Source organism: Copidosoma floridanum, unplaced genomic scaffold, assembly GCF_036245765.1.
Source record: "Copidosoma floridanum isolate Cflo_tuat_1 unplaced genomic scaffold, Cflo_Japanese_pri ptg000001l, whole genome shotgun sequence".
NCBI lineage: Eukaryota > Metazoa > Arthropoda > Insecta > Hymenoptera > Encyrtidae > Copidosoma > Copidosoma floridanum.
The window spans coordinates 9,538,582-9,610,670 of NW_028321878.1; the positions used below are offsets into that span (position 1 = coordinate 9,538,582).

At 36.1% G+C, this 72,089-nt stretch overlaps 2 protein-coding genes and 1 long non-coding RNA gene across 3 annotated transcripts; all 3 read left to right on the forward strand.

Moving 5' to 3' along the window:
• The first annotated feature begins 2,229 nt into the window (after positions 1-2,229).
• Positions 2,230-5,078, forward strand: LOC149376021 (uncharacterized). The gene is made up of 2 exons (XR_016292869.1): positions 2,230-2,651; positions 5,012-5,078. It is a non-coding gene; the product is annotated as an uncharacterized LOC149376021 (long non-coding RNA).
• Positions 5,079-12,534: 7,456 nt separating this feature from the next.
• On the forward strand, positions 12,535-25,108 carry LOC149376022 (prickle planar cell polarity protein 3-like). Its single transcript, XM_089592886.1, has 8 exons — positions 12,535-12,659; positions 14,725-15,603; positions 15,885-16,064; positions 21,231-21,405; positions 23,510-23,743; positions 24,423-24,632; positions 24,746-24,922; positions 25,038-25,108. Exons 2-7 carry the CDS (start codon positions 15,257-15,259, stop codon positions 24,746-24,748), a joined length of 1,149 nt encoding a protein of 382 aa, XP_089449012.1. The 5' UTR covers positions 12,535-12,659; positions 14,725-15,256; the 3' UTR covers positions 24,749-24,922; positions 25,038-25,108.
• Positions 25,109-34,045: 8,937 nt separating this feature from the next.
• On the forward strand, positions 34,046-58,421 carry Lmpt (four and a half LIM domains protein limpet). The gene is made up of 6 exons (XM_014363573.2): positions 34,046-36,105; positions 42,991-43,191; positions 44,718-44,892; positions 55,315-55,484; positions 55,573-55,759; positions 56,234-58,421. Exons 1-6 carry the CDS (start codon positions 34,828-34,830, stop codon positions 56,389-56,391), a joined length of 2,169 nt encoding a protein of 722 aa, XP_014219059.2. The 5' UTR covers positions 34,046-34,827; the 3' UTR covers positions 56,392-58,421.
• Positions 58,422-72,089: the final 13,668 nt, after the last annotated feature.

Here is a 72,089-nt window from a genome sequence, read left to right on the forward strand (position 1 = left end):
TCTGCGACGTGTCTTTTTTTCAATGTTTGATAGTTTTTTTTCCACACGCTATCTTTGCAACGATAAAACTGTGGAATCAACTTTACTCGAGATCACAATCATCCAATAATAAAGAGTATAAATATTCGTTCAACCATCTCTGTTTCCTTCAACAGTTTTATCGACGTGCGTCCTTGATGACAAAGAGTAGTAAGCACGAAAGTTGATTTTGAGTCATTTCCATTTCATAATAACCGCATGACACGCTCCATCGGCTTTAAAGAAAGATTACGATGATAAGAAATCAAACGGAGGTATCAGTGAAAATCATATTGACGAACCTTCAGCAATTTAAAGAATCGCCTTTTGCCATCACGCTGTAGTAAATACATGCGATGTAAGTAAGCAATATTTGAAACTTCTTTCAGTCGCGAAAAATTTAATTTTCAACTAATAACAACTAACGACAAAGTTTGCTGGATATTCGCTTCAAAGTAGATTTCTTAATTTCAGTCAGTACAATCTTCCTCTGCCAATAAGTACTCAATAGCGTTGAACTAAATTGTGAAATTAGAATTTGTCTGTTTTCAATTTTGTATGTAAAATTATCATTCGGCTTGTTACGTTCTTACAATTTTATTAATTGATTTTTTTTCGACTTATTTAAAAGTATACCTTGATGTGTCGAAAAATCTTTTTCTGTAAATAAAATCTTAAAAATCAATTGCATAACACAACATTTTTGTTTAGAGTAACTTGGTTGACAAAACATCTACTGATATGATAACGATGGGTTCATCCATCATTTTTAGATAAAAAAAAAAAAAAAAAAATCCTTGGAAAAAAAGAAAGTAAAGGTACACTCGAGCACTGCTTTTAGATAAAAATAATAGAAAAATCACCGCTAGCTCACAATCACGGTTTTCATCCTTACCTAGCATTATCTCTCGAGCTAGTTCCGATAACAGGATACACCACAGATGAGTTACTACATTATTCCAAGCTTCGTGTTCGAGTAAAAATTATGTCTTTTTCGATTATATCATTCATCAGTTACTCAGGTTCTGCAGACATAATAAATATCAATTTCAAGTATTAACCATCTAGCATTAAATACAACGTATTTGATGAATACCTCGCCCGTAAGACTCTTGTTTATTTTTAAAAAGTTTTCCAATCGTCGTCTTATTTAACTTTATTTGCCTTTCTCACATTTGAGTGACTTATTAAACTCCAAAAGGTCATACAACTCGAAGTGATTGACAGTTATATAAATTGTTGCTTGGAAGAAAAACGATGATAATTTTAAAAGTTATAAGAAATGTATTGATTCCAAAAAGTTGCAAGAAAGGGACTGAGTTCAACAAGAGGAATTTTTATCGAAAAAAATATCTCAATACTTTCGGCTAATAACTTTCAAAGCAATAACAAAAATTTTTTGGCTGAGAATACTCAAATTTCCCCCTTTGTTTTTAAACGAATGCCTCTTATTAAGCTTGGTCAGCTTAGTAAGTTTCTTAGAGTTTGACCAAATGAGTATCTATTTTACAGCTTTTTTGAATAAGTACTTTATTCTTCTCAAGCAACAATAGTCTCTAAATCTAAATTAATAAATATTTACTGATAAGCCAGTTAAAATCAAGTCTTTGCGTCATAAATTAGTTTACTATTAACATTACACTGTAAATCTAAATTTGTTAAAATACACGTTCCAATCTTGTAATTGAAATTCCTTTTTTTTTTATAAAATACATTACAGTAGTTTTCATCAAATTTTTAATAATAACAAAATTAATGCTTTATTAATTATTTCCCCAGTTCTACCAAATTGAACAATTTCGTTTAACAATTGTAGAGAGCGCAACAGTTGTGTCACATTTTCACTTCACAGCCTTCCTATATAGATTTTGCCTACCAAAATTATTCAGTTTAGTGGAAGTGAGGAAATAGTTGATGCATCATTGGTTTTATTGCTCTGAAAATTCTTATGAACAGACTATCACAATGCATTTTATAACAAAAATGGCAATTACAACTACATGCTTTAAATATATATTTTGACGCAACTGCATCTGCAATGTAAAATTTAATTGTAACAATTTGAATATTTTTACTGATTATTTACTGACTTATTAGTACTGTATTTTCTATCTCCAAACAAAGACTATAACTATTGCGACGTGCTATAATTAAATTCAATCAAGAATGAGTGTCGTAATGTTTACTGCTTCAGTCATTGAACGTAGCTGCGTCAAGTTCGTCTGTCACTCTTATTCATCAATTTCGTCTCACTTTTTACATCTATTCTTACTTACACGTAAAAACCAAGTCTGAAAGAAGGAAAAAAAATCGTTGTTGACATTGTCTTCATTGTCAACTTGGCTTTCTGATTTGTTTGACGACGAGTCACTCTATGTGCCTCTCTGAATACATGTAAATGTACAGGCGGACAATATGACTACTCGACGTGAAATTGGAAAAGCTGAGACTGCCATTTACGACAATATTTCGTACACGGCTCGCAAGATTCGAGTCGACGAGGATTCCACTTATAAGAGGAAGAATATTCCGTATGACGCTCGCGAGGTTGAAGAGGATGAGGATACCATTTACGAAAACGTGTACGATACCCGTGGAAAGTCCAAAGAACAATTAGATTATTATTATAATCGGTAAGTTGTTGTGTGTTCGTTAAAGAATTTTACTTTTTACATGAAGTTTGTTATTTTCGTTTACCGTAAACTGCAAGATTTAAGAACTATACCTCGTCTAACTTGCAAAATATTCTGTTTTTTTAATTTGCGATACCATACGGAATAAAAATCACTTTTTCTATCATTAAATTTTGAACAAATCGAAGGTGCAGTGGTGGTGTATGTCGATGACTCGTGACTTGTATATTCAAGACAGAGCTGTCTTTTGTGGATAAAGTTTCGATGAGCTTATAAGAGTCAGTCCGAATAATGTATTAAACTGCTGACGTGTGATCAGTAAACTGAACGATAAATTAACCGTCACAAGTTTGGTTTTGAAATTTAAATGAAGAAAAGTCAATCCTTTTTCTGGCAAAAATAAATAGATTAAAAGTTGTATTATGAAAAGGGTGTGGCAAAAATTTTGAAGCTTCGTAGTAAAATTTATTTTGCTCGCTACTTTACGTAGAAAAATACAAATGAGATAAACGAAGACCACCTTGATGGCCACGAAAATTAAATACTAAAAAAAAACACTATCCACTCACTCCGCCTTCGTAACACAACACCTTGTTAGTGCCTATTAATGGGCGGGAGAAAAAACATTTGCTCAGCTGTACGCTAGGATCCTGCACCAAGTGTGTTTTCACGAGCACGCTCGCACACAGAAACGCGCTGTAAAACTGAGCGTGGATTATTTTTGGCCCCTTTTTGACAAAACCAGCCAATTTTCCGAAGTGCAAGGAGAAACTCGCGCTCGAAGATTGTGTGAATCTCACTATGTTTTGCAATTAGCGTGAGACGACCGTCAATAAATTTGGAGGCGATGTTTGCACGCGGAGTGATTAGTACAATCGGCAGCTGTTGGCTTGCAATATTTTGAGATGAGTACATTTCTATAAGTGCAAAAGAGACTGCGCATTTACTTGCTGTTATTTACGGCGAGCTGTGTATGTTATGAAGGGTCATTGTTACGTTAGTCTTCTTTTACTGATCGAATGATTTTATAAGTGATGAGAATATTTTAAACTCTACATGAAATATATATATTTTTTTTTTTATTTGAGTGCTCTACGTCCGGCTCCTTTGATAAGGGCACTACTATGGGCACTTAGCACTTTGGAGAAGGAAGGAAAGAGGGATGGGAGGCCTCCTATTACTGGGAGGGGGGTAGGGGGAATTAGGCAATTTTGCTGCGAGAAGGTTGCCTAAACCCTCCTCGAGGAGCATTGCGTGGTGAAAAAGCACATGTGAAAAATCACAGAGGTACTTACCCGAAAAGTCGCACTGGCCGGGAATCGAACCACGGTCTCCCGCGTGCCAATCCACGACCTAGCCGACTGAGCCACCGCGCGCTCTATATATATATATATATATATATATGCACACATATTGTACGGAGAGAAGCAGTTTTTATCTATAGTGGTGACTGTATATTTGGGTACATATCAGTTGATTAGTATCTACACTCATACTTTAATCCAACCCAACAAATCATTTGAAAAAAAATGTTCGAAAATCTAAGCCAAAAGAATCATTGAATGCTCTGACACAATGACGTAATGAAACCTCGAGCAACGCCATAGCCGACCCCCCACGTACAGGTCACTAATCTTGATCATCGCTCTCTAAACGAATATTTCGTCATCGGGTAGAAACATACCCAGTGCTCGACCGAAAATCACGACAGGATAACGACGACGACAAACGTAAAGTCGCATAAATTCCTTTCTGTGACGTGCTACGTGTTCCTCGACGACGACTGGGGGGGAACGTATTGGTATTAAAGTACAAAGTTCACTTTCGATTTTTTAGCCAACATTGCATAGCCAATCGTGAATTCATAGAACCACAATTTTAACTAAGACTTTTCAACGGAGATAAAATGATCGCGGCGTATATTATCAAATACATATGCCACATAATTTGAAGGTGTTCACATAAGAGTGATTTTTTGATTGACTTACTCCACATTCACTTTAATTCCTTTGCTTTAAGTTTCAAGAAGGTTTACAAAATTCTGCACGATTATCTGACGAAACTGGCAAATCAGACCAGAATAAAACGGAAGCGACTACGTAGTACAATATTTTTGCGAGAATTAGTATTTTTATTACTACTACCAGTATCTAAAAATGTACTTATCCCGTGAGGCATAACCATATAGTTAACACGAGAGATAAGAAAGACGAATATTTTGTCCATTCACTTGGGAGATTTACTGAATTGCTGACGCCTGTCTGTCTCCGGGATGCTTTCTCAGCTATTTCATTTACTATCCAACTTCCCCACTCACCTTTTCTTTTTTGCTTACAACATATTTTTCTTTTTTATTTTAGATTGCTTCATATACAGGCAACCAAGGCCACTAGGTATATCTTTATCGTTTACGATCCCAGTAAATGACAATCAATTGAAGAATTATCGAAGACAGGGAATGAATTAACTTCTAACACCTTTCCTTTATTAATTTATTCAATACATTTATTTGGTGTATGTTTGAGTATCAATTGTTGGAAATTGAAAATAAATAGCAAAACTATGTATAATTGAAGAAAATGATTTCTGGAAAACCTCAGTTTATCTGTTCTCATATTATTATTTGCAGTACGTAATGTTTCCATACTTTGTATCTCTCTTCATCATATATTAGTACAAGCCCATAAATAGAAAGTTATTTTTAGTTTTTCATTAATTTAAGTGTTTAAATTGCTTCGACTTTTTATTCGTCACACAACATTGATTTGGTAATAGGGATTTTGCATACGAATTATTGCTCGATCCGATAGAAGTTTATCATACAATGTTGCACACATATTTTTTTTCTTTTTTTAACTGTGACAAAAATTAACAAAGATAAAGCCCATATCAAAGGCCAGGTGTAGGACGTGCGTCATCACAATTACCGTGACTTTTCATTCAGATTGTGGATAAAAATTTAATCCTTTAGATTTACAAAATTGAAAAAAGAAAAGAGCGTTCGACATAAGTCAACCACTTCCTGATCTCCCCCGTAAAAGCTGGTTATCTCTATACTCAAACAGAACATCGGCGGTCAATGGTTTCCCATGGAGGTCTGCATCTTCGATTGATTTTTCACTAGCAGAAATCTACGGTAGTGAGGAAATTCCTTCACGAAAGAATCGATGTAACGCTGCTGGTTTCGATGTCACGACGTCAACAAGGAGGAGAAGGAGAAACAACAACAGCGGTAGCAGCGTTGTGGCTGTCGTTGTGTAAGGACAATGCATCGTAAACCTGGCGACGTGAAGAGCCAGCTCGGCCAAGGCTGGACTTATTCTCATCCGCATTTTCTACCTTCTCTTTTTTCATTTTTTGTTATGTCTGCTGTCTTTTTTTTACTCTCTGCTACGTATGAAGATGTTAAATTTTTTTTTTTTTTCGGAGCTTGAATGAAAAATAAACAAAACTGAATTAATCATAAGGAAATACTGTCATTGCGTGAAATCATGACCTTCGACCGAAAATAAGTTGATTCAAGGGGGGGGGGGTGACGTATAAAGTGTAGCTATGTTTAAGATAATTGAGTTCAATAGACACGACACACCGATCTGTTCTGACCCACGAAAAACAGTACTCAACAGAAATATTAAAATTCCGCTCATTGTCAAGGGCCCCAAATCAGCAACAACCGAACCATCTCTTAATAAAGCCTGCAGACAGATAGTCCCCTCCAATTATACTTCTCCATCATCTCGTCGCTGCTACTCTCTCGGTTCCATGTACACTAACTCAACTATGTGGTATAGTAAAAGTACGTGAGCGCTTGTACGTATACATACGTTTATATGTGGCTAGAGAGTCACTTTTGCATTGTGAGATCGAGAGCCCGGTGAAGAGCGGCCGCCGGGCTGTCACGCAGTCGAAACTCGGACACGACTCGGTATAGGAGGAATTTGCGCAACGTATACTTACATACTTACTATTATTCTCCAGCAGATATTGTGCGCGAGTGAGTAGTGCCTCGCGTTAGTAGGTGCGCGCGCGTGCGATATAACAATTCGTCTCGTGATCGTGTCCCGTTCTGATGTTGCCTTCGTCGCAACACGTCAAACACGGTGGTGTGGCCTAACTTGGTGCTGGTGTTTTTTTTTATTTTACGTATTGGTGGTACGGCCAATTTTTAATTTTTATTCCTTATAAAGGGCACATAGATCGTAGCATTTGGTTTTTTTTCTACAAGATGAAAGGTATTTGAGTTAAACATAAAATATAGGCAGCGTCAAGCATACTACAGGTGTAAACGACCTACAAATAGCGCTGCCTTTCTCGGCATGAACGAAACGAAAAAAAAATTTTTTTTTTCGACATCCCGCACATAACAGTGAGGTCGAAAGTGAAGGTGTACAGACACAGCTGTTCTTTGCAAGGTCAAGTCACTAGCATCTCGAAAGTAGCAGCCACTGTGTACGTGTTTTGTAACAAGTGTGCTACCGAGCGATGATGCCGCTACTCACGCACATTCGGCTCCGAGTGGTTTATGTATGCGTTGTTTGATAACTCGCGAAAGTCGTGAATGCTGGAACATCGCTTATTTATTTGATACGTGATGAACTGTACATATGTCATGTTTTTGTGAATTTGTTATTTTTAATGAAGTTAAAAGAGAGTTGTTAAATTAATTTTTTTTTTTTTTTTTTTTTTTTTTGAGTCAATAAACCTAAAAAAATCTCTATACTTTGCACCTATACATACAGTATGTGGGTATTATCCCTCGATCTCATGTGCTAGACTAATCTCTGTTTTTTTGCAACCTGTCACCAAATTCTAACACTTTCTAAAAAAAAAACTATATTTATTATCCAGAACATAAGTAAACCCCTCCAACGCGATTCTTAATAAAAATAATGTTTCGTTCTCTCTCGAAAAAAGCTAATAAGCTATAGCCAGTCCCTGATCGACGAATTTGCAATTATAATCCAATCAAAATAGCCGCATTGCAACCAAATGCAACTTCAAAGTCGATGAGACTTTTTTTTTCGAGCACAAGCTCGTACACATATATGTTCATCACACGTAACAGTACACACACAAATTTGGACGAACGCGGGGAATCCTCACAACGGACTTGCACGTTTACCTGCGCACCCGAGAACGAACACCTGACATCATCGTAGAGTTGATAAAACACGTGCTCATGACTAACACTTACACTCTCGAAAGCATACCCGAACGCGGGGGCCTAACTGAATTAAGCTAATTAGCTTTGTGGCAGGCAGTCACTGTGGCAGCTGGCTCGACGCTCAGTTTCGTCGTTCGGTTATCGTTAGTGTATCGTTCGGTTATTTCTTGTCTGATTTACAAGTGGGTAAGCGAGCAGAGACTTGGATTTGGGGTACAGTGATTTGTCGGTTTCATTTTCTTTTTTCTTTTTGTTTTGATTGCCGAAAGGGCTCGAGGTGGGAGACGAACTTTTTTATGTATTGTATCGTGAGGGATTGCCAATTTCATTTTTGTGATTGTGTTTTTATTGCTTCGACGATATTGAGAAAGTATAGTAGCATGTACGTTTTCGTGACAAAAACTCAGAAAAGTACACAATCTTGGTTTCTTTTTCGATGTCAATACTTCTAAAATATAACGCGTACCTTTTATCCTCCAAAAGCTACGAATCTATATCACAGAAAAAAACCAGTTGAGTTAACAAAAAAATCTCAGTTGAAATTAATGAAATAGTAAAAATAGTTATTATTTCTTCAAAGTTACTTAGAGTAAAGAATTTTATTTGTCTCAACAAAGTAATGAATATGGTTGTGCATTTATTATTAACCATATTTTGGTTAAGCTAACTAAATTTTTTTTTCTGTGCATTGTCGAATAAGATCATAGCGATAGAACGTCAGTCCATTGTATTCATTACAGCCACACCGCGTACCCCGCCCTTTTAGGAACATAAGTGAAAAAGAACTTTAAGTAAAACTAATTAATCCAAAGCCACTGACACTGTCTCGTGATTCAACATGGTACGGGACGACCAGTTGTCGGTAAGGGGTCTCACAGAGATCAAGCGGAAGACACCGAGTTTTCCGTCGCGTGAACGCAATTATGCACTGCGCCGTCGCGGGCCAAGACGATCGGATTCGTTCAGCAATGCCAGTCCAATTGGACCAAGTATCGAGCCTTCGTTGCCTTCGGCACCGATACATCCACCAACGCTGGAGCTACCAGCGAGTCCTGTTGTCTCTAACGAACCGGAACCGATGGTTAGACTCGTCGAAACTGAGCAGTAAGAATCTACTTGTTTTTCTTTAAATTGTAAGACTTTTTTCATGGTAATACATCCTTAGAGTTGGTTTCGAAGAAAAAACTGAACAGATTTATATTGTAAGTTGCGAACAAGTATGACATGTACGTTAGTCGCTCCACTTTGCTAAAAAAAGTTACGAAAAAGAATCTCCTTTGTTTCTTTTTGCCCTTTGTGATCTCTAGAGAGGGACAATTTGTACTGAATTCTGTTTCATCCGCAAAAATTTTTGCTGATGCTTACAGGCGAAAAAATATTCCGAACTTTGTTTGGTTAGAATGTGTGTGGAATAACGGAGGTTTAAAACTTTTGTCAGGTCGTCCCTGATTTCTTACTAATATCTCTTAGGATATTCTTTAACTGTAATGCCAATTTTGCTGGAACAACATTTTGAAAAGTGGCAAAGTTCTTGTGAAAAATGATTATAACATTTTTTTTATGTTCCACTGGTCTACTATTTATTTTGATTTAACATTTAATTACTTCTATTGAATTAGATGTAAAAGTTAAAACAACAGATATTACGGCCTTCTTAAATTGTGTAAATCTTTGCACAGATTTTATTAGTTATTCGAGTTATTATTAAGGATTGCAGTAAAATTACTATTTTCAATGTTGTTTTAATTAACGGCAATGAAAATAACCAGCGCAGTCTCAATAGTGGAAATCGTCAGAAATCGTACACTAATACATTCATTAGTTAAATTGAATATGTTTTCAAGGGGTTTGTTAAATATCACGTAATCTTTGTACAAAACAATTTGGAAAAGAGAATGGAATATCTGTCGGGATTCTCCTTATCAGTAAAAGTATGCTGTATCCGTATTTAAATGGCTGTCGGAGAAGATCAGAAGTTTCACGGCCTTAGCTTTAATATTTAATGACAAATGTAGGATCTTGGTATCAATAAAGAAGAATGAAAAAAATTCAAAGTAAATTGGATTACTACGTAAGCTAGTACCAAGTTTTTTAATTTAATGCAAAGGCCTTGAGTCTTAACGTTATGCGTACTCCAGTTGAAGATTTTATCAGATTCTCCACCGGTAAATTATGTTCATCCCTTCAAAATTAAAAGTAACATGCGTTTTACCCTGTTGAAAAATATAAAACCTCATTCAAACTTTTAGATAAAAAATTCTACAACTTTATAACAGAGATTTATGATTGACATGTAAACTTTTTTTTTTTAAACAACTAATTTAGTCAACTACTGATAAAAGCAAGAGAGAAAGCTTATTCATTCGACAATTCAATCAAAATAAGTATAAGAGTTAAAAACCAGTATAGCCTGTAGACCTATTGCTCTGTTGAAATCGCAGATCCCTCGATTCATTTTCATGTGCCTATGCCAACTATGCCTTCGAGAACTGCTCTCGTCCCCTCCCATTCTTAAAAATCATCTTTTTATGTACACGACTTCCACAAGTTCCTCCGTTTTTCATAATCTCACGCTACGCCCAACTTTCTGGAAAGCACTTGAATCCACGCCAGCAGATGGATCATAATTTATAATTTTCCAGAAAAAATTGTATCACTTCGAGTAAAAAGAAGTGCTCTTAGTTTACCTCTTCAAACAGGGCGAATCAATAAAATAAGGGGAATTTGAAGTAGCGGATATTTCTTTTATGTTGGCCATGCACATTGTATAAAGATTATTCTTACGTATACGTACATAAACGCAAAAGCAATTGAATTGAATTTCAAAAATTAATTTAATTTAATTTAATTTTCATCAGCTACACATCATGTTTTTCTCGAAGCTGCGAATTGTCAGCTCCGCAGAAATTTATCAACAATAAAAGGATTCTTCCAATGAGTAATGTCTAAAATATGGCTACAGAGTCCCTTTCCTTCCGCTCCGGGAAAAGAAATATGAAAACGAAGAAAAAAAAGCAACGGATACGCGTCATCGCTGTATATCAAGGTGATAAATCATTTGTTTGGGGAAAAAAATATTACCTCAACATACTACAAATGGATTCGCTGAAAAATTTTTCTCTTTACTCACGCGATATGCTTTGGCTGGACAAGCGTTGCACAATTAATCTTTCGTAAGTTGGCGTAAACTCTTTATTTTTTTCCAAATGAATTACCCTACGGTTTTAATAAATTTTTGTTATTGAAGAATACAAATTAGGCTCGACATTCTGATTTTACTTTTTGTTCTAATAACTTTTGGAAATTGTAATCGATTTTTAGTTACTTAGGTCGTTATTAATCGTTGATATTTCCTAAGAAATGTACGAATGTAACTCGTGAATTTCACAAAATTATCTAGTAAAGCCTTTACAACACTCATAAGTTATTACTACACTAATAATAACCAACAGGAACCTATACATCCATTCACAATTTGATCATTTCACTTTAGAACACTCACAAAAATTATCACAGCTTGCAATGACAGTATTGACATCAGTGAAAATTGAATCGACAAGAAAGCAAATAATGCATTCCAAATAAATTAACATCTGTATTAACGATAATACTCATTGTACTTAATAAGTATGATTCCCTGGAAACATCACCGTGAGTTTGTAGAATTTTTACTTATTGACAAAGTTAATTGGATGAAATTAAAAACGTAAAAAAAGCCAACTTTTTTGTATAAAAAACCTCGATTTTATGCGTACGCGAAAGAAGGATAGAACACGACGCAATCACGTCTACTGCCAAAATTATCGTCACTGTCACTCTCTGTCGTGGTCTGCGAGGCGAAGCTATAACATTAGTCTTTTCAATTCGCAGCACAGTCTTGTATATACAGACATAGCAAGGCAAGCTGTTCTGAGTGAGATAATTGATTAACCATGAATCTCGTTTTCATGGTCAATTGTTTTTACTCATCAGAAAGTAATTAAAAATATGGTAAACCTGATGGGTTGTGGAAGTCGGGTCTCATTTTTACATTAATATGTCTCCATTAAATAAATTTTGATAAAAACGTTAAAAATCCGGGCATAATAGTTTTCAAGTGCTCTAATAGCTCTCGTTATCGTTGGTACATCAACCATAAACTAGGTACTTATCTTGTCACGCAGATAAGATTGTTGGTACCGTTATCGATATAGCGTCCTCCAGAACGGACATTCAATCACGGAATCATACACGCATTAAACTTTACATGTGTATTTTTTTTTTTTTTTCGATTGCAACTTCTATTATTGAAAATTAATTACGCACTATCTTCCTTCGGATTTAGAAAAACAAAAATAAAAAAAGCCTGTAAACCTATCACAAATTACTAGATTTCTCGCACGAGCCAAAACTGTACCCAACTTACGAGTGAACAAACAGATAAGTGCGCGCGTACAAGTACGTAAACGTAAGCGCGCGCTACGAATTCCGCGCAGTACTTAAAGACATGTGCGCCAACTGCGCCAGAGTTGGGCGCGTGCGCGTCAGTGGGAGGGAAAAAACACAGCACGAGCAGCGGCGACGGGCGCGTGTTTATATATATAGATACGCACTCGCTCGCACCTATACGTACACCCGCAGCCGGTGGTAGCCTACGGCAGTTTGTAGTGTGCTTCTTTTGCGAATGCAACTCCTCTGTGCTTGCAAGCTCTCTAGTGCAAAGTTTCATTGGTGTTGTTGTTTTTTTTTTTTTTTGTTTTTAAATTTAGTTTTTGGTTAATAAAAGTAAAGTGTTTAGTCAAAAAAATCTTGATAATAATAGAAAGAGCGAGAGAAGGCGAGGAGAGCGATTGTACGTGGAAAAGGTGCGATGCATGAATCGTCGTGATCATAAGGAGTTTCATTGTGCGTTTATTGAAGGAGGAGTGCGATAATCCTTTGTGTGATTGTAACGCATGCAGGAAGCGCAACTAAGGACGGCTGATCTTTTGTGCTTTTAGTGATAAACATGTGATAGTTAGATAAAAGTTGTTTGAGAAATTTTTCTTTTGATATAGTAGTTTTATAGTAACATTATTTTTTCATTAACAAAATGTGTAAAAATAAAACGCCTCAATATGCAACAGAAATAAAGCTTCTCCAAAGTTTAAAGTCTCAACAGTAAGATAATACAACATAAAAAAATTGAGTAAAATTGTTTGAACATTAATTAAGAGAATACTGAATTTTTATACTTGATAGAAAAAAGTACGTTACAAGAGTCAGAATACTTAATATAAATAATTCACAAATATGATTCATCAAAAACGTCATTTATAATCAAGATAACTTTTAAAATTTAACAAAATTATGGTGATTGAAATAGGTTTGTTTGTCATCAAACGGTATGAAAACGGTTCTTTTAATCATGCGTAAATGTAAAATTTTCTATTTACCAATGTTATTTTTAATTACATGAACTTGTTTTGAATTACACGTACAACATCAAAGATGGCCAAATTTTTTTTATCTTGTGTCAAAACATTGACACTTTGGTTACGTTTTTAAAATAGTTACAATATTTCATTCATTTAGCTTTATTGAACTCGTGACTTAAAATTGAGATCCATGAAATACAGTTGCAAAAATTGTAATAGTCTGTAACATAAAATTAAATCACTGATACGTAATTGAAAATGGTAATCAACCAATTAAATTGTTAGTTTTATATAATTTCTAAAAATGTATTTAATGCTTTTGTAATTTTTTTGTATTAAAAATAACGAATGTTTTACTTTTTTCTACTTTCCATTAATGAGTAATTTTAAGCACGATTTAATCACGCATCACTGTCATATAATTCGTAATTTTGAAAATTGCAATTACAAACCAGAAAATTATTGAAAATGAAACGATTAATCACTGTCTTATTAAATAACCAACGTAATAATCATTCCACAATATTGCAATAATAATCTACGAATATTTTGCAAGCATCAAGTGAAAAGTCTTACAAAATCACCCTTTCCCCTACAAACAACTTTATACACAAATACGAAGATCAACCATCTAAACCATCACATCGACCTGAGATCAAAGACAGGAACGATAGAAGTATACACAATATAGCATCACCTTGCATCTGCCGTATAAAGCATTAAAGACGTAAAGTGCAGTGCAAGTAATAATAGCACAACACGAACTCGCAAGCTCACTCACATATACGTCTACGTGCATTAGTTTCTATTTCGAACGGTGAGGCGCGCGTTTTAAGCCACGACTAGCATTTATCTAATTAATAGCCATTACAAAGCCAGCTGCTGCATCATTCGTATTGTGTATGTGCATACGAGTCATTTTCTAGCTGCACTTGTAAATGAGCCAAAAAATATGTGCATACATCCTTTTCTGGATGCACAAACGCAAGTTGATCCGGGTTGAAAAGTAATGATTACTTTATTGATTAGGACTGTGAGACGTCAGTGAACTTTTTTACTTGCGAAACTCTAATTTCAACAAACATCAAGATAACATATTATTACTGAACTTTTTGTGAATCATTTTAGTAAATAAACAAAAAAAATTCAGAAATAAGTATATTGTATTTTGATGCTTGTTGTAATTAGTCTGTACCACAAATTCTAAGAAAGCCATGGTATTTACAAGGATAACAACTTAAGTATGAAGGTATGGAATTTTTACGTTGGAAAAGTTTCAGATATGATATTAATATGTTATTAGAATCCAGAAAAGCTGAACTATCGTATTATATTATAGCACAGAAAAAATGATAATCGCAATGATTTCTCGCTGTTCACCAATTTTTTTTATCAACCGAATAAAAATTCCATACCGATCGATATCGAAAAAATATGAAGTTGCAATCCTATTTATCTCTATAATCAACAAAACAGCTACGGTAGAATACTGAAAACGTCTGTTTACTTCTAGCCTGTATCAAAAGTATCAAGAACCACGAAAATCAATCAAGTTCTGAAAATTAACAAACATGAATGACGATGAATTTTTTGATAAATTGGTGAGGTATCGAGAAGAAGACGCGCCGGTATAACTAAATATTAACATGAAAAATCGAGTAACGTACTGCGAGCACAGTCCTCGAGTAAAATAAAACATCCGAAATTAAGGAATCAAAAAATGTAATATCAAGACGCACGATTAACTCTCACGAGAGCGAGAGACTGTGCTGAAGCGAGAATCGACAAGATTAATGAGACACCCAGTCTACGAAATTCAACTGGAGGTGGAGTAAACTACGGTTCTTACACTGGAAAATCTTCATGGAGCAGGAGCGAAACCTGTTGAGTCTGACAAAGATTTTTCATCCAGCAGAAACGAAAAAATAGCACATAACCGAAAGGCAAACGATTCAGAAGCAACCCTGAACGAAAAACTGCACAAGCGTCACACGACGCATAGCCTCTTGGGCGGTCTCTTGTCAGCCAGGCCAACCCCGAGAGCGATGAGCCCGAAGGGACCGGGCAGTGGTTCAAGTGCGGCCGACGCGGGCCCGAAGATGGAAGTGCGAGTTTCCTGTGTGGCGGTACCAGGCGCCGAGCCTCAAGGCATTCGAGTTCGCATACCTGAGCCGAAGAAAAGCCTTGCATGCGCAAGTCCGCCGGCGCGACCGGACATAATGAAAATGAGGTGCCCCTCGCTCTCAGAGAAGGACTACTACAGGAAAACGGCGTCGCTCGACAGGAAGGACAGGTTCTCGACCCTCTCCGGAGCGGAGATCAAGCGTGGGCTCATCTCCTCTGGCGCTGATTCTCAAAGGCGGAAACACCCGATGCTCGATCGAAAAAACAGGTCATTATGTGGCTGGAGTGGTCGTGTTTTCTCTATTGAGATACACGGGGGTATTGCTTGCGAGGTTGAGCTTCTTTTTTGGATCAATTGTTCGTATTGTTACGTTGCGCGTTGTCAATACCCTCTCGGTATTGTTGTGGACAACGTTGTGTTGTTTGAAAAAATTAATCGAAACGAACGGTTGATGTCAATCAGCAATAAATGCCCCAAAATTGATCGAATTTTTGTATCCGTTGAAAAAAGAATGAGAAGAAATAAAAAAGACGATCGACAAAGTACAGGTTCCCAACAATATCCGGCGCGGAGCTCAAGCGGGGCTTCACGATCGGCAAGTGTCCACTGGAGGATGGCTTGGATCTCAGTCTCGCGCCCTGGCCCGGCATGAAATGGGCTTGCGTCCGGGTGCTGCACCTCTACTGCAAAGTTTTTGACCAGTCCGAGCTTTTTGAGCTCATCGTTAGGTAATGCCAGGAGAATTGCTAAAGTTATTGTGAGTTTTTGCCTTTTCCGTCAAAGAAGAATAACAACTGAAAAAGAGTTTTTGTTTTTGATATTTTTTTGAAAAACAGAAAAAAATTTTTTTTTCAAGTATCTTTGGTTTTTTGTTGGCTTGAGATTGCGATTGAGCTTGAATTTTATTGTTTGTTGTTTTGATAAAAATGCACGTCCTAATTGTTTTATTATTATTATGTGGTTTGATTTTTTACTAGTAACTACTGTTATTTGTTAACAAAAGAGTTTTACTGTTATATTTCCATGACAAACGTGGTTTTCCATTGAAATGTAATTTTCCTGGAATATTGTGGGCTGTTGAGGACAATTGTCCTTTTGAGGGAATCGTATCACCTGGGAAGAAAAAAGGTAACAATTTAGATCTGCACTGATGAAAGGGATAATATGACTTAGGTATTTAGATAAAAGAAGGCAGCCTAACTCTAAAATAAAACACACTATAAACTATGGTATGAACACCCTTCTTTCTCCAAAATGACGATACAATGTACAAGTTAATCTAAAGTGGTTTTTTATTTAACATACCTAAAAATGTATCAACATGATTTATTTAACAGATCCATCAAAATCTTATTTGCAATACTTAACGAAGTTACTTATCATCCACTTTTCCCTTTCAGAACTACAATGAAACGCGTTAAGAAAGTTCTACAACTCTCACTACAACTATCCGGTCGCTTTTCACTACTTTTGTGCTAAAATCGCAAGTCCATTTGGAGAGTTTACTGTCACAAACTTAAATATAATACGATTGTTCCATAAAATTTAATCGAAACATTTTTAAATCCGTAAGAACGTTTCAACAACAAAATACAGGTACACACCCACGCGCCTCTTAATTCCATTTCATAAAATTGACTTTATGACGCGAAGCTTTTAATCAGCGAAAAAGCAACCCTTCCCTTGTCTCCACTCCAACGGACAACAACAGGTATCTCATTAGCGTTCAACCGTCCCTTATGTATACCTCCTTGTCATTCGACTATGCTTATCCTGGCAGACGTGTGTGGTCAGGCGGTGCACTTTGATTCCTTTATACAATTAATTGTTGCGGTCGACAAAGGAAAACGAGATCCGCTCTGTCTCTCAAACTAACGAGCTATTTACAAAATCGTTACTTCTTACCTTGCTGTAGCAGGAGAAGAAAGGTAGACAGACTCAAAACAGACTGATGTTACGAGTTGCTCGTTAAGAATTTATATTGATTTGAAAAGTGTTTGTGTTGGATACATATAGCGATAATTGCTTGTTACAATTTTTACTAGATGCAAGGATACTTTTCGATGCAAAGGATCAAATCATGTAAATTGATGAGCTTGAAGAGAAAATTTAAGTTGATAATTATTTGAGTTTCAGAATTTTACCCTCAAATGGATGTTTTATTTCATTTTATTTTATTTGAACACACATTGGTACAGACAAATGTGTGTTTTATTTTACCACATTAAAAAACAAATCTTACTCAGAATATAACATTTAATTTCCGATACACAGCTTCACACATTTTATACGTCAATTCAATATAGTAAACAAATATCGCGCAATAAATTCCGTATCAGTATAAAGTCAAAATTTATCCGTGATGATAACTAAGTGGGCAACAAAAATTCATGCCGTCTCACACTACATCGGCCTTCACCCTTCAATCGACAATGTTTTTACTCATAACGAGAACGGCGTCGAAATAAAAAAGAAAACCCACACTCTTAACAACCTTCCCTTACAACCGAGACGCAGGGAGACCTACTCCCAAGGGATATTAGTCTCGTAGCTCTCGTGAATAAGGTTCTTTTCCTTCCGGCAGACTTGAACGTTATCGACGATACTTTCACATTAATCAAGTAGCAAATGAAAAGTAACATATGCAAGGTAGGACATATAGTTTAAGCGCCTACGATCTTATTCGTGGGGTGATTTTTTAAATTTTTTTGTGATACGGAAATACTTAACATGTGCCCGTCATTGACAATGATCCTTGACTTTCAAAACGCGAGTATGTATCACTAAAGCAAGAAGGGTATTAGTTTTTTATCACTTACTTTTCAGTAGCTCAAATTTAAAGTCGCCGTATTTAATAAAGAAAAGCGTATTCCTCGGATAGTTTTTACTTTATGTAGGTAAATTATATTTCACTTAAAATGTATCACATTTTAAATGCTTTTATTGAGGTCAAAGTTAGTTGACAGAAGTTTATGGAGATTGACAATTTTTTTTTTAATCGTATAAAAAATAACTGCCCAGGTTTCTGGATTAACTTTTTACTGTCAAGTGATTTTTTAAATGCCAAAAAAATAAAGATACATACTTTTATTTTAATGATAACTGAACCAACTCTTTTAATTGCCATAATATTCTCTAATTACATCGACTCTAATAAAAAAGAGAAGTAAAACCTTTCACAATAATTATTTTACCCTCGCACATATGTAACTCGTCAAATACGAGTATATACTGATCCATAAGCAAATCGCTCGTGCCATCAACCAAATGAAAGTAATTACTTGTTTGTTCGATAAAATTATCCTACATACAGGGACATAGTATCCTTATTATCTTGCTACCTTCTGAAAGCATACTAGATATCGACAGTATAGCTACTGTTTTATAGAAAAAAAAAAAAAAAAAAAAAAAATAAATAAATAAATTGACACGCATGAGACCCATAAAACGAGAGGAAGTATGGTGCTCTAAAAAACGTCTTTATTAGCCACAATGTCGCATAAACATAGGGTACGTGTGGGTGTGACTCGCAGCCTCGATCCTTTCCAAGTGAAGCTTATCCTAACAGCGATCGATTATTTGCTCAATTTGATTTACGCTTCATTGGCAGCTCGCACGAATCTTTCTTTCTCGTGATAAGGATCGGCCGAGGGTAAATGGATCGATGTTCACGTATAAGCATCGCATAATAACCTTGAAGAGCAATAGGATAAGAGAAAGAAAAAGGGAGTACAGCGCGGAAAGGGCGTGGTGTATACGTACAAGCTTGCAATAAACGTCTGCTTGCTGGTGAATGCATTTGGCTCATTGTATATATATAATAGTTCGCGCCTGTGATACGTGTTTACTTTGTTGTAGCTAGTTTGTTTGCATGTAGTTTGATATAATAAATTTTTGTTTCATTAGGCAACTTAGGTTTTGTTGCACAAATCGTTAGGGCGGATCTTCCACTAATAATTTTCTTAGAATTAATAATGTTTATTCATATTTGTTAATCTTATTCAAATCTTGTTAAATTTTAGTAAAGCCTGTTTTATATATATATATACCTATAAATGAGTATTTAATGGATGAATTATTACCTTCATTTATTGATAACATTTAATTTTACCGAATAAAAGTACTATAATAAATATATTATGAAAAAAAAATTAGATAAAAAAAAATTTACTACTTAAATTACTAACAATTTAAAAAAAACAACCAAATAATTGTATGAAATTTGATTAAATGATAACTAATTATTTTAATTATATTCAAACTTTTTTGTCAAGAAGTGTTAAGTTCGTGTAAACAAGAAATATTTATTAAAAATGAAAAATTTGTTCTTAGCATATAGAAAAACTATCAAAATAACGGATAAAAGAAAAAAATAATTTATTTTTATGCATTTAATTAAAATTCTCGAAATTTAAAATAAATGTACTCGTACACTCAATTAGAAAGTATTTTTTATGAAGATAAAAATTTTTGAAAATATTGGTCATACTAAAAAAAATGTATACAAATTAAATTGATATAACTTTTAATTTAAACAAAAAGGTAAATTACAAGAAAACACTAGGAATTTTTGAGAGCTAGATCCTGACAAACTGCAACAATTGAATAAATTCCTTTAATAAATATTTATACGAGTGAAAGTTAACTCTTAAAGTTACCTAATACGCTAAACGAAATTAAGAATAACTTATTTGAATCAAGTCATACTTTTTGATTTCATTAAATTTATCTTTAATCAAAAGTAGTTTAACTGTTAATTTATCTAATTAACACATGCGTATTTGTTTTACAGGATGAATATTAGATTAAAATGAATAAATGGACATTTCTATAAACGTAAAACTTACTGCTAGTCATAAAAATCGAACCTAGCAAAGTTGTTCAAAGGCGAGTACAAAGTCTACGGTCGTATTATAAGTGATGGGCTCTAGATTGTACGTATTCAAATATTACATGGGGTGACCTATGGAGGTGCTCGTAAAAGCGTAAAAAAGTTCGCGGGCTTCGAAGGTAAAGCTTGTGGCGGGGTGAGAGGATAATAAAATCTTATGAGCAACAACATGACGACAACGACAACGACGTCTTGGGAACTTAATGAAAGGCACTCTCGTAGTATCGTACTTATACGAGGGTAAATATTTATGGTCTCGAGTCAGCGTGCAGGAAAATGAGCGGCTTAATTTGTCTCGTGGCGCTAAATCACGCGCCACAGATATGATTATCGACACTAACCATATTTATTTTCTTTTCGTTTTTTATGTTTATTTGTTCAATTGGTGAATTGTTACGGTTTTCTGATAAAATATGGTCTACATACCATTATTATTTTCGATTTCATTTACTAACATATACTTAGATACATTAAATATACAGAATTATTATGAAATGTGGATTACACAATAGACTGTATATTGTTCATATATTACTAGAAAATTTTGATGATTGACTTTTAAATGAACATTATTTGTTGATTGTTTAAGTGTTAATCATTTGTAAAACTATATTGATACACTCTTACATCATTATTTATAATAATAACCTCCCAATCTTAAACTTGAACTGTGTCAAGCGTCTTAGTATTGTCTGAAAAATCGTTTTACATGCTTACTTAGCGTACAATCATTCCTTATTAAAACCCCTTCACCCAAGTTCGAACTTTCTCAATAAGTCTGTATGCATGGAAAAAGAAAGAAAGAAAGGCCTTTATGCAAACTTTGGCAAAAATCGTTATCATTTGTACGCAAAGCTCGCAGACGTGTGCCATTTATTCGTACTTTACTCTTTATATGAATAAGCCTGCAAAGAAGATTTTCATGTCAAAGTCCAATAACATTACAGTTACTATTAGCCACGTGATCGGAAAACTAATACTTGGCATCCTTTTTCTTGACTAGGAAAAACTGTACAAGCTGCAAGTGTCCCAGAGAGGCGCATGACGTCTGCCACGACGAGTGGGTGTCAGTGCGCGCCAGACTAGGCCTCAAGGCCGACGAGTCCAGAGACCCGGCCAGCTTCGACCCCAGAGATGCCGGGCTCGCTTGGGCGCCTCCTGGACTGCCCCTCCACAAGGTAAGCTGGTACTCTCGTCACTTGATCACTTGAGTTTATTTATGCTTGGGATAATAGCAATGTGGCGCTGCTCCACCGCAGGGGGATTATGTGGGTACAGGCGTAAAAATTTATTTTTTTCCTCTTCTGCGGTAGCATTTTCGTATAACCCAGCCGGCGATATTGAGGTATCTTGTGTCGTTCGAGGAGTTGATGGGAGTCGTTGGGATATGATGAGGCTAGAGAAGCAGCCCGTTCGCTTTTTTCCTTGAGGACTCGATACAAGATTAACTCTCTCTCTCTCTCTCTCCCTCATAAATTTTTCAACGTGAATTTTTCCTCTGGTTAATATTATTTAATTTTTTTAGTACTTCAAATTTTAATCTTATGAACTTAATTTTGAATCGATACAAAAAAGCTGCTTTACAAAATACTTGTGCCTGTATACTGTTGAATGTCAATGAAACGAGATGTAAATAATTCTCAATCTTCTAGTATCCAAAAAGCTAATTACCAAGCGACAAACATGTTTTCTAATTATATAACACGTTTTTCTGATTTATCCGTTCACAGAAATGGAATAATTAAATAAAATACTTTCTCTGCCGCAATATATTCGTAAAACGACGATGACGTACACCCAGTATTTATGTTGACACAAAAATTACTCATTTAGCCATAATAATTCAAAAACTGTTCCTAGTGCTCTTATGGCTCGCAACACTGTACAAAACGTAATTATTTTTATTTGAAAAAATTTTATGTTTGTGAAATCAAGAACTTGACACATCAGCGCATGTGGTAGAAGATCAAGTATACAAATGCCTTGAGAAAGAGAGAGAATTGAGCTAATCTGAACTTTTATTAGATAGAGAGAGAGAGAGAACACGTGCAGCTGATTCTCCGTTGAAATGAGTGGAACGTATTTTAAGCGTGCAATCAGTCGTATTTTGGCGCTCCCAAAGAAAAGCATTTCATTTATGTGTGTATCCGGCGGAGTATATAAATACAAATTTCTAAATCAACGATGGACTATACATTAAGCTCGGAAAACTTGGCGACGTTCTTGAAAACGGGAGAGTGTGCAAAATTTTCTTTTGCTCGATGGCAGATTTTGCGGAAATTATTGGAATGGCAGACGAATTGCTGGAAGGCCGGGGATTATTCGTTGGGCAAGGTCCCAAGGAGGATGAACGGGTTAATTTCCTTTTTCTCGACGAGTTCGCTCTTATTCTCCAACTTCTACTAACAATGCTTTCGAGAAACAGATTAGATGAAATTCCCCGTACTTAAAATTAGAATTAGGTATTTTTATTATTCAAAAATCACGAAACTCCATGAAAACTGTCACAATTTATCCTAATCTTGTCTATATGCTCAATTTTTTAATAACTGGTCATACGTACAGCCTCTCTTTTACGCATACATGAGAATGGATACTTTTAAAAATATTTTTATCTGCAGAAGTACATCTTTTTTCCACTCCTCCTTAAAACGCATTTCATTTAAAAAAAAAAAAAAATTCAAAATTTCAATACCTATGAAACAATTGTAATGCTCATCTCTAATTGGACGAAACTTAATGTTAATCAAACGTAATGTCTCAGTCAATTTATGGATACACAGTATTTGTGATTTCAAAGGACGCGCAAAAGCAACGTGACTTATTATCGTGATCGGGGCTCCCTTGAAAAGCAACCGCCTTGGCCGTGCGCCCGCGGTCAATATTTTCGGCAAACTTGTCATAACTATCGTGTAACCTCGTCATTCTCTGCCTTCATGCTTTTACCCTTCATTGCCTATTTGTTTCCTCTCCTCTCACCTCACATTCATCGCACCAGTGCTACTGCTTTTGATGAGCTTTACCATCGTTTTACGCTGAACTTGAAAATAATATTAGCATGTCGTTTTATATTTAGCGGTCGTGGCGATGTTTGTTTTTAAAATGCCTATTGCAATTTCGAATAATAGTTACAGATTGTCAAAAACTGCTACTGACTAACTGAGGAAAAAATTACCATAATAAAGACCCATGTAGAAACATGTACATCTTTTTAAGTCATTATATGTATAAAAATTATGAATTACATGTACCCATAAACTACAATAATATCCCAATTAACAGGTGGAGGAGTACTTTTCGATGCTGCCAGAGCTCGCGGTGCCACGACTGGGCACCGCCGGCGAGCGACACCGAGATCGCCAGTTGGCTACGCAGCTGCCAAAGCAGGATCTGGCTAGGGCCTACTGCCGGCACCTTGACCCCCAACATTCCGTAAGCGCTGACGATTTCATGGCGGCGCGCAACGAGATCGCCCTGGATATCGGCAGCGTCCAGCAGGTGTTTGATACTGGTGTGGTGAGTAATTACTCATAGAATACTCTACTAGATGTGATGCATGAGTGAGAATGGGGATATTAACACTAAGGTCAGAAGTTTTCTTAGTTACTGGTGCAATGATTACTTTTTCTTTCCCTCTACTAAACGTAATTGTAATTATCGTACATGATGGTGCATGTCCCAGGGCAAGCACGGGGCTCAAGGAATTTATGAAGCAGGGCCCAAGGGACTCGTTGTGCTTGTCCTGCTTGAATGCGCACCCTGTACAAACTCTATTTTTCCTACTGAGGACGTAATTCACGTCCAAAGGTAAAAAACTTATAAAATATGAAAATAGTTGTAAAAGAAGGCAAATAAATAATCAAACTTTGTACCTATATTAGAGTAATATTTAAACCTCTAAAATATTTTACGTGCTGCTGAGTGTTTTGACGTTTCTCTCATTCACATTCATAAACTTAATTCAACACCATGATCATCTGCACAGAGTTACCTACTACATATTAAGTTAGTCATGTGTTGTCACTCGTAAACGTGTGAAGTCTTATGAAATTAAAACAATGTCAAGTAAAGTTCAATTAAATAAATCGATGGAAAATTTTGGATCGAGATTTACTTGTCAAACCATACATGTTTTAATATTTCTACTACCAAATGTACGTTTAACTAAGTATAAATCATCGAATCTTGTCTACAGGACTGCGGCGATTGCAACAAGCCACTGAGACACGGTAGTCTCGCTGTTTCGGCGATCAAGTTAGGTTGTCTGTATCACCCCGCGTGTTTCAAATGCTCGCAGTGCAAGGAATTGCTGGTCGATCTTGCCTACTGCGTGTATGACGATAAGCTTTATTGTGAAAGGCATTACGCCGAGCACTTGAAGCCTAGATGTGCGGCCTGCGACGAGGTAAGTTTTTTCATTTGTAAAATCTATCTCAGATAATGTATGCAATGTAAAATGTTGCGCTTTTTAATATTAATGATTCATTAAAGTCGTTTAACATGTTTCTGTTGGTACAGTAAGGGTATAGCCATGTAGAACCTTTAAGTTTAAATAGCGTATAACTTGGAAATAATCATCCGTCAAAACAATAAAATCTGAAAATTTTCTTTTTATTGCCAAAAAAGTCGAAAAACTAGGCGGTTTCCCTTGTGGTGACCAGTACGAACGTTTCCTGGCTTATCGACTCTCAGAAGGTATCTGATCGTCTAAAGTTAAAATTTCTGGCTTGCGTATCATATGCTCCTACAGCTACAAACTTTTTTATCAACTACAAATTTTTTTTTTTTTTTTATTCATCATCCACCGTAGGCTCAGACATGGCATTCTTTTACACAAGCATAGTGTTAATTAGCCACCGATGCACCTGAGTTATGGACCAGATGTGTATATACATATACATATATATATACATATATAAACATCTGGACCAACTCAGTCACACCTATGATCACGTAGACGAAGCGTCAGAGAAACAATTCATCGACCCTCGAGAATCAAGAGCACAGGCGAAACGGCGAGACTCGAATGGTGACCAAGCGGTCATCCATCCAAGTACTAACCGCGCCAAATTGCAGCTTAACCTCGGAGATCGACGGAACTGCAACTCTTATACCGTTGCGCCATCGCGATCACTATCAACTACAAAGCTCACGCTGAGCAGACCAGACTAAATTATCTACTTTGTCTACATTATTTTTACGTGTATGTGATTTCGCAATATTAAGCTTTATGTATTAGTTTTCAAAAAGTGAACAATGTACAATGACATCGCAATAGATCATAGCATTTTTTTTTTAATTTTAATAATAATAGCGTGCTGAATATAGTTTATATTTATTGGCAATATTGTAATTTATCGTTGCAAAAATATAACTTGTGTTCCATAGTTCATATTGAAAACAAAAAGCACGCACGTAAAGCAACCGCATACAATACACCTACAATTTACTTTTCAAGTCTACAATACAGTAAAAACAAGTTGAAAGTATGGTAGCAAACAACAAAAAAGTTGGTTTGAATTATATGAGCCAGCTAGAGCGATATTTGTGATATCAGTGCAGCATATATGTAAACTTGCTGCCACTTCTCTCTATTCTACTGCTCTATATATGCAAAGTGGGCCAAATTCGACTTTATTTAGACTGCCTGAAAATAGAGAAGAGGATGATAGAGAAATACTACCCGATGGGATAAACGAAAAATATTGTATACATACCCTTTATGGACATGTATATAAAATCTTTGGGTTAATTTTCTCGCCAGGATCATCGTTATGAAATTTCTTTATTTTATTATTATTTTTCAACATAGTGTACATTTTGTTGTTAACAACATTTTTACAATTAAATATGATAAACTTAAAAGTGCCCAGGCACGCAACATTAAACAAAATCAGTGAAATTTGAAACATTAATTGCAAGAACTTATTTATTTTATAATGATAATTTGATTAATAGAGGTTGAGACCTACTTTTAGTACTGTCTTACTAATTATTTAGTATCTATAAAAGGAATCAATTATAAACATAAAGAGTTCTTTGCACTAGTCCTTCAGCTGGAAAATTTGTACAAGACTTTAATTTAAATTTATTCGTAAATTATTTACCTTAAAAATAAGTATTCGCACTCATAATTTGTAGTGCAAATCTAATATGGAATTGTTATCAGTTTGTTGTCCAGTTGACTTAGTACATAGTTATAATCTGACAGAATAGTATTGATTTATAATAAATTATGAAGTTTTTCGTTGAAAATCAAAGCAATCTATTATTTTATAAAATTTTTGAGTAAACAAAATATAAATATTCATTCTTATTGTTTTTAGTATTTGTTAGCGCTAACATAGTATGAGATTTTTCCAAAAGTTGAGAGCCTCTGTAAAAAAATCAATTCCCTACAACTCTTTTTTAATTTGGAATTGTTAATCCATTTTTTGTCATTTACAATTTTTAAAAATTAAATCAATAAGTTTTCTATCACATAAGTATCACAAAAGTTATGGATGATAAAGTTAAACTTTCGACAGTAGCATGGATAAGTTGTATTAATTATTTTGTACTTAATGACCTCTTCTCTACGTTAATCAAAAATTAATTATTATGAAATTGCAATTTAAAAATTAGTTCCTATTAAAGCAACTCTACTAAAGTCATTGAATCCAAGTACAAGTATGCATTCAAATAAATTTCAAAAAAAAATTATTTGCCGAAAAACGTCGTGCGAAGAAAGTAAAGCAATCCGATCTATATAGATATAGCCTTTCAAACGTTCCGCTGGCCAACTCATTCGTAGTTATTTTTATTGGTTAAAAAGCTCTCATCCCCTACGTATTTTTTAATTGACGGATTTATGCGTTCATTAGGTTACCACTACTCACAGGTGTGTGCTTATTAAGTCCACACACGTATTTGTCGGTAGCAGAGTATTATCCATCATTCATCCTCCACATATACTTGGATATTATATTAATAATTCTTGAGGTACCGAATCAAACGTATCCATCCCACCACTTGTGGGTATTCCACTCAAAGATCGCACCACCAACAACTGCACCGGGAACTCAGATCGCATGATATCCAGCGTAGAGGCTCGTTTTCTCTGAACGCTCTTATTAGTCAGTCATCGAGTGAAGAGGAAACTGCGTATGCTGGTGCCTACTATTTTTTTCGACATAGTCTCCTATGCAAGATCTGGTCTAATTTTTCTTTTTTTCGTCGGATTTTACGTTTTACCAGTTCGATCTATCGCGAAAGAGGAAATTCTAGGATTCTAGTGCACGCATTAGCCAGCCCTGGACTGTTAGCATACCTGGGTAAGTTCTGTGTAGTGAATGTTCAGTATAGTAAAAGGTCGTTAGTTTCTACATTACGTAAACGACGCTTGGAACGTACTCTGCTCAATTTTTTATCAATATTTTGACTTTTAAGCAATGATTCTACTACCGAGCAGGTTGTTTTTATTTCTGACGATTTCGTCAAACTTGTGCACTTGTGCATTTGTGACGTGAGTTTTAAATCTGCTTCAAGAGAGATGGTTTTATTTGTACGTGAACTGCGACGAAAAATTGCTGAAAGTTTGTATGTTACAGGGTGGAGTTTGTGCTTGTGAAGTGACAGATGTTGTTTTTCATGTGTCGCTCATGCGTCAACTGCAAGCGAATGTTTGAATCTATTGATTTAAATATTGTGAAATGGTTATTTTTGTTTTGGCTTTTTGACATTTGATTTCGTAGATTTTTTTTGGATTACATTTTCTATATTGATTGATGGATTTTGAAGGTTCAATAACTTGCATAATGTTATATTTAAAAAAACATAAATTTCAGTGGTTGAAAAAATTTGCGAAAAAAAGAGTTTATCGTACCTCAATTCGGTTAAATGAATCACAGCCAATGCGGCTATATTTATGCGAAATTAAAACCGGATCTGCGAGTAGGTGGTAACTTCCTTCGCGACTCAGCTACGTAAATTTACTTGTATTATTATTTTTATCATAATTATTATCTTTATTATTATTTTAGTATTATTATTTATTATTTATTATTTATTATTTATTATTACTTATTATTTATAATTTATTATTTATTATTATTATTATTATTATTATTATTATTATTATTATTATTATTATTATTATTATTATTATTGTTGTTGTTTACAGTGTGGCCAACGAAAATTAGAAATAATGTGATGAAATTTTCAACTGCGTAAATTAGAATCCGGCAAAGGTCGACTACCGACAATGACTCCGTTTCTGACTATTTATCACTCGTGGCTCAAAGGCTCAATTATCCTACTTTCTGAGCAGACTCAACTTACGTCTTTTGGATTTCTTAATATATTACATCCCAGTAAAAATAAGTGAACTTGAACGCGCTACATGACAACCATTCTGCACAAAGATAGAATTCTATTTTCATAAAAATGTGTAATTGCGTCTGCAAAAGAGAAACTCCTGGAAATAATTTTGCCAACAAAAATCAAAATCTTTTGCAATCGATGCGGACTTCATTGACATTTGTACATGTTCAAAATAGCTCGTGCCTCACTGACGTAATCTTTTAATTTATTATAACGCCACGATTTTTCTGTGATGCTCCAACGTGCGTGTGTAAATCGTTTTTTTTTTTTTTTTTTTTTTTTTCTTACTACTGGGCCTCGAGAGAGCCCCACGACATTGTCTATTTCGGGAGCTACTCGTAAGTTTTGCGCACAGACTCGAAAGTAGGAGCCTGAGCTTTTTCTCTTCATTTCGCTTTTGACATTACAAATTTTTCGTATTTTCTGTGTATCATGAAAATAGTAGGAAATCAAATAATGTGAAAAAGAAACTTTTTTTATAGTTATTATTCCAAATAATTGTATTTTTTGATAGTTTCTCATTATACATGACAAATTGTTTTGTCCGTGAACAAGGATTATTTTAAAAAGAAAAAGTGTGTTGTAACATTTCCTCAAAATACACATTTGTATGTACATGACATTAATAGTTTTCATGCACTTTAACTATTTTTTTTTTTTACGTATATAAAATATATTTTGTTTTTTTTTTCACATGAAGAAACCTGAATTACTGATAGACAGAAAAATTAACGTCATCACAATGAATGCTACAAATCAGTACATCTGTTAATCAACCAACCGTAATCCTCCAGTAAGCTTGAAACTGTTTTATACAACTCTAGAGATTTTAACCTCATCAAAATTTCATATATTCTTCTCGCGTGCGACGAAGTTGAATGTATTATCCTCTTGTCTCTGTTAACTTATTGACCATACGAGTTAGTTAATATTTACAGGGAATATCGAACCCTTTACACATACGCAAACATGCGTACAAGATCGTTTTGAGTACTTAAAATCTGTGCATTATTTAACTTGTGGTATTGGTTGCTAAAGAGAAATTCGACTCTTATTTACAAATATAATTAATTGTGGTCACATAACATTCACGTACGTCTACTCGGCATATGTCTTCAATGGAGTTAAGGTAATGGTGGGATTTTGGGTTAATCTGTAGGTGATTGTTATGTACATAAACTCCTCGCAAAAATGATAGAAAAGTATTAAGCAACATTTAGAAAGCACGAAAATTATGGTAAATTAAATTTGGAGTGAATATAATATCTCGACAAGGCTTTTAATTATGGAGAGGTACACAAATATTTTAAAGATTTGGTAGTTACTTTTCAATTGACTTCAATATATTAGTGAAAATATAGAATATTGTCTAATGATCAGCCAAAACATTAATTTGATTAATATCCAAATGGAAATTTTTGATTAATTGATCAGTCAGACAATTTTTAGAAATAAATAATTCGCATTTTTTTGCAAAAGAAAAGAAAAGTCCAAGCAATGAGATTGCATTTATTTGCAATTATAGAGTTAACCAATACTCTTCTTTTCACAATCGATTAATTAAAATGCCATTCCTCAGAGTAAAGAATGTACGGAAGCACGTGTGCGATCGAAGAATCGGGAGAGCACAAGCCTCTTGCATTCTATTTGGGTCTTTGCTCTTGACCATTTCTGCACCTGTTGCCAGAAAATCAATTTATTTCAGTGGATACGATAAAAGAGATATTGATTATTTCAATTTCGTACTGTATATTTTGTCAGACCATTTATAGTCATGCTTTTAATTTCGTTTTCTTACTTTTATAATGTTATTACTCTTTGACATTACTTATTATGATATAGATTTATAACTGAAAGACTCAACCAATCTATTTTTAACTAAGAATTTAATAAAAAATATATCAAAATACTATACTACTAGCTCTGGAGCACATTTATTAAATAGCAATATTTGCATGGTAATTTTTTTTATCACTGATTGCGTTTTAGGTAAAAATTACAAAAACTTTTCTGCCACTTATTGATTTTGTAACTTATAATGATACAATATCCAAGTTTGAGTTAATTTTATTATCGATACAAAAATTTTAAACTAACAACTTTTGTAATTTGTAATTAAAATAACAATTACAACTTTTTTTTTCATAATTCAAAATCATGTTAACACACTTTGCTTTTTTCATTCATTATTGGCTCATAGTTTTTTAATTTTCGGATTGAAAAATTCATAGGTAAAAAAATTTTTTTAAATTTGAAATAAATGATTTAACGAGTATTCAATGTGAACATTTTTACAAATGTAATAATTATTTATGATTAATTTATTGTGGTAATGCAATTTAAACGATTAGGAATGTATAAGCAAATAAACAAGACATAAAGCGGACAGGGTATAAAGTGAACATGTGACGATCATTTGTAATGTTCTTCTAAGAGAAATATAAACCCATTACAGGCGTCCATCTTATTAGTGACAAAAACATTGTTTTTAAAACCTTGGAAGATTGTTGGGCTAACTAGAACGGTTCTCGCACTTTGAGATCATTGTTCAAAATAAGTACATGTATTTATAAATTTAATTACTCGTAAAGAAGACGTCTGCCCGAATAAATCGGCTGCACTATTTAGGATACGGAGCAACTTCATTGTGACACATCTCTCACTTTTCAAAGCTTAACCAAAAAAAACGATCGGATAGTTAAAACATGCCCTCCTTTAACTTTCAATTATCCCCAATTTATTATGTCTCGCCAGTCAGAAAGTAATTGCTTTTGAGAAAAATCATCACAAAGCGACAGCAAAGAAAACTAGAAGACTCGTTATCTCACTCTCGTTCTTTGATCATCCCTAAGAATTCGAAACGAGAATAGCTCTTTGCGTTCTTTGCATAAGCAACCATAACGATAATGAGTTTCTCATTAGAGTAGGGAGGGAAAAGGGACGTTTTTACCAAGTTACGATCTTTTCGTAATTTTGAAGTATCTTGATTTTTTTATATCATGCTTGCAGAGACTAAATTGGCATTTACAAACAATATTAAAGACAACCTCCTTTGTCACATTTTGAAAGGTCGTCTTTTGAAATACACAATCTATCCCGTGAATTTCATCCAGTAAACTTTTACTAAAATCCAGTGAATATCATGTCACTAGCTCAGTGCATCAATATATTGATTTCCACATTACCTACGTACATCTAGTTACGCATCACTTATAATTTGACACTTCACACTTATACATGACATGTATAGGAGTTGTGTGTACTTCGAACGTGGAATTTCGAGATGGTTATGTTACCTTACGTTTCCATGCTACGTATATTGATACTAAAGCGAGGAATTTCGAATCACAATGTCATATTACAATGTTTATTTATTCTTATTACTCAAAAAAACGAATATTTATTATTCTTGGGGTTTTGAGAGTAGAAAAATTTCATCAGCATACACTTAATAGCGTCATTATTTGTGAAATTCATTTTTTAATTTAGATTTTTTTCGCAAAAATAATGAATTTAATCGAAACCAAACAAAGAGAGCGGGGGAGGGAGGGAACTAGATAAAAGATGGGCGGAAAGGTCACATATGCGGCAGCCCATGGAGTCTAGGGCACGGGCATCAGGGTCCGAGCTTTGCACTCGGTACGCAGAAACAGCTACTAATGGCAGCGTCGTCGCCGCTGTTTCTAAATCGGTCAGTGTAAAAGGGGCGCTCGAGATCCGGTCGCTCAAACGGCAGCTCTCCATCCCTTTCGCTCTTTCTCTTAATTTTGCCCGCTCGCATAAGACCACGGCCACGTTCGATCACCGACCGAAATAACACAACCCGTTGGCATTGTTCCGTTTTTACCCAAAAGCCTATAAACCCTGCCATGAATATCGTTTTCCACTGGGCTTTTATACAAGTAGTTATCACACTCTTGCTTTTTTATATTTAAAATAGCATTTACTCGTTACACGACGGTTAAAGTTTGAGAGTCAAGCAGAAGTTGATTGTTAGCGTTGCCAATCGATTGCAGCTATTAAGTATTTCCGATATATTGGAATGTACTTTTCACGCGTCATTGAGAAGCTTTGCTAATATTTCATATTGTCTGTTTCGTGAATGAAAAGCTCATTTGACGCTTTGGTTGTTTCATTTAGTGATATAAGGTTCGGTGACTAGGTTTGGTCCCTTACAATCTCGACATTGTTGCTCATAGGATTTGTAAAACAAAGTGCAATCTGAGTATTAAGGATTTTTCTTAGCATTATTATAGCTTTGTGATAAAAATTCAAGCAAACATCTTCAAATTACATTTGTGCCCAAACTGTGGTTGCGCCAATTGTTGGGACGAGAAAAATGTTCAGCAACGTTGAGCAAATGACAAGAATTTCAGACCAGCCTTAAAATTTTGAATTCAAAGCCAAGATTCACCTTGATGTCCCGGCAAAGCTTTAAATATAATTCATCGAAAAATTCGATAGGCCGACTTTGCGGATCATTTCAATAACTCCGAGAATTGGAAGACGGCCAAGCCGCGTGTGTTGTACCGCGCGCAAATTCACGTCTTATGGACACATCGCGATATGACGACTACACTGACTGGCTCGTCTTACGAAAATATCAAGAAGCTTCATCGTATATTTATTCATGATGATGGGATTACGTATCAGTTTTTATTTTCATGCTTTTTATCGCCTCTTTAAATCAGTACCAAGATGATTTTTCTTTGCCTGATTGTACATGACAAATAACCAATGAATTTGTAACAAACAGAAGAACAGTCCCATAAATGACTATATTTTTGATCCAAAATCCAATAAAAATGCAAACAACCAAATAAATAAAAATTTGATAACAGCACTCTCCCTGCAGAAAACCAAAGCATTTAGCTATCCAAAAATAGGCGATAATGTAATTTCTCAGAAAATCTCGAAAACTGGGTCTGAGTTGTCAACATCTCAAGTGAAAAAGGAAAAGAGCTTGCATAAGCGTGCCCCACAGACTTGGGTGTGACGACCGCCGCTGTCTACCTGTCTAAGATTAACAGCTCCACTCGCAAAATTACACGAGCGCACGTGTGCCCGACTATCGGGAGAGGAACGGTGAGCCTATCGGGTCATCGGTACGCCGCTAAAGCTGCCAAGTGCAAGTAGTCCTGCGTTAATTAACCAACCGCTTGAGGTAAGAGAGGAATACATAGGCTTGTGCGAGAAGGAGGAATCATCGATGGTTCAGCTGTGGTCTTGTCATTATCTTCCCGTTCGTGGTGGTACAATGCAAGTGTATAACTGCCGTTTGGCCATGTGCATGTGGTTGATCCAGGGTGTGTCTATTGAGCTACTTTTAGCGCCTGTTGCTTTTAATGCCTGTTAAAGTAAGCGCACGCATACGCACGCTCATGAGCTCCATCTCTGTCTAGTTCGGCGCGCCACTCCTCATTAAATGCACGTAGACACACAGAAACAGACTTATTCGATTTTCGGCCAGGGCCAGTATCCGTCTGTCTCTCTGTGTAAGCAATATTTGACTCGATACCACTACCACCAGCACTTATTATTACTTTTGCTACTACTACTACCACTTGGCGGCTAGCTCGGTATGAAATTTCGGGCCGCCTAACAGGCTAAATAACAGAGGCCAGTAGTATCGTGAATCCATCCGGATGAAGCTGGGATAAGTCAATCAGGTGCTCAGTGCCGCGATCGCGGTATTGGATCTGTAGGGCGAATGAGTTAGTGGTGGTAGTGGTAGTGGTAGTGGTGATGGTGGTGGTGGTGGTATCGATGATGATAGTAGCGATGACGCGTGCTATCACCTACCTGTCGGTGTCGCTTCGTATTAGCGAATGCGCGTGAAAATCTCAATACAACTGGTGCATCTTTATTAATGTATACTGCCTGCACTACTACTTCATCATCATCCTTAAATATTACGTAATGCCTATATTCTTTTCTCCACGTGCTCGTACCACGTTTGTCCTTGGGGAATTCAACAATTAAAAATAAATAAAAGAGCAACAAACGATGGTAGATCGTAGCTAGTGAACGCGTTACCGCTCCTAAGGCTTTTCGGAAACTACATAATCAAGTTAAAAAATTTTACTGAATGAATGGATAAACTACAATGAATGCGTTGTTTCATAAGATGAAGACTGCATTCATTACCGTCTGGTTTGGAAGCAGTTTATTATGAGAGACAGCCTTTAGTCTACAAAATCCGTCGAGTAAATTAGGGAAAAAATAAATAAACTTCCATAATGGGCTTGCAGCTCTCGATACTGATCGGCTGCATGGGTGCTTTGGAACTGGTGGCCTGCGTGAGGCATATCGCTGTCTGCATGCTAAACCTGACGGACCATCCGTCGTCGAGCTGCTGCATTGACTATTTTCATCGATCCAGACCATTATCCGATGGCAACACCTTGGTCGGCAAATCAAGCGCAGATTGCAGTGAGATCGAGGCTATTCTTAGGGAAACCAGGTCCGAGCCTGACGTCTTATGCCTCGGTCCGCCACGAAGCCCAGCCGACAATTGCGTCAGAGTCAAAACCACGAATATGTCTTCATTGCCACTTGGCAGCCAAACGGATGAAGTCATGACGCACGAAAATGACAGGGTTTTAATTGAAAAATCGACCAACGATCTGGCATTACCTCTTAATGAGTTACCGAGCCAGCCATCCGATCCATCATCTTTAGCGAACACTGAAGCCAAGCCTAAAGGAATCGCTGCAAAGTCAAGCACAAAAAGGATCGTCAGACGCTCAAAGACACCGGAAGTACGTATAAAGCGTGAACTCGGTGATTTAAATGACGAGAATGAGGAAGCCAAGTTGCAGCAGAAAAAGCTTCACAGGACGACAAAGTCAACGTCAGCCGTAGCCAGCAAGCGATCGGCTAAGCTTAAGTGCAAAAATACGGAGCTGGGCAAATCTGCCGAGAATCTCACGACGATTAAACGGACAAAGCGCCAGCGCGACCCAGAACGTTGTAAATCTGAGATCCAGATTCGCGACGTCGCTGCCAATCGGAACAACGTGCGGCGGGACGAGTGGACTAACACGTCGCCCATAGGTAGTGAATGCACTTTGTCCCGGGCGTCAAGTAAGAGAAGCATCTCCGTGCTGATACAGACGAGTTTCGAGGACAGACTGTTTTGTCCTGAGAGCAATAGGGTATTTCCAAATTCATCAGCCAAGTTAAGCAGCGTATGTCCCAACTGTAATTCCTGCACTGACGAGGGCCCATCGAGAGAGGTACGACGTGTTACGATTGCCAAGACTGATAGCAAAACCCAGCTAGTCAAAGTATCAAGTTTCGAGCAGGCATCTGGTGACGACTACGAAAATCTGAGGAACGTGATTGGCAACACTTTGAGCGCAAAAAAGGACTGGCACGAGGGTGGAGTCAAATTGTCAATCGACAACGAATCTTTCGACAGCGAGTATGTTGACGCCGAAGACGAGGGTTCGAGCGTCCTAGAGCAGCCTATCCAGTTCAATATCCCGGATCCGGGGGATAATAAGGCTTTTTGGGTAATTTCGAAGACTTAGCAATCGCTAGAAAGTCCACATTAGTTTCCTCTGATTGTTCTATTTCCTACGTAGATTATAATCTAATAATCATTATAGATGTGTGTGAGTGTGTGTGTTTGTAGGTAAATCCAACGTATGACGGGAATAAGTATTAATTTTAAAATCTGTAGTAAGTTTATTTATTAGTGGGTATGTATAATAGCACGGAGACATACAGAGATTTGATAAACTGGCCCAATGATTTGTTTCCTTTGGTATATCTCTGTAGCTATCAGTATATGTAATCTGCCAATGATTACATGAACACACTTTGTATATTCATTTTTGTCTTACATTTTGTACATTACCACTTTACATGATGGACTTAATAAATATTTTTTTGTGGTACACAATATAGTAATTTAATGTTACAATACTTGATGCAGAAAATATCCTTTTAATTCCTGTCCTACTAAAACATAATACTAAAAAAAAATTTCCAATTAATAACATAACTTAATTGAAAGATACTACAACATCGAAATGAAATTCACACTATTGGAGCAACAGATTGGCGTCCAACCTACTTAGAAAACCTTAACGAATGACCCATTTTCACAAACATACAGTTGCCGAGAGTCAGTGGAAGAATCTAAAATGCTAATCGACGGAGTTATCGAATTACCTGACGAAAGGACCAGTCTTGACCAGTTAATTAATCACACACATTTTAAATAATAAATTTAGTTCAAGGCCTACTTTTAAACCCAAGATAACTAAATACTCTCAATATCCGTAATTTTAGCATACTGCAAGCTCTCAAGCTCTAATGTGTAAATGCTACTTTTCATCAAAGACAAATTTGTGCATTCAATGTCCAGTTCAGTTTCCAACATTTGCGCCAACGTTTCGAAAACGGTTAGTAAGACAATTGAATCGGTCGAATAAATTTCTCTTTACGACAGCTGACGGCCATAAATTTCCCGAGCTTGGTCTCGTACTGCAGTTCATAGGCCAATTGATTATTCTAAACGATCGCTGAAGCACCTCATGACTTCCTACGAGTTAAGCTCTGCGTCATTTTAAGACAGAAACGGATCGTCTTAAATCTTCTACAAAATTTAAATAATCTTCATTACCAGGGGATTTTTGAAATCGAATGTTTGGTGCGACAGTTTAATCAAAACTGGTGTCATACGAGTAAAGACAACTTCCCTGACTTTGCTTTTTTTACGAGATTCAACTATTCGCAGCGATTCATTGAATTTACTCCGATTTAAAAATAAAAAGACCCTCGGTGAAAAAGAAAAAGGCACCGCACTTTCAAAATGCCACCTCTTAAATTTTTGTCCCTCTCTTTCCTCGATCTCAACATTTTCGAGCAAAAAAGCTCTATAGAAATGCAAGATCACACACACATATAAACTCTATGTCACGGCGTCTGCCTTTAGTGCCGTGTGCTATGCGCGTGGGGTCTGTATCTTCTTCTTCGCTGGCTTCGCCCAAAAATATCAATCTCTCTAAAAAACTATATGCGCACACACAAGTCAAACTGCAACGAGATTACAAGGAATGTTATACATGGTAAAAACCAGATCGGAGACAATTGAACTATATTCCGTTTTTTCTCTCTCAATCGCGGACTGTTCGCATGGGTTTTGAATACATCAAAAAAACCGAAGAGAAAACGCTGATGTTCTTGTTCATGATTTTAGAGATTTTGTGTACAAGTGAAAAATTAGAAATAATTCTTTTTCTGACCTCGGGCGTTTTTGAGGGTCGGGTGTACCCTTGGTAGGAAAAATAGGATTCGCCACATAAGCGCCATCGCTCCGCGGACACCTTACGTCCCTCGGGCCGCAAAATAGCTCCGGAGACGGTGGCACTTATCCGACGAAAACTACTATTTCTTTAAGTAAGGTACACGTGATTTCTTGTTACGTAAGACCACATGATGATGTCGTAGATAGAGCTGTTATTCAGGCAAAATTGGTTAACTTAAAATTTGGCTGCAATTTCAAAGACCTCGCTCTTTTGTGAGTTTTCTCAATATAAGCAGTATTTAAAATTTCTTGTGCACGAAGACATAAAACATTAAAGAAAACAAATAACGTTATAGTCTATTTTTCAAAACCGGAAATATCTGAGGGGGTCGCCAAATAATGTATTTACGAAAAACCCAAATATTTAACACTCCAATGACAGTTTGAAAAGGTATTGTATCTTTGGCACTTGGTTTCTAGCATTTAAGCCAAGGATAAAGATTTTTCAAAGAAATCGTTAAGCTAAATTAAACTGCATTAACTTACACTTTTATCGTTTTGAAAATAATTTATGATCCAATAACTTTGAATGCAACGTGACAATTTTAGTGACTAGATATGTGTTCTTATAAATGATACATAATGTTTTTTATCAAGAACTGAAAAAATCAGACTAAAAGATTAAAATGAAAAAACCTTACATATCATCAAACTATACACAAAACTATTCATTATCAAACAGGCTCATTTTGTGATAAACGTCCGTATTAAGCAAGCTATACGTGGCACGTGCAAAAAACTTCTAGCATGCGAGATCTTAGCAAAAATGTCACTTCTACGTTTTTATCAGGAGGTATTCGTATCGTCAAAACACGCGTCTGGCGCTTTTTCTGTCTCTTCGACCGATTATTGGTGATGCGTGGAAACATTCCAACCCAATCATCGAGGTTACACGTATATGTGCGTTTGTATCTACAAGTTAGGCCCCTCAATGCTATTTTTCCGCTACCGACGAGGAACCACCTGCTTGGCACAATGACAAGTCCAGTGTTACGAGATCAGCTTCCAGATGCTGCGTCGAAATAGTCATCATCATTTGCGAAATAGCTTTCATCTGTACATCGCGATAGCATGAAATTATATTTTGAAAATTTATGTACTTCGGATTTTTTTGTAGACTATAGAATATAATTATGATACACGTCACCATCACCACCATCAATCATGGTTTGTGCAAAATTGTATTTGAGTGGTGAAGATTGTCCTTCGAAATTACACGTCCTATGATTTACCAAACGAATTTCGTCAGGTATATGCTCACAACTTATTTAATTGCGCAACATTCACAACATTTTTTACTTCGAGCAAGCTCATAAACTAGCGTAGCATGGAGTAACATCTGAGCGAGTCTTATAAAGCACCCACTGATATTAGATTGGAGATAAACAAAAGTGAAGCATCCAAAAATATTCGCAGTCAAACTTGGGGAGTATTTCTGCTTTTCAGTCAATTTGTACAACCACTCACGCAAAATTGAACTTCACGCATGAATGCGACTGTATTCAGCTTTAAAAGTACTTATAATTGTTGCGGTAAAATCTATTTCTAAAAACGATGAGTTCAAAATTGCCATAGCTACAAAAAAACCTAACAGTTTGATGAACGATTTTCCGGATTTGGTATACATTCAACAATCACTGGTTTGATTGTATGATTTCTGAGTTCTACGCAGTATCTTAACCAACGAAAATAGATTAGCAAAAAAGATTGAGGGATGAGACAACACAGTGGTCCAAAACAATTCGTCTATATTTCGCGCAAAACAAACAAGTCCGCACACGTCGACGATGATGGCTATTTCTTCTCATGTATTGCTCGGACGAAGGTACATGTATACATACGTAAATACATACATAGTTTGGGTGCGGGACCATTTCCAAAAATAACGACGACGACGTCGCGGCGACGATTACACGGCTGGTAGCTCCCTGCTGGCGAGAAATATTGTAAAGAAGTGTTGCACCCGACACTCAAGCTCATGTAGGTGGGAGAAGAGTTGAGTACTTGTGTCTCCATTAGAGAATTCTTTTCTTTTTGCTCTTAGAAAAATGTTTTTCGCGACGACACGGCGGAATTTATCACTGTTGCTCTTAAAGACGAAGGGAAGGGGGTCTTGGCTATTTTTACACAACTCATAATTACGAACCCATTGATGATTGCCTGGGGGTATTTTATTTTTGGCTTCGCATCTGTTTGCGTCCGACGTATTGATGCCCATTCGATAGATATTTCGGACAAGATGAGTATGAGCTTTTAGGACTCGGAAACTCGAGTTATGGCTGTTGGAATAATTTTGGCTATTTGAAATTGACATACATTAGCAGAGGAAAGGTATTGCTTCCTTACACCTCGTTTATATACCAGGTATGGCGTAAATTTCAATGTACAGTTTCCAAAAATGTTTATCAAACAATTGAGCTATCAAAGCCAAATGCAACGTCAATTTGTGCTCTTTAAGAAAGCCATCAAATTTTTTTGACTAAAGTCGCTCGAAAGTTCAAGATCACTTACCGAGTAAATTAAGACAACATACCAGCAAAAAAACAAAGCCCCTTGTTTTTCTTCGAGTCCGCGGATCATACACACACGTGCCCAAGAAAGAGGAAGAGACACGAAAACAGTATCCCTAACTCAGCGCAGGAGTGGGACAAATATTACCGCGGTGATCTCTCGCAAGCGCGGATAAGTTGCACCCGGCACAACTTGCACCACGTCGCGGTGGTGGAAAGTAAGAGAGAAGGGGCTACCACCACGAGAAAAGAAGAGGAAAGAGAGAAAGAGAGAAGGAAGGACTAGAGTCCCAGAGAAGAGAGGGAGGAAGCGAGAGTTGGTGCTCTCTCTGGAGCCAGGGGATCTGAAAATAGCCAGCGCGCGTTTTCTGACAACGCCCCGGCCGGTCGGTTCCTAGATTTCAGTCACTTCGCAGGCTTTCGAAAGGGACGTTGCGCTCAGAAGAAACACCACAGTCCGTTTTAAGCGGCCGTGCAGCACGGTTCTTGTTATCGTTGTTTGTTGTTCTGGTAGTCTACGGTAGAGCCGGTAGTAAGAGCGAAGAAAAAGCCAGGAAAAAGAGTAGTCAGCATTATGGCGGACGTAGACAGTGTAGTGTACACGACCACCGAGCGCAAGACGCGCAAAGTTAAGAAGACGACGAAGCGCAGGGAGAGCCATGACCAGAACGCCGAGGTCACGATCACCGAGCTCGACAACAACCAGCCGAACAACCACCATCCTGCCGTCACTGAAGAGTATGTGCTGGCTGAGAAGATTATTTTTCTCTGTCTTTCTCTATCCAGAAACTTCAACCTTCCTTGGGTCCTGTTCCACTCCACTACGTCTTACCTCGGGATGCCGATGTCTGGCAATCCTTTGTTAAACGTTCCTCTTCGAGACGTACGCGGAAGTCATACACGTACGCGATTCGGGAACGCTGATAAGACGCAGTTGATTGTAGACCCTTTGGGGCCGGTATGCAGGTTCACCCAAGGACGCGTGAAGTGCGCCTTTCGAAAGTTTCGAGTCGGGCTACACTTGTTCATTTCGAGAAAATTTGCCGAGGTTATTCCGCACAACTGCTATTGCGAATTAATTTGAATTAACGAAAAAAAATGATAACGGGAAACTTCGATCTTTTTTGCGAACAACTAATAATTCAGTCATAGAAATCACGGAACTATTTAGAGTATTTTCAGAGAAGGTAAGCGAGGAATCGTAGCGACGCTCTTCGAACATCCGTCTGCGCGCGAAAACCTTGGAAGGGGAAGTTCGACGGCAAGTTTTCGAGACTCGATTCTCGGGTCGGATACTCAAGCCTTTTGTTTATTATTATTATTATTATTATTATTATTATTATTATTATTATTATAATTATTCTATTTACTCGAACAATATATTCTTCAAACCACATTAAGCACGAAAACACTGAATGATGCGTCTGTTCGGTCGAATAGACGATACGTTACAAATCATTTGTCACAAGTCACTGATTTACTTTTGCTCCATTATTCTAAAATACTTTCTACAAAAATAAAAAAATAAAAAATCAAAGAATATATAGTATATAATAAACAAGCTCTCAGCCAGCACATACAACAGCACTCAACCAAAGGTACATATCTTGAGACAACAATCAACTAGCTGTTCTGGCCACCACTGTACCCAACGATCAATCATATATGTTATGTCAATAATTTACTGTATAACAAATGTAGCCACTTACGCAGGCAACAAATGAATACAGCACCGAAGCACTGAAACGTACTTACAGTCACATATGAATGCTTACATAAAAGGACATACGTAATCTAGTGGAAAATCATTGTTTGCGTGAATATGAAATAAAAATGTTCCTCTTTTGTTTCCTCAACTTATGTAAGATTATAGAGTTTGCACTAGTGTGAAAATGCTTTAAAAAATTCCAATCAGTATATTCTAAATGAAAGTTTAATCATAAAGTGTTTTAACTGTTTACGTGATATGACGATCAGTTTGATTTATTTATAAAGTATCATTCTTTATTTTTCTGTTAATTTCAAAGTTTTTCGTCAAAATAAATCATATTTATTTTGATCTACGAACATGAAAAACTATATGTTCTTAAACCAATGAATTTTGGCACTGACTCTAACGATGCAGTTATATTTTCGAGTCTTGTACCAGGCAATTAAGTGCCGCATGATTTTCGAGTAAATGCGTAACTACCTTGATCTTTAAGACTTTTATTGAATTTGTAAAGTTTCACAGCTCGAAGAAAACTATTAAAAAATTATAAAGGACGCCCAAAGATGATTTAATTTAATTGGACTCCAATTAGGTTAATAAATGAAGTTACACAAGTTGAAATCGATGTTATCTTTGGCACGTTGAATTCAAATCATTTAGATCGCTTAAAAATTGTCCCCAACCACATCGAATCAACCAATAAAAGTAAATGCCATAAGTTGCAAAAATCCAATTGGATGATAGACGATGAATGAGATCGTGAGGTCCCTTAACTTGAATTACTTATGACGGACGAAATAAATAATAAATAATTGTTATAATAATGATCCACTATCACTGACGCAAGAATTTTCTTTTACAGTTAATTTTCAGTGGCGAGTACACGAAGGCAATGAACAAGGACTGGCACAGTGGCCATTTCTGCTGCTGGCAGTGTGACGAGTCGCTGACGGGCCAGCGATATGTCCTTAGAGACGAGCATCCCTACTGCATTAAGTGCTACGAGAGCGTTTTTGCTAACGGCTGCGAAGAGTGCCACAAAATCATTGGCATTGACTCCAAGGTATGCTGTTACCTTTTAGATTTGTAAAAGTAAATATCATCGCGCAAACCTTAATATATAAAATCCTTAGTACCTTAATATATAATACATAAAAACAATCTCTAAAATTTAAAAAAAGCTAGCTCCAATAAACAGCGTTGACTATGGATTTCTCTAAGGGAAGGAGCTACCCTTAGTGATCAAAGTTACATAAAATTAAAGAAAAGAGCACTTCTAGCTCTCAGGTCCATTGCTCAGCTTCTCCGACATTTTCACACGGCACGTCGAACTTTCGAGCTTTCTCGACTCTTTTGCCACTACGACCCCGAAATTTCCTCTCTCTTGCACATGGACTGGCAGAGAAGCTCGAATTTCAAAACCAAGAATAGCGGTATGCACCCTCCTCTCCTGTATCCATATTCCTCGCTCCGCGAATATGCGAAAATCAAAAGTGGCTGACAAGAGAGTGGCAAAAAATGACGATGACGAGCTCTTTATAGTTTTCTATTTCTGACATGACTATTCTCTCCTCCCCCTTTTTCTTGTTAATAATACAATTACACATTGAACTTTTCATTCTTGGCTCGTAAATCGAAATTATTACAAAGGTCCTTTACAAATTGCCAAAGGCGATTTCTAACACGCGTGGATATAAACATAAAATCTCTTCAGCAGAGCGAATATTTAAATTATAAATAGGAAGAAAAAACTTGAATCGACGTTGAATCTCCGATGATCGATGCAGCGTTGCAAAGCATAATTATACTGCCAAAGAATCGTGAGTAGTTCACGTAATTTCAGGGGTATGTGGCGTTTTAATTTAGAGTGCCGAGAAAATTTTCGAAAGATCACGAAAAGATGTGCCAGCTTAGCGGCGTTCTCGCGTTATGTAGATGGGCGTTGACCTACTCATTCCCAGAAATAGAAACGATGATGCACTCGTCGTTCGCTTTTCCCCGCTCATTCTCTGTGCTCTGGACTATTATTACCATATTTACAAAAAGGCTATTACTTCTTAACACTGACAAATTCAGAGTACTAGTGCCTTGGTTGCACAATTTTGTAATGTTACAGTTGTCGTATAGGTATACTCGTGAATCAAAGAAAACATTAGTCAACAATAAGACGAATTTCTAAAGTTTAGTTTCTCATAAATAATTTTGATTTTTCGCAAACGCAGACTCGTTAAAACATACTGTTTTTGAATTTTTACAACTTTTGTATTTGCCACTGCAATGAAAAAAAAACCACTCGTTTCAGTATTTTTTAATACTTTTTTCATTTCAAGAAGATTATGATTATATCATTGAAAAAGTAATGATAACAAATATTATATGCCGACACATAGGCTTAAGGTATAAGCTGTAAAAATTATAGCAAAAAACTTATTTTAAAAATATTTTTTTTCGTGTTTCCTATAATTTTGTAAGCAAAATAAAAACGGTGAAAAAGTAAAAAATTGCGTAAAGAAAACAGAGAATGGCGAACGCGAGAACTAATAGGAGAGCCATTATTTCAATTGTCCTGAGACCATCGATTGTTCGTAGGATCTGTCTTACAAGGACAAACACTGGCACGAGGCTTGCTTCCTCTGCAACAAGTGCCGAGTGTCTCTGGTGGACAAACAATTCGGCAGCAAGCTGGACAAGATTTACTGCGGCAACTGTTATGATGCCCAATTCGCTAGTCGCTGCGATGGATGCGGCGAAATCTTCCGTGCTGGTACGTACTACTACTACCTTAATTTTCTTTTTCCATGATATTACATCCAAGTGATTATAATTTTGCATTTGGTACACGCTTTCTTGTTTGACTGTTGAGAATTTTCAAGTATACTATTTTCCAAACTCTGCAGCATAAAACCAATCCCCAACGATTCATTTATCATCGTTTATTGCTTTACTGTGCGCTCGATCAAACAAGATGCATTGCGTCACACATCATAAAGTTAAAAAAAAAAAAAAAACTCTACACAAACATCTTACGCCAGCAACAGCACCGAAAGGAAAAAAATGAGCCAGGAGTTTGATTTTTCACGAAGTCGCGGATGACTCATATCGGCACTCTTTGGCCTGCTGTATGGTCCCCTGGGAGGGAAGGGGTTACTACGGTGTGTGAGTGAGCTCTTATAATATACGCGCGCGTATTCGAACGATTTTTTTCTTAATAAGGTAAACGAGTCAAGGACCCGGGACTCAGGGACCTCGGGCTGATATTGCTACAGCCTCCGAACGCCAAAAGTATAGTATATATACCTGGTGGTCGATGTTAATTTCGTCATCGTGATAATGACGAGATGGTGTGTAACGAAAGTGGAATCAACAGAGTCATGATGTTTTTTTATTTATACATGCATGTTCATTTATCAGAGCTAATTTTAGATAGAGAAAAATTCGTACTGTTGATTTTATTGTATTCATCTCAAGTTGGAAAGCTTATAATATGTCATTGATTGTGATTGATTGCTATGATGTAAATATTGTGTTTAATATGTCTTGAATTACATGAAATCCTGAAGTATTGGTAATTGATAAAACCTGACAGAATGTACATAGTAAAAAGTACATGATTTTTGCACTGTAAAAAGCGTAAATAATTGTTAAAATTATCCCTTTTCAATATTCAATAATCACACTTGGACATTATGCAAGAATGTCTGTTCCGAGGAAACTACTATATTTTGTCACAGCGATGTATTTTACATATCCAAACACTGACTCATCATTTGATGAAGCCTCTATTTGTAAAGCAATTTTCAGCTTAGCGAAATTTAATTTTTTTTGCTAACTCGCATTTGCTATTTAAATCGTGGATTGATAAAATAATATCTCAGGTGTCACTAGTGTGGCTACTGTATTAAAAAAACAAATTTATTTTTCTTTGCTACATTTCGTAAAAATTGAACCTAGTAAGTTACCCTTACGTTCCAAATTCTTGTAACAGCAGTGTAACAATTGATGACACAATTTATTTACCACCAATATAAAAGCCACACGAGTGATCTTTCAGGGATTGATTTAATAATTTACCACCACATATTTACCCTTTAACTTGACAATCTCGCCATCCCCTCAAAACACGCGCACGTACAAATAAATGTATAGCTGAACAGAACTTAATCATGCGAACGGAGTACAACCAATAAAATAAGTCTGGTGTGCAGTGCAATTTTCGTTAAAAGCCCTCTGTGATACTTAAATCACACTCCTACAGCTGAGCCACCGCCACTTTCATCGTTCAGGATATTTGCAAAATTACCAACGCGCCACGCATTAACCAAATGTTGCAACTATATGCATGAGACGTGAGCTGGCTCGTCCACTTGGGATTTCATATCATATTTGTGGTAGAGGAGAGCCGTTGCTATAATTAATGATGCGCGAAGCGCCCCGTATTATTTACTTGGTAGATTTACTAGCAAGTTCCTTCTTTTATTTTGTCATTTCATATTGAGAATATGTAGATTTCGTGGACGAACGATGCATTTTTTGTACAAACAAGTATAACAATACGATGGACGTTTTGAATACGTTTTTTTTTGAGTAGAGAAAATTTATGGTTTATATTAAGTCCCAATACTACAATGTATTATACCAAGTCTCCTTTTTATGATAATGATTTTTCTCTGTACCTCTTGATTACAATGTTTCTGTAATTTTTATCTTTGGTAACTCGTTATTTTTACCTTATTTTTAATTCTAATTTAATGTTTTTGATTTTTATCTTCTTTTATCTTCTTTATTTTTTATCTTCTCTCGTTTTTTGGTTGAATCATCTGCTTGTGGGGTGGGCTCTATTCATCAACTGGTTTATTTACTATTCCTTTATCATTTTTTAAGAATTTCTCGAAAAGGTGAACATCCGAAATTTTAATTCTAATATTTAAACCATTGGACTTAGAAAATTTTTAATGCGTACTCAACAGAGAATATTAAATTAAGGCACGCTTCCACACGTTTCAACTCACATAAAAGATATCTCCAGCGACAATTAAGCAGTTGCTAAATTACGTCCACACGTTTTAATCGCATGATATAGCATATTAAATATAGTATGCGTCCGAAAATTGTTGATCTTTTGAAAGAGTTAATTGGAGAAGAGCTTTCTCAATTTCGGTAAAATCTTACGCGTGTAAAATATGTGAGAAGAATACAAAAGAGTTCAAAGACATGTCGGAATGCGATAAGGATCAAAGCTGACATTAATTTTTCGTTTAATAGAAGAAGTCCTCAAACATCGTTTATTAATTTTTTAAAGTTATCACATTAAAACTGAGTATTCTGAAGGATTGTAAAACGAATCTCGATAAGAGTTTTCGTTCACATCATAAGTTACAGACATTAAATGTCTCGAGCAAAATAAGAATCTTTACGAATCATCGATCTAAAAAATCAGGAAAATCAAATTAGGCACAGTTTTCTTCACAGCGCATTAGTCTTTGCGTCATTGGTACATGCGCCTTAAGAGAAAAAAAAAAAAAAAAAAAAAAAAAAAAAAAAAAAAAAAAAAAAAAAAAAAAAAAAAAAAAAAAAAAGTATGTACGCGTGCCCGTGTGCACAAAATATCGTACAAAAATTATCTATCTGTGACAGTCACACGTGACCAATACTGTACGTACAAATCGGTGTGGCTCTCTTCTCCAGAAAGAGTACGGGAGGAGAGAAAAAGAGAAGAGGGAAAGAAGAAGGAGGAGTAAAGGAAAAAGACGAGCCGCCGAGAGAAGTCGATCTGGTCTGGCTCAGTAAGTCGCAAGTTGTCGGACTAATCGCACACACAACAAGCACATCTCAGAGAGACAGAGGCTCCTTTTCCTCCGATTTCTGCTTTTCTCCGTGCGTTCCCCATTAACCACGGGCTTTCGTAGTTTCGCGGGCGCGCCAGCGCGTGCACAGACGTTTGCAAACACACCGGGCGCGCTCGTGTTTGTTTTGGTGCTGCGCACGGCTCTTTTTTCTATTTCTCCTTTTTTTGTGAGATGAGAATTAACACTTAGTTTTTCGTTGCCTTTCTCTTTCATCGACGACTTCGACAGATCTACTTTCGCAAAGGGGTCTTTCCACCTTTAACTTTTCAGCGGCTTCATTTTTCCTCGTATATCGTCAACAGATATTTCTCAGTACTCATTTCATACCCAAGGTGAAAAAGACTATTATTTTTGTTATAGAAAAATATAGATGATTCATGCGTTTCCTCGAAAAAGAAATTTATAAAATTACTGCAAATCTTTGAGAAGTTACGAAGAAAAACAGAAATTTCGCTTTCTCCTTCAATGCCTATCTTGGCTTTGGCCTATCTTATCGTCGACTAGATAATATAAAGATCAACCTAAACTCTCTTGATGTGCATCAGCCTTCAAAGCAGAGCTCAGAAAAAATAAAGGATTTAAACAAATCTAACAGCAGTTAACGCTCAGTCGTATCTTTCACCCAACTGTCCCTGATAAGCAGCAAAAATTAGCGCAACGGGGAGCAGTTACCAGCGCTGGGTCGCTGAGAGCAATCTCCGACCTAAGCCCGCGCACAGCTTGCAGAGCCCTAATCCAGCCCGCAAGCTGATAAAAACTACCACCACTAGCACTAGCAGCAACAAGAACGGCATCAAAAGCAACAGTAACAAACCCACGAGTCGCCCTACCAGCAAGATGAGCACTACGGCAGCCGATTCGTTGAGCGATCGCATGTCGAGCAAACTGCATTTGCAGCAGCGCACCATTGGCGAGGACAGGATCAGGCGAGCACGTGAACGCGAGGAGGACGTTGCTGTGTTTAGCATGGTGCCACTCGAAGGAGATCCCAAATTCCGGTGCTGTCTGGGAGCCCAATGTCTACTCGGCGATCCGAGACGCGCTGAGCCAGGTGATCACCATCGCGTTGTTTTTGGTTTTTGGGGCAACAAATGGGGCTTCTTTGATAGGTATTTATATTGAACGATTAGACGACTTAATGATACTTTTTTTTCGTATCAGAAAGTTTTAGTAGTCATAAAATAATTTTTATTTATTATGAGTAACTGCAACAGCAATTACAGCAATTTCAAACGAGGGTGTCGCAACCTGGTGTGACCCTCATGTAGTTAACTGATTGGTAATGATGAATAGAAAATTGTTAATTGTACAAATCAAAAAAAACTTATGTCTGAATTATGATCATTATACGTAAGTAATTATCAAAGTTGTAATATTTAGTTCGCGGTTGAACATACGTTTAGACAAATGTCGCGAAGACCCTTTATAACTGCAGATTAATCCACCTTCATATTAACACCAGACAGTTTTTCTTTTCCATGATTTACAATCCTTCTATACATTCACATAAATATTACAAATACAGTTTGCTTCTTACAAGGCTGTCTCCTACCTTATATACGATAAATAAGGTAGAGCACCCATAGTCTGTCTGAAAAATCCACCTTTACTCAGGTACGCACAACAGCTTGAAGGTCACGTCTATAATGTCCCTTTTTTCCTTCTCAAATCGATCTGGGCCGAGGCAACCTTACCGATGAAGCTCGTACTGATAGTTGCGCTATACATGCATAAGTATACGCCATGACTCTGACTTCATCGGGGAAATCGAAGCGTGTAAGTTCTCCTTTTTGGTGCGTTCCTTGTATATCTTGCACTTAGCTAATAAACTCGCGTTAATAACTCGGTAAGTAGTTTTGGCTGGCATTTTATTTTGCCATACCATGACAACCCCTGACTCGCTGACCGGGAATCATAGGTCGAGGGTCTGTAGATGGTTAGTTTTAGATGAACAATTGTTCACTCTTACACTTTTACTTAAATGACTCATGCTACTTTTTTATACATCACGCAAGTGCAACAAGCAATCACTGAGAATGATTGTATTGTTGTTCAACCTATAATTTCTCAGTACTACTAAATTCAAGTGTTGTAAAACTAAATTCTTATGATTTAATGTTCTATAACGCATTTATAACTCTTCAATTCAGATAATTGAAAAACCATTAGGCATGTGATTTACTTAAATACCTAAGTGTTCAGTTTTAGAAAATTCAGTCTTTTATTTTTAAATGTTAAAAGTGTGAAGTCATCAAGGGTTTGAAATGAAATGCCTAAGTGTTTTGAAAGTACAAAGTTGTAAGTTTTTTAAATTTGTGACAATAAATAAACATTCAAGTGTTTTATTTGTAAACACTTGGATTTGCAGTATGTAATATGATCCTTTACCATACCTTACTTCTCTATTTCCCTAACTTTTTGGGCTTAGGGCATAACACATATTCAAAAGTATTGAATTGCAGCTCAAGAATGTTTTGACGACAACACTTTTAACCAAAACACTTCGAACCTGAATCACTCATAAATACTTACTGATTCACCAAATAATTGGAGACAACAGTTATTCACGTTAGTGAATTTTAGGTGCTGTTCATTCTTACCACCAACATTCAATTTAGAATCTTTTTCACTGATCAACCGCAAAATTTTCAGTACTAAACTTTTCATTTCAAATGGTAGATGTTAATTGTTGCAATTGACCAGAACTAGATCGAATTAACAACGTAAATTTTTGGAAGAGAAATTAATTTTATATTTAAGATGAATTTTTTTCTGCTATCAATCAAATTCGGCCATTAATTAGTTTTCCAATACTCTTTAATTAGCTCCAAATGAATCTGCTCAAAGAAAAAAAGACCGCTCCCTCAAAGGCCATAAAACCAAGTTTGGCAATTCAAATACAGGCGCGTACTTGTATATAAATTTAGACGCGGTTTGGAGCTGAAAGTATCAGCCGTCTGGGATTCCCAAGAAAGACTGGAATAGTACATCTCGTTGCCCTCGTTGGACCCGCTTAACTTCATTTTGACTGCGCATTTTGTTATTTTTGTAAGCCTCTAATCGAAAAATTGCTACAAAATAATCACACTTAAATTTTAATTCCGACCTTTAACACTTTTAAAAGAATCTGATGTTTGATAATGACAAGAAATGTTTTACGCACTAAATTTACCCATCGAAATAAATTGTGACTCAACGAAATAAGCCATAACCATAACTCTGCTCTCATTTTTACAAGCTTGTCATTGAATTTCACTTATAAAAAGCAAAAATAATCGTTTTCTGTCAATCTCACAGCGCATGTGACAATTTAACATGAATTAATTGGAATAGGTGATTTTTACGCCCATCTATAGTTCGGAAGAGAGGTAAATCGGCTGATCGGACGTCATTTTTGCACGCGAGGCGCTTCTACTGCTGCGCGTTGCCACATCGGGGCCTTGGGCCATCCACACGTAGCGGCTTTTACACGTACAGCCTTACATATACGGAATCAGCCTACTAGGTCCATCATTGACTGACGTCACTCTCTCCTCTTCTTTTTTCTTTCTGACTTTGACTCACGGCTCCATCGGGATTTATCGAGACTTTTATGCCTTCGAGCCGCCAAAAATCCATCGGTTGGGTTTTAATTTGCTGATGTACTTTAAGCAGCTTGGTCTTGGAAATGAAGTCTGCGGCCTGAGTTTTGCAGTCTGGGTCAAGCAGGCGTTTATAAATGAAGCTCACGTTTTACTGGACACGCATGTGGATTTCCACGGCGCTTATCGTTTTTCAAAAATAGACCGATGTAGCCATCGTTGGGATTGATTATTGCTCTTGAGTCTCCAATTGACTGATGTAGACTGACTTCAAATGTTTCAAAATAGTATAATGAATCTTTACTGAAGCTTTGTTGAAGCTGTTTCAAGATTTATTTTACATTTCATGTTTTCATTAAAATCGATTGATCTTGAAATTGATCTAAATATTGGAGTAACAATTAAAATAAATTTGTAAAAATAGAAATTTTTATTCAGATTATTTGGAATCAATTGAAAACAATTTTCCAATGCATACATTAGCTCACTTGGAACTTGTATGAATGCATGTACACTTCCGTTGCGATATCAGGCGAGCTATCTGTATTTACCTCTAGAGCATAACAACGATCATTTATTACTAGTAGAGTAGGGCGTGAAAACGTTGATTTTGATGATCTCGAAGATCAGGAGTGTCTTTCTAGCACTTTGTTTATTTATTAGAACTTCCATGCCTTGTGCCACATGTGTAATCATCAACGCGCATAATATACCCGATATAATTCGTTAAAGATCCATTTGTATACAGTGCACGCAAGTTATTCGCGAGCCAGGATTATTCTGGTGAGTCTTTTTCTTTCTTAATAATTACGCGTATTTACTGGTGTTGAAAATTTTTCTACGTCGTCATGTACATCTTCTACTTTTTTAAATTTGCACTTGAGTAAAATGTTCTGACAGTCATTTTCAAGTCATATAGCCGTTGTAAGTTCGTGTCCAATCGACATCAGTCTATTTTCAAAGATCTTTTGTTTTTGCTGGTTACACAGCCAATGCGTAACATCTTCAAACATAAACGAAGGTTAATGATATAATATACAAAAAAAAAATATCGATTCTCCTTTATGGGATTATTTTCAATCTGTACAACTCATTGTCACCAGCTGAATTTCAGCGCACGAAAATCCGCGAGCCCTCTGTATATGTACATACGCATAGAAGAAGCTTTAGGCTTAGATCATCGTCTCTTTATAGATAGCAAGAGAAAGAGAGAAACAGATGGAGGCTCTTCTTCCGCGTCTCATCAGACTTAAAGACGTCGGTTTATCTTACGCACGCGCCTCCCCAAAACTCTTAGCAGTAGAATAAATGATGCCTCTACGTCGGAAGAGAAGAAGAGCTAAAGGATTTTTTGAAAGGAAAAAAAAATGGTTAGAGACGTTTGTGCAAAGGTAGCACGCCCACAAGTACGTGGTGGCGTTTCGGCCTTGCGGCGTACTAGCGTTTTTGCACTCGTCGTCGCGTGCCGACTCGGTTTTTAATTTCCTTTTTGAAATTTATGGTCACTTTTTGTTTTGTTTCGTTTTGTTCAGGTTTGAGTTTGAACGCTATGGTTGAATCATTGGTTGTTTTTACTAGATAATTAAATTAATTGGTAATTTTTATTCATATAATTTCAATGTGATTTTTAATTCGATTATGAGGAATATTTCATGCGTGATTTTCCGAATGTGTTTCATTCTACCCTTGTATGCATCAAATTTTCGTTGAGTCACTCATCAGATTATAAATATAGCTACAAATACATACATGCATATGTTGTCAAAATTTTTTTCCCAACCCCAGTGTATTTGTAGATATTGGATAATTTTCTTTAAATTTTAGAAATTGTTTTTAAATTAAAATTTTAAAAATTTATTTCACTGTTTTACATAAAAAATAGAATAAAAACGGCAAGTTTTATTCAACGCAGTTTCAGTTTAGAGTAAATAATCGGAAAATCGTATGTATATACTATGCACTGATTATTTAAGAAATCAACCAAAACGTGATAGCTTTACTAACAAACAAAGCGCAATAAAATAATTAGTAACAATTTCAGTCACATAAAAATTATCAAATAACGCCATGCGTGAAAAGTAATTAGGTAATCGCACGAAAATAATTTTTTCACCCTCAGGTGATTTTGGGAGGCTGGTACTTCCTCGGGCGAAAAAGCAGTTTTCCGGAACTCGTTCGTAAAGTCTCCTTTACGAACCTCGTTACGTCCCTCGCCTTCGGCTCGGGCCGCAAACCTCTCGGTTCGCAAACAGAGACTTTTCAAACTCGTAGGAAAACTACTATTTCGCAATAGTGTGCGAAAAATAGGTGTTTTCCGCACTATTTTTAGTGTGGAAAATCGATTTTCCTGCATAGTGTGCAGAAAAAGTGTGCGGAAAATATTTTCCGTACAGTGTGTGCAAAAGGTTTCTTTTTGCCGCACAGTGTGCGGAAAAGATGTGCGGCAAAGGTTTTTCCACACACCGAAAAAAATTTTTCTACACACCAGAAATCTCTCGGAAAACGAGTTAAGATACCGTCTGTGTACAACTATCATAACCCTATCCAGTGTAAGTTTCTACTCTCAAATAAAATTCCTTCTTAATGAGTTTTTTTTGATAATTCCATTAAACTGTATCATATTAAAATTTTAGAAAATTTCGTTGGGAACCACAATCCCATTGTGTTGGTGTGTGATCCTTTAACATAATTTGTTACAGTTGTAAAATTCTTCGTAAATGTTTTTGTTTAAATAATTCAAAGTTTACTTTTTAAAATAAAATTTTAATTTAATCAAATTTCTGTTTCTATATTTGAGGCATAAAAACACTTTTTTTTTTTAGACGATTATTTGGTATTTTTGCTGTGAGGGGGGCTTTGCTCCTCCGTACCCCTCACCGAGGGCTCCGCCGCCTGGTCCCCGCACAACCTTCCTTGAGAACCATCAACTTATTTCATATTTTCCTCGCACTTATTGCTAAAAATCTTGTACACAACTCGTGCGGGACGATTTTCCACATTCGCGTGATGGACTCACATTCGCGACTGGTGACGGTAACTCGTGCATTGCGATCACACTTGTGCTACGCACTCGTGTGCTTAACTGGCACTCGTTCCCGTCAACTCCAGCCACGTGTGCGAGTCAATCACGACTCGTGTGGGAAATCGTCTTTTCCGCACTTGTTACGTAAATAACTATACTTTGAACCTCAAAATAATAATGATCAAGCTTCTTCATTTATTGTGCTTAGCCTACCATTTATTTAAAATTTCTCAAATCAATTTCTTCTATATCATGCACGCATATAAATATACTTCCATGTGAAACAAAATAAAATTTTTTTGTACGACGTACACTTGCACATTCATAACATGTGCGCGAAATTCCAGCCAAAATGCGAGAACTAAGCAAATTGCAAATTAGCACACAGTTCGTTAGGTGTCGAGCAAGCGTCTCCGTTTCAGTTCCACAACCTACGATTTTCTCAGGGCTGCTGCATGTTTATATCTTGCCAAATTAATTCGAAGCATTGTCACGCTGAATATATATAAATATTTATGCATGCAAAAGCCGTGTTATTCAAGCATGAAGCTTGGGCGCGATTTACTTACTTTAGCTGTTAACAAATTAATTTCACAAGTTATATCAAAGTATGCAGGTGTTAACTCAATTTTTTTAACATGAAAGTGTCAAATGAGGTGCCGAATGTATGGAAAAAAAGTTCAAATTAACAGAAAGATGAAATATAAACGATGTATTTGTTTTCCCATAAAACACAGGCACCAAGAAGATGGAGTATAAGACAAGACAGTGGCACGAGAAATGCTTCTGCTGCGTAGTCTGCAAGAATCCTATAGGCACCAAGAGTTTTATTCCGCGTGAGCAGGAAATCTACTGTGCCGGCTGCTACGAAGACAAATTCGCTACCCGATGCGTCAAATGCAATCAGGTACATGATGCTAAATTACGATATAAAATTTAGTCGAGAGAAAAGATTGAATTAAATTACTTTTGTTTTGTTATTTTTCTAATTGCAGATTATCACTAGCGGTGGTGTTACATACAAGAACGAGCCATGGCACAGGGATTGCTTCACCTGCAGCCACTGCAATCAATCTCTGGCCGGCCAGCGATTCACGTCCCGCGACGAGAAGCCTTACTGTGCCAATTGCTTCGGCGAACTTTTCGCCAAGAGATGCACCGCCTGCACAAAACCGATTACTGGTGAGTGCAGATGGTTATATTAATCGACAATTTTACTTTATGGAGAAAAACAAACTCATCGTCTTTTTAGAGTTAAATGGAGACAATTTATGTAGATTTTGGTTTATCTACAAAATAATTAGATATTTTTTAGATAAAACAAGTAACTGATTTACAGGTTTTAGTCGTCAAGTAAGTATAGTCAAGACATTAGGTAGTTCAGGGGTTAGCCACGTTCATTATCATCCTAGGTAATACTAGTTAATAAATTTTACCATCGTGAAAATTGTAAATCTAAACTGCATATATTGTATCTACTCGAAAACTGTCACTTTATTATTTTTTGTCTTTTGGAAAATTTACTAGAATTTTTAGAACAATTTCGATAAAATTTCTTGCCTCGTGCAAAAGCTGATTTTATGTTAAAAGTGTTACAGAATTGATAATTAAGAATAGAGATTTGACAGTTATTTTCCCTTTCGTTAAAAATCACAGGTATCGGTGGTACTCGCTTCATCTCATTTGAGGACAGGCACTGGCATAACGACTGCTTCATCTGCGCGGGCTGCAAGACATCGCTGGTTGGCCGCGGCTTCATCACCGACGCTGAAGACATCATCTGTCCCGAGTGCGCCAAGCAGAAGCTATCATAAATATCGCCTTCTTTTAAACGAATCTAGCCTTTCCTCCCGCTCCGTCGCCACTGAACCAACATGATGATTATGATAAAAAAGCGACATTCAACATCTGGAAGATGACGATGATGATAATTTGGATGATGATCCTGATTGTGATTATCAAGAGAATGATAATGATGATAATGATGATAATGATATTATATTGACATAAGCATGCATGAGTGTGGGCTTTGTTGATTGTTGCGCAAACCCTTGCTACTAAAGCTATTGTTTGAATATTTATAATACACTGAACTTTTTTCACCGTGGACTTTAAAGGTGTGATGGTTAACGGGCTTTGGAGCCCTCGGTGGACTTGAGTGTGAGTCAATTATAGTTTGAGCTTTTATTGGAAGTTCGATAATGAGAACAGTTTCTGCGTGATCCTATGTGGTTCGTGCGAGTATGACTTTGTACAAACTCGTATGGAAAATTGCTTTGAGGTTTAGGATTGCACTTACAAATTATTTACATTTCAACGACGCAATACACTATAATGTTCCAGCGGTAATATTGTAACGTAACATCATGTAACTGGCTCTTTGAATCGATAAAAGAACTAATCTACCATTTGTTCTTGAGGTGCGATGAAAGCTTTAACTATTAAACATTTTATTCGGTGTCGACTAGAACAATAACAAGCCTTGATGCTGCGTAGTCGTGTAGTAATTTAGAAAACTTGTTAACCTCGTTTTTCGTCAGTGATTGAAGATAAATAAAAAAATTTGTGTCCTGTGGGTAAGTCAAGGTGTGCGTGTGTATCACATACATTTGATGAAGTAGAGAATTATGAATCGGCGAAATGAAAGAGACAACATAAATTATGATAGTGAGGCTTTTTCGAGGATGACAAGGTGACAGAAATGTCTCGATATTTCGAAGGATTTCAGATAAAAGAACACAAAATTAAGATAAACAAGAAAAATCAAATTAAGTGTTATGAGATGCATGCAAGCAATGCTCAAATATACTTAATGATTTTAAATCTTTAAACGAATGACAAGTCCATGTCTTATAAAAGGGTAAAGTTGATGACAAAGTTAAGAACTGGCTAAGTCACGATTTTGCTTATTATTAATGTTATTGTTTTTTTTTCGCTTTATATATATATAAATAAATATAGGTAAAAGAGATAGTCGGGCTGCTTATCTCGCCAGTAATGGGTTTGAAAAATTATTGAATGAACTTAGAAAAAAGTAAAAAAATTACAACAAAAAAAAAAAAAAAACGTGCAGAACTACATTATGAGCCCATTCAAATGAATTTTACGTATACAGAGTCATTTTATTTTTATCAAGGGTAAAAATTGCGATGAATTAAATACGCGAATAAGTACACACACATTACACAATTATACTTACAATTTGTGCAATATCTAAATACTTTTCTTAACTTCAGATACGTGGTACATTATGTGTTAAACATAATTTTTTTTTCTAAAGTAATAATAAAATTAATTTTCTCATTGTTCTGTAAGTCTAGTAATGCACCCGCGTGTGGTAGAACGATTTCTTTTTTTCTTCTATCTATAAATTAAAAAAAAATGTGTATAATATGAAATTTTTAGGCTGCAGCAGAGAAAAAGGAGATTTATGGTATGAAAATTGGTTGCACGTGAGAGATGCACGAATAAAAAAGAAAATTTTAAAATAACTGGGGCCTTATTATTCGCATCAATAAAGTACCACTAGCAGAACTAATGCCTTGTATATTAAACGTAAAAGATTCTCGATTATACATTACACTTATAACAAAAAGAAGTAATTTAAAAGAAAAAAAAAGTTTAAAAAAAATATCTATATTTTGATGTGACTGAACGTTTATCGTTGAATAAAGAAAATATTTATGAATAAGTCAAATGTGGCTTCGATAAAAAAATTGTACCCACTCTATATTCTTACTAATTCTATTTATTATGAATTGAAAAAAAAAACATCTATTCTGTACTCAGCGCATCATAGCTGTTACAATGTAAAATTGACATATGAATAAATGTAATTATTTAAGACTTCTTTTTTTATTTCACTCTTTTAAAAATTTAATTAGATATATTTGGGATTTAGAAATACATTAATAAATATTGTACGTTCTACATTTCATGTTTTATTTACAAAAAGTGAGGGTTTTATATTTTTAATGGTTGTGAGTAAATACATAAAACTAACGAACGCCAAATGCCGACGATTCCTTGGATTTTAAAAACTTGCATTATTTTATTAATCTGTGAACAATTTAATTTGATGTCAACTTATATTTGATCTTTAAAAAAATTTTTTTTTCAATAAAATTTTATAGAACTTACTATAAATTTGATCATAGAAGTATTGTCTAGCATACTGATCCACACAAAAAAAATTCTTTTAGAACAACCAACAAAAGTGCACTTGCGTTAAAGCCAATAACAACAAGTTTTTGGTCACGATTCTCTGCTAACTTTTTTTCTTCAAACTCTACATAGAAACTTTTTCGACTCCATCGTGAACAATATCACGCAAGCAAACAAGGTCATCGTGAAATTATACAATCCTTTGTCAAGCACGATTTAAAAAGTTTACGACGCTTGCACCGGCATTACGGTCAAAGTATTAAGCCTCCCTTCATTGTACGCCTCTGGACTACAGAGCCACTTTTTGTACCTCAAAATAATCCAGCTATGGCTATTATCTTTTAAGATAAGCTAGCTGTTATTTCGCGTAATAAAAGTTTTTCCTCAAAATTACATAGGGATAAAAGTTAAGTAGTCTTGTCTTGAATATTTTTTTTTTCTTTGCCGTTTGTATCTTAGTTAGAACGCAGGTCACACTTAGAGGTAACATCATGTTGTCTCCCTCGCACTTATGATAAATGATCACGTGACCTTAACTGACTTAACTAACGGAGCCTTATGCGAACACAGTCATAACCAGTTAAAATTCATAACCTCTAATCTCATTTAGTTTAGTCAACACATATATTTTAATGTGCACAGTCAGTGGCAGTGTAAGCATGAAATCGATTGGAAAGGCAGCTTGCTCGATTGCATCTTTTTCGAATGAGCCGTTTGGTTCTTTTTTTCTCGATTAGGCAGGACCAAATAGACGAGAGAACAACGCGTAACGACGCTATTATTATTCGTGCTTGCTGCTGCAATACCTACTACCGGACGCGTCCGACGTGACGAATATTTGACGCAACCGCTGGCGATTACTATACCAGCTGTGCTGGGCCGATTCGATTGCATGCATTTAAAGTGGTTCGATTCGTGTATGGAGATATATAGGAAGAGCATGGGGGAGAGATTTCGGAAGGATGTCACATCTGGCGTTGCCATGCGGGGGTCGAAAGAATTTCGGTATGTTTCTGTTACTCTTGGCGGCAGTGCTGCGGAAAATAAGCTATATGGGGTTGCATTAGCATTTTGATGTGAAGAGGATGTCGATGGAAAGCGTGTATTTTTCAGCAGGATGTGGACTCGTTGAATCTATAATACATTTGAACGTGATGTTACTTATTCACTTTGATAACAAACTAACTTTCAATGAAATTTTTCGGAGGAGGCCAGAAGTATCGATGGTTTGCTATAAGTTTGAAACCAAAAACATTTTAGCATTGAGTACTGTTTCTTCCATTTAACACAAAGAAACATATTTCAGAGTTTCTTTCAAACTCCCTATACGCACCTAATAAGTTATTTCAAGTTAGAGTGAAAATAATTAGCCAATGAATAACTCCTGATTTTTAGCTTATGCTTAACTATTTCTCTATCATTTTTAATTTTTTTCTTCTTATTGAATTACAATGGTTTTGAATAAGATATCTATTTACGTTAAAAAATATTGTGTTAAGTTACACGTTCAGTTTTCAATTTATTAGATAAAACATTACGGAGAAAAAAGTTACATAGACTTTAATCGTAAAAGTAACTGTAATTTTTTATCGTAGCTTTACCGTCATTTTTTTATAGCAGAAAAATTTACCTCATTTAGATATTTTTTTTTAATTGTGAAGCTACGGTATTTTTTTTTTTTTTTTTGAGAAAGATGATATTGGAAATCGGTACTGTGTCGAGAATAGAGACACTCAACTTATGTTCACTCGTACATATATGAGACAAACAACCTTTGTTTTTAATAATGTACACTTAGTGCTAATCATAATTGTCAAAATATTTTTACGTACACATGAGAATGTTCCAATAGTTCTCATTAGCATCGAGTGTACATATCACAGAATTTTCCACCCCCTAAAGATTTTAAGCGTACACGTAAGTTAGTGTAAGTTTTCATGGGTTGATGTTGGACGCTAAAAATTAAATGCAATATATGACGTAAGCGTACCAGCGCGTGTTGATATGCCGGACAATGGAGTCAGTGCAAAAAGGTAAATTTCTGTACGTGTGTATGTCAGGCAGAATATTTTTAACTGCTTGCAAGATTGGAATCATATTGGTTGCATCAAACAAACAAGAGTAGAAACTTAGGATGGTACTTTTAAGGGCTTTAAGTTAACAAATGACACTCAATAACTTTACCCAAATAAATTTTTATTGCGTTTTTCAGTAAATTATAAATTTACATTCAAAAAATCATCACCGGCGCAGGTTCTACTTATGTTAAAGTCACTTTGCTTTTTATGATAAATTCCGTTATAGGGGCGTCCTAACACATAAATTTCAATGCAAGTAAAATATAGTGTGTTTTTATACTTTATATGCACATGAGAGCAATTTTATATTTATAATTTTCGGCAATGCACATTTTGCACATTCATTATTGCGATACACTTTTCAAGTTTTTTTACGCAATGGATAAAAAAGCCCTTTTTCTATATTTCGTTACTTTGTACAGTTCATTGATATTAAGGTATGATTTAAAGGTATAACTTGTATTATAGTATTTACAACATCAAATATTCAAACACATTAATTAACATTTTTCATTTGCCTAAGTCTCGTCATTACTTGTCAATTAATTGCCTGGCAATACGCATATCAGACTCACACCTCCCACCTCATCATGATCTAGCATTCAATAGACGTAGCATGTTTCAACACCTTCCCCTCGTCTGGCGAATAATATAAATATAATAATCGTATTTAATCTCAAGATTCAGAATCTCTAGTACGTGAGCTATATTAACAATAAAAATAAAATACACGGTAGGGGTCGAAGCTACTAATATTATTCGTGTGCTTGCCATATACGTATTGATCTTGCCATCACTTACCCCTTTTTGTAATAAATCCACGCTCCTACACGCACGAACACATCAGCTGTCGTTAACGATGTGTGTAAGAGTCACGTACAGCAGAGCTCCGGATGAACATCGAATGGCGAACGTCACGTGCGTAACTATTCCTGCTATTGTGAGCATGTACGTGATCATGTAGTGATCGGTGATGGTGCCCCCCTCCCCTTGATTTTTGGAATGTACCTGGTATTGTATTTTTGCTATCAAGTTTCATCGTTGGATGGTTTAAAAAAGAAGCTTAATTTTTCAATAATTTTTAAATAAGTTTCAAATCAAATAAGTAGAAATGAAAGTTTGCATATTCTCAACTATTATTTATCTATAGCATACTCACCGTTTTCCCCACATATTTTTTTTTCTTAGAGGTTGACTTTTTCCAGGAAATATAATAATCGTTCAATGAATATTTATCACGTGAAGAGGCAATTTTCAGGGGACTAGCTTAAAGATCGAAAGAAGCGTGTGTGTTTTTATTGAACTGTCAGAAACTGATCCTTTGGATTTATTTATGATGTGAGAAAGTATTTTGACAGTGAAACGAATGTAATAGTGAAAAGATGACGCGTTCATACATGTGATGAATATTTTTCCAGAGATTTGTGTTATGAATTAGTTATCAAATTTCTGGAGCGTTACACAAACCAAATTTAAATGTTTTTTACAAGCAGTACTCTGACGATGTAGTCTTTATTAATTACAATTACACGAATAAAAAGTTTACAACGGTAGACATCACAACTGCACATGACGAAAGAACCAATGTATGTGAAGGATTCCTTGGACACAAAGATTTATTACTATAAATTTAAAACGATGCATGCATATTTAGCTCAATTTTTTGCTCCATTCTCCAGTACTATCACCTCTCAAACCCAGCGAATTTCACCAGTAAGGTAGAAGATTAATCAACTCCCCTTTCTCTCTCTCTCTCTTTTTTCTCCTTATTTCTCTTTATCCGTCCCGTAGCGCCAACCCTTGCAGCTTTTCTACCGGAGGGCGTCAGCGATAAAAAATTCTACGCCCTCGTTCTCTCTTAGCGAACTTACTTAGCTACCTTCTGCAGAATCTGTCGAGAAGTACACTACTTATGCATGTAACAGGACTGCTCCGGTAAAAATTTGCAGTAGTAGAGCACCAACTGGCGTCCAGAAATTTCGGTGCACTGATTGTCGTGTGATTCTTTCAAAAGTGACATAAAAAGAAGTCGTATCCATATTCTTTCTTTTTCACCAAGATTCCTTTGTACTTGATTTTTTTTGATCGCAGAGTTGTTCTCCTTGGGTTAAATTGACAAGGGAAGATCGCAGCACATGTTAATCAATAAAATTATATGATTGTAAGTTGATTGAAGTTAGTACATTTAAAGTGAGGGGATTAAATAATTTAACAATTAGTTATATGCAAAACAATTATCATAATTTTTGTCGGAACATATAATTTCATATTAAGTAATAAATCAGTTAAGGTGTCAATAAAATAAATTTTTTGTAAAATTAAAATATAACCGTCAAAAATAGCAGCGAAAGGGAAGAAAATCAGTAGCAATAGGCATTAATAAAAGATACTCTGTAAAAAGGCTAAGATTTTGTTGGTACATTTAAAACCATAAATATTAGATTGGGGCAAGTAAATTAATCCAGTACGTATGTATACGATAATTTAACTCCATCCACATGAATCTAGTTTATTTAACGTGAACCGATAATTCGGAGTCGAAACCCCCTTTTGTCTATTTTTAAAACGAGAATTCGACAACGGCCTCACACGCTTTTTGAAAATTCAAACACTGATTAGTTTAATTACTCGCATGTGCGCACAGTGATTAGCTAACTGTGTGATTAATTTATTATTCCTGAAACCTTAAATCAACTTAAAATGACCAACTTGAAAACGATAGATTGATCTATTATTTGTTCACCTGTACATGCATCGAGGGAAAATTTCTAGTCAACTTTCAGCTCAATTATCTTGAGCGCTTGTGTATATTGTGTTTAATAAAGACGTCAATAATTTTCGTAGGGTATATAAAAGCCTGGGTCCAGGGGGATAATTGAATTCTCTTTGCAGGTTGGAAGAGACAGTCGAGGGCATGGAGAGGAATTGTCGATGCCTTCACAGTAGCCGCAGGTGACAATATAAACTTTAGGGGAAGGGGTGGAGGGACGCATTAACGCGATGGGCCAGAAATTGGTTACACTGCGTATAATTATACATGCTATTTAGATGGTGATTATAAAGCTTCATTGTTTCATAGCAGCATGGATATGGCTTCCACCGCTTGCTTATTATACCTGTCTGACTCCCCGATTGTTTATCTATGATAACTTCATTAATTCTCATGAATTGATAATCATCGATTTATTGCATGTATGTGATTGTGACTACAATTATATAAAATATGATTTCTCTGCGAAACAAACGAAAAAAAAATTATGTTGCAACACCAGCTTGATTAGTAAGGAGGGAGCTGTTTAACAGCTTCAAAACGTACGACGCTTATCGATGGGTGTTTGTGTACTCCTGACTAATAATTTGAGAGTCTGAAGAAAAGCTGGCTCACTACATACACCAAACAAAACTGAATCGCATAGGAAAACCATCAATGCCATCCACTCAGCTCTCAATGAAACTCCATACCAAACATGACCCGTTGTTGAAGAAGCAAAAAATCGTCAAGCATGTAATCTCCAAAATCGGCACATTCTAGTAAATTTCAATTGAAAGGAGGACAACACAACCTTGCCAATTGAATATACGATTGCAACATTCGGTGTGTACTCTCAAAGAGGCAGCTTGCACGCGCGGAACGTGAGTGTAAACTGACACGCGTCAAGCCTCGCTACCGTTGCTGGCAACCGCAACAGCGACATGTACACGTCGCTCTCGCACATATAATGCGAATAAGCACTGACGCGAGCGCGCGTATAACGTTCGGAGTTTCAAGGAGCAGGAGATACCGTGCAGCGCCGTGTGCTAAATACGCGTGGGCGTTGCTCAACCTGTCGGTATATTAGTGATGGGCTGGATGTAAAATGCAAATAAAAACAAATTAGTATCTGGTAAGGGTGAATGTAAGTAATTGAAGATATCACTTGACCCTTTCTACCCTCAGCTTTCAAACACCACTTCTCTAAGCTCAGCATAAGAACTTTAAGAATATATAATACAACATGGACTCTGCATCTAAAGAGCCGGATGCATAATAAAAGCACTAATTGGTATGACATAATTAACACTCTCCTGTAAGCTCCCTGATAAGCTTTTTTGGAAAATCACGTAGGGTAACCGTGGTATCATTACATAAGAGAGCCTTCTTGTATCCTCAAAAAATAAAAATATCAGCGCGTGTGAGGTTTGCGACTATGTATAATAATCCTTTTCACGATAAAATCGATCGAGATTATCTCAATACGCAAAAAGCGATTTTTCTCACACTTTTTACTCGTACAATGAAAAAAACATCGATTTCTCATTACCATACACAAACAATCAAATTGAATTTCGCATAATAATTAATGCACAAATAATCATAAAAAGTCGGCAGCGTCGAAGATGTCATTTGATTGCAACTAAAAGACAGGTATACCCCTTTTCACGTAGTTATACGCGACAATTTATCATTCTAATGCAAGAAGGGGTGGTGTTTTTGATGGTAGCTAGGAGGGGTTAAGGCATGTCTTCTCAATTGATACTGTACTGCAGCCGACGGCACCACCACCTCCGCGACGACGACTCCCTCGTTGCAGCTGCCGTCGCTCCCTTGTCTCCAGCAAGTGTTCCACACGTGGTCTGATGTTTCCTCCTCTCATGCTATATATACCTTCACTGCTTCTGCTGCTGTTGCTTGTGAACAGGCTGACGCGCAATCTGAGGTGTAGCAATAGCGAAGGGAGAATGAGGAGCTGCGCCCCGAGCAATTGTCGTCAAATTAAGAGAAACACCGACGCGATATGCTTTTCTAAGTCTTTGAGAAACCATTACTTTTTACTAACCCAGAAGCTGATTTTATGTTTTTCAGCTTAAGGTTTTTGGTATCGCTAACAGGTTTTAGAGCTTCTTGTTATTAATACTTTTTTTATGGCGTTGCTTAGAAAAATAAAATTTTGCAATATGTTCTAGTGTTGTCAATAAAAGCTTTAAATTAAATTGGACATTATTTTGTTCCTTGATATTTTCGGCAGAGCTCGTTACAAATAGCGTTAAGAAGGTATTACAGATGATAAAATTGTTACTGCCAAATAAATAAACATTACACGGAATTTATGGAAAATCATAATTATAATGTGAAATTTAAATTCTTTAATGCATGTACCCCATACTCTAACGAGGTAGCACAAAAAAGTCAAAAAAACGCTTAGTAATCTGTACCGGCTACTCGATATATTAACATACGTACAAAGCGAGTGAAAAAATTATTTATTCACGAGGACACGTTGGCTGGATTTCAAATCACATTATTTTGCCGATTTGCAGCGGCAGCCCGGAGGGTAGAAGAGCTCGTTCACTATGACGGTGCGAGCCGTTATTATAAAAATTAAGAAGTTCCAGCACCAGGGACGAATTATGGACAGTTGGCTTAAACGATGCTAAATAATTTTATCTGTGAAAAGAGCCGCAGTGAATTTCGAAATATCTCGCCTTCGTCATACTTGGTTAGTTAAGCGAAAAAAATTTTATATTTTCTTTCAGCTTGTAAATTATAGCTTCGCTCACTTCTTTCGATACGAATGCGTACAACTAGTTGTGATAGGAGATAATATGCATTGCATAATTTGAAGGCAGCTGTTCACCGTAATCATCACAATTAGGTGAGTGAACATTTACGAGTTATCGAGTGAAAAGATTTATTTATTCTCCCCTTTCATTCACGATTACACTCAGTTACATCGTGAAAAATAATTTAAAATTTTAATGTGCATAATTAATTATATATACCATGAATGGAGAATCAGCGTGGAAATAACGTCCACGGTATCATTTCATGTCGATTATGGTGAAAAGATAATGTGCGAACTGACAAAAATATCGTATAAAAACCAACACAGCAATTTCATTGAAGTATAAAAATATCGATTAAAACGTTTTACAATTTACGAAACACAAGCAGCCCCAGTGATGAATTATATTTTGTTAGTTTGTTGAAATCAACGGGTGCAGAAAAAACATATGCAGTAGTAAAGTTCTTTCATTCTGACAAATAAAAAAAAAAAAAAAAAAAAAAAAGAGAGAGAGCGCTTATCATAACAAACGTAATCTACGTATATCGCCTGACACGCTTACAGGTTTAACGCTTCAGGTCTTTATACTTCCCTACGCCCAATTATTTTTCCAATTTCCGTGTCGATGCCAGTGTCCATCACTCACCAATGTGTGGGCAAGTGTAAATGTCGCTTGCGTGAAAATTCCTGTCCAGCTTGCCTGAACGTGCCATAAAAGCGTGGGTTTACGCTGATTTCGATAAAAATTGAAATGTGCAAGCTTCATGTCCTACTTACATGTGTTTTCACGGAAGGGTGGCACAGAAGTACTTGACCCAATAACTTTCGATTAAACGAAAGCCACGTCGATTAGTAACATCACTTTCATCTGGGAGATGTATTTTATTTATTTAAATGGCATTGTTTCACGTCAATAGAAACGATGTAGTTGGTATAATGTGGATTCACATCGAGATTATCGCAGTAGCGAAAAAGTCAAGTGTACATAGACAGGGATAGAAAATGCCCTTAGTGTATAGAAAGTACTGCGCACAGCAGTGAGATTTAAATAATCCAATCGTCTGAAGCCGAGGACGAGTGTTAAATTAAATGGAGTAACTGACGAAATGTGGGGAAAAATGGATAAAATAGATGAAGTGACAAGTAGGTGAACAAAAAAGACAGAGTCAAGCATATTTTTATACTCGAAATATGATTCTGGGCTACGAATCGCTGCTATTTTGTGCTTTTTTGATTCGTTTTCGCGCGCCGAAACAATTATTTCTACTTCCCAAGTCTTTGATTGCATGCATGTGTATTTATACGAAGCTCTTACGTTAAATAGTTTCTCGGTACATGTATATTAATGCGGACTGAATTGAAATAAATGCCTTGGTTGGGCTGCATTTCTATTGTTTGTAATTCCTTACTCTTTTGGATCACATTGTTTTTTGGCCGCATGCACTTCCACTCGTAAGAAAAGATGAAACAATTTGTGAGTGGAAAAGTCTTTCCCCTACTTCGGGCGTTTTTGAGGGTGTGGTGTGCCCTCGGTAGGAAAAATAGCAATAATAGTATCTAAAAATAATTGATGGAAACAAGTGTTTTATACTAATATTGTTCACAACTGATGCATACCCATGAAAGTTTGATAGTCTCAGTGAATATGTCGTATACCTTTTATTAAAACTCTGCTACTTTCCATTTTGCACACAATTAAGTCAAAAAATCAGGTTTCATCAATAAAAAAAAAAAAAAAAAAAAACAATTTAATGCTGTTATACTTTTAAGTGGGTAACCATAAGCACTTATTCTATTTTGCTTATGCTTCCTCATTACGTTGACGAGTTCCTTTTAACTGTAGAATACAGCCAGATTCCATTTTCCCTTTCATGCCCTGCAGGATTCGAGTCCACCTTTTAATGTTCGCCGACGAGTGTCACGACCGCAGCAGAAGCGAGGTAATAGGCATGCATATGCATACAGGGGATATACGTGAGCACATATACTTCACCTTCATAACAGCGGCTATCGTTAAATTTAACGTTTTACCCCTACGTTCTAAATGGTGCATGCACGACGAAATGAAAGCCAGAAGCAGCCCTCCGTCTCTTCTCACTATGGTTCTTCTAGCTATAGCTGTTTTTGATGATGCTTTTTTACCTCGCGAGTTAATGAATTCGTGTTCCATTTTTAAATGGAATTCGCAAAGCTGAGTATGCCTTGTAAAATAAATTTTATCCATGTTTCAAACGAGAAAACGTTTTTGATCGATTTATAGCAAGAATATTACTTTTTCATTTCCAAAAAAAAAAAAGACATATTTTTGATTGTTTGTGACGTAAAAAGACAGTCAAATTCAATTAACCATTTAACTTCCTTAACCAGAAAATATCAAAATCACGTAATAGTCGCACGATTCCTTAAAAAACTCTAGAGCACTCTTATAAATTAACATGGACTTGGTGAAAAGATTACAGATACCGAGCAGTAAAAGGACCCACTTGCAAAATGTCCTGCATAGGGATGAAAATTAAACACATATGTTCAAGCAATACTGATAATTATTGGTGGTTCAATTAAACTAGCTCGGCAATAACTATTTCTGGCCAAAGAGAGCTAATTTTCAGTTAAAATGTATATTTTTTTTTCTATCAATTTTGATAAGATGCGAAAATTTTAATTAGAGTCTCGAAAATATTCAAATTAATAATATATACCCTGAAAATAAATCATCAATTACAAATGCATTTAAACTATTTGATTCCAAAGTCTGATTTGATATTATTTTCGTTGTTGCTACTGCACTCAGCGGCATTACAATGCGTGTTGTGAATACACACGATCACGCACGTCGAACATCAAACGACGTTTCACGATTGGCAGCTCTGCGTACACACGAATAGCACATTTCATGTAGCGCACGGTTACGTGCCTTTAAATTTGGATTTGTTTTTAAGTCGACAACGCTTCAGAATTTGAATGCATTACAAGCTTCTGGGATGAATTTTTATTTGACGCATACAACTGTAAATAGTATTCGATTTTTATTTCAATCACACTGTCAAGTTATTAAATTTTTATACTTTTAAACTGCAAGAACAAAAAAAATACGTTTTAATTAATTAAAACCAAATCACGTGAAATGTTTCTCTGCACAGATTGCCACGACACTTTCTCATATCTCTGTCCAAAGTTAGAACCAGAGTGCACAAAAACTTCAGCTATTTTGACACCCACTAAAATTCATCAGAAGTGTAACCACGTGCCCACTACCACTTTAACCCTAACATTTCATTTCACTCAACTTGGTCATTTAGCGGTGTAATATTCATCGCCGAGTAGTGGTCCTTTGAAAATAGGAAGAAAAAGAGAGAGAGAAAGCGAGAGAGAGAAAGAGAGAAGAAGGAAGGGAAAGAAAGCTATTTCTGGTTCAGAAAACTTTGGTAGTTCGGTGCGACAGTCGTTGTCTCTAGCGTGCTGAATAAAAAAGGAAGACGGGGAGGGAAAGACAGATAAAGCTATTTCGACCAATGAGTAGACGATGAGGCTGCTCTGTAAATGAAAAAGGGGAGGTAAGGAAAGGGTCAGCATGAAAGTCCACTTTAATTTGCAATTTAATTAGAAAGGAGCAGCCGTTGGGGAGGGGTGAAAGAGATGTTGTAACCGTCGACGACATGTCGCAAAAATTTTACCTCCACCCTCCCTTGCTCACTACTACCCTCTGGTCATTCTGTCGGATTTTTTTTTCTCTGTCCTTTTTCGTATCAGTCGTTTTCTTGCTCTAGCATATAATGACCAGCAAAGCATGTAGTGGCGCTCGTTCATAATTGTTCGTTTGTAGCTTTGACGGGCGTTCTCTTGTGGTGGCCATCAACCAAAACAAATTGCAGAGGGTCAGCGAGTTTGACCACACTGGTCAAGTTTTTGGAATATTTAAATTGGCCGCGTCCACTGGTCAGAGGTGGGACATTTCTTTTTTTTTCTACATCTGCGTGATTGCCTTTTTCATTGTTACTTCTCTTAACTCTTAGTAGCGAGCGTTTAGTATCAGTACACTTTAATAGACAAGTTTTTGATATACGACAAAGCGACTTTTTTTCCTCGTTCTCCCCGGCAATAATGCGTAGTAATAATTAGAAGCGGTGACAAGTTAATGGTAGTACTTTTTTATCACTATGAAAGCACTTCGGTGAACAAGCTGCTCGTATAGTTGCTATGCGCATGTAAAATTGAAAGAGCTCTCCGACCAAAAATTAAAAGTATACGTTTTGTCACTAAGTTTTTATATGTAAACAAAATGGTATATAATAGCATACAGCTAAAACTTTTTTATAAACAGCATTCAACATCGCATATTCGATGCACATAGGCACACACTATCGAAGTCAAGCCACGTCTCAGCTAAAAACTCGTTTATTAAAAGAAAACCCAAACACGGAACCTGGAGCACGTGCACGCCGTCGGGGGATAAAAAAACGAAAACATTCTGCTAGCACTCACACAAGAATCGCTCAAAAGTTCAGATAAAACTCGAAGTAAAAACAAAGAACCAGTAAAGTTTTACGCGGTGTCGTGGAGAATCGGAAATTATTCCGGGGATTCCAGAAGGTATAGGGGACGGATGGCAAGTGCGAGCGAGTTAAAGATACAGAAAGTTCGAACAGTAGGCAAGCCAGAATTGAGTATACTATCGAAGCTAATTCTCTGATAGAAAAAAAAGAGAGAAGCCAACTTTAGTGGCGCTTAATCTTTGGTTTTATTTTTTTTCTTTACTATATATATATTAGAGCGGGGGGTCGAATTTTTAATAAAAACTTTTTCCAAATGTCAAGGGAGATGCGTTTCGGAAAGTTTTTTTTTGTTTCTGAATTTAATTGACTATTTTTCAATTAAAATTGCAAACTCGGGCAGTGTACAAAAAAATTTCAACGAAGGGTGCCCATATTAATGAATCTCTTAAACTTTTTAATGATGGGTTCATTAAGATTTTTAATTTTCGTAAGTTTTCAAGATTTTGTTACCTAGTTCAGCCAGTTTAGGAAAAAAAAAAAAAAAAATAAGAATAATAAATAAAAAACAAAAAAACAAATGAATAAGAAATAAGGATGAAGCGCTGCTGCGGTAATCACAGAATATATTTGTGTAACTACCGGATGTAAACATCAAAAATACCAGCTCGTAGCCCCAGGAGCGGTCGACTGGTGCTTCGTTCTTCTCTTCATATCACTACTTATCACCCATTGTGCAGGAGCATATTTAATGAAACTCATTTTTGAGAGTTTGTGTTTGTAATGTAGTGCCTTGTCAATGCTAAAACTTGGATTTAAACAATATTTAATAATAATGCTGCGAGTCTCCAACATATAATACACGTGTATGGAGCATCAAAGCATAGTTATTTCTTTCTCAGAAAGGACTTTTTCTGAGCTCCAACGTTGGCTCTCTTGGACAAAGTTTACAGCAGATTTGAGAGACGCGGGAGAAAGAGACAAGAGAAACTCTTGAGGAAAATCACTTGCCTCTTACCCCATGTCATCTTCAGCTTTATCTTGCTTCGCAAAATAAGCTTGAAGCCTTACGTCTATACGCCCGAGTACCCTCGACTTACTATCTGAAAAGTGCCATGTTTTTAGGTCTTTAAAACAAGTATTGAGCCCAAGATTCGTTGTGATCGATAGGGATTTTATTTTCTCTATTATAAAAAGTTCCAAGTTGATATTGTTTATTGTATGAAAATCGATAAGT

Coding starts and splice junctions, on each gene's coding strand:
- LOC149376022 (XM_089592886.1), top strand. CDS start 15,257: ATGAGCCCGAAGGGACCGGGCAGTGGTTCAAGTGCGGCCGACGCGGGC. Junction 15,604..15,884: donor ATGCTCGATCGAAAAAACAG/GTCATTATGTGG, acceptor GACAAAGTACAG/GTTCCCAACAATATCCGGCG. Junction 21,406..23,509: donor CTGGACTGCCCCTCCACAAG/GTAAGCTGGTAC, acceptor CCCAATTAACAG/GTGGAGGAGTACTTTTCGAT.
- Lmpt (XM_014363573.2), top strand. CDS start 34,828: ATGGGCTTGCAGCTCTCGATACTGATCGGCTGCATGGGTGCTTTGGAA. Junction 36,106..42,990: donor GGGATAATAAGGCTTTTTGG/GTAATTTCGAAG, acceptor TTTCTTTTACAG/TTAATTTTCAGTGGCGAGTA. Junction 55,485..55,572: donor GATGCGTCAAATGCAATCAG/GTACATGATGCT, acceptor TTCTAATTGCAG/ATTATCACTAGCGGTGGTGT.